The following is a 72,089-nucleotide window of genomic DNA, read 5'->3' as shown; positions in this document are numbered from 1 at the left end:
CGAAAACACGCAGAGAAAGGAGAAACCATAGGGTGCAGTGGTGACTGTAGTTTAAATGAAAAAATTACCTGCCTTAAAATGACAGGGCGGGCCGTGGACTGGATACACCACAAGAGAAATAAATTTATCAGGTAAGCATAAATTGTGTTTTCTCTTGTAAGGTGTATCCAGTCCACGGACCATCCATTACTTGTGGGATATCAATACCAAAGCTAAAGTACACGGATGAAGGGAGGGACAAGGCAGGTACTTAAACGGAAGGTACCACTGCCTGTAAAACCTTTCTCCCAAAAATAGCCTCCGAAGAAGCAAAAGTATCAAATTTGTAGAATTTTGAAAAAGTATGAAGCGAAGACCAAGTCACCGCCTTGCAAATCTGTTCAACAGAAGCCTCATTTTTAAAGGCCCAAGTGGAAGCCACAGCTCTAGTAGAATGAGCTGTAATCCTTTCGGGAGGCTGCTGTCCAGCAGTCTCATAGGCTAAGCGGATTATGCTTCTTAGCCAAAAAGAAAGAGAGGTTGCCGAAGCCTTTTGACCTCTCCTCTGACCAGAGTAGACCACAAACAAAGCAGATGTTTGACGAAAATCTTTAGTAGCTTTTAAGTAAAACTTTAAAGCACGAACCACGTCCAGATTGTGTAATAGACGTTCCTTCTTTGAAGAAGGATTAGGACACAAGGATGGAACAACAATCTCTTGATTGAATTCTTGTTAGATACCACCTTAGGTAAAAACCCAGGTTTGGTACGCAGGACTACCTTATCCGAATGGAAATCAGATAAGGAGAATCACATTGTAAGGCAGATAACTCGGAGACTCTACGAGCCGAGGAAATAGCTACCAAAAAAAAAAAAACTTTCCAAGATAAAAGTTTGATATCTATGGAATGAAGAGGTTCAAATGGAACTCCTTGAAGAACCTTAAGAACCAAATTTAAGCTCCATGGCGGAGCAACAGGTTTAAACACAGGCTTGATTCTAACTAAAGCCTGACAAAATGCCTGAACGTCTGGAACATCTGCCAGACGCTTGTGCAAAAGAATAGACAGCGCAGAAATCTGTCCCTTTAAGGAACTAGCTGACAATCCTTTTTCCAAACCTTCTTGGAGAAAGGATAATATCCTGGGAATCCTGACTTTACTCCAAGAGTAACCCTTGGATTCACACCAATAAAGATATTTACGCCATATCTTATGATAAATTTTCCTGGTGACAGGCTTTCGTGCCTGTATTAAGGTATCAATGACTGACTCGGAGAAGCCACGCTTTGATAAAATCAAGCGTTCAATCTCCATGCAGTCAGTCTCAGAGAAATTAGATTTGGATGGTGGAAAGGACCCTGAAGTAGAAGGTCCTGTCTCAGAGGCAGAGTCCATGGTGGAAAGGATGACATGTCCACTAGATCTGCATACCAGGTCCTGCGTGGCCACGCAGGCGCTATTAAAATCACTGATGCTCTCTAGACATGTGCACCGCTAAAAAATTTGGTTCGTTTTCGGTTCGGATCGATTCGGACTTTTAGAATTTCGTTTCGGATCGAATCTGATTCGGCAAAATTTGAATAAATTCGTTTCGGATTTATTCGGATCCGAATAAATTCGTTTCGGATTTATTCGGATTCGGCTGAATTCGGTTCTATTCCGTTCCGAAATTCGGTATGTTTTTAGTACACTAACACCCATTTAGTACACTAAGTCACTAACACCCATAAACTACCTATGAACCACTAAACCGAGGCCCCCCCACATCGCAAACCCTATAATAACATTATTTAACCCCTAATCTGCCGATCGGATATCGCCGCTGCCTACATTATAGCTATTAACCCCTAATCTGCTGTCCCTAACACCGCCGACCCCTACATTATAGTTATTAACCCCTAATCTGCCTCCCCCAACGTCGCCGCAATCTAACTATAAGTATTAACCCCTAATCTGCCGACCCGATATCGCCGCCGCCTACATTATAGCTATTAACCCCTAATCTGCTGTCCCTAACACCGCCGACCCCTACATTATAGTTATTAACCCCTAATCTGCCTCCCCCCAACGTCGCCGCAATCTAACTACAAGTATTAACCCCTAATCTGCCGACCGCAAATCGCCGCCACTATAATAAATGTATTAACCCCTAAACCGCCGCACTCCCGCCTCGCAAACACTATAATACATTTTATTAACCCCTAATCTGCCCTCCCTAACATCGCCGCCACCTACCTACAATTATTAACCCCTAATCTCCCGCCCCCATCGTCGCCGCTACTATAATAAGGTTATTAACCCCTAAACCTAAATCTAACCCTAACACTAACACCCCCTAACTTAAATATAATTTAAATAAAACGAAATAAGTTTACTATAGTTAAATAAATGAATCCTATTTAAAACTAAAGACTTACCTGTAAAATAAACCCTAAGATAGCTGCAATATAACTAATAGTTACATTGTAGCTATTTTAGCATTTATATTTATTGTACAGGCAACTTTGTATTCATTTTAACTAGGTACAATAGTTATTAAATAGTTATTAACTATTTAATAACTACCTAGCTAAAATAAATACAAATTTACCTGTAAAATAAATCCTAACCTAAGTTACAATTACACCTAACACTACACTATCATTAAATTAACTAAATAAATGAATCATATTTAAAACAAAATACTTACCTGTAAAATAAACCCTAATATAGCTGCAATATAACTAATAGTTACATTGTAGCTATTTTAGCATTTATATTTATTTTACAGGCAACTTTGTATTTATTTTAACTAGGTACAAAAGCTATTAAATAGTTATTGACTAATTAATAGCTACCTAGTTAAAATAATTACAAAATTACCTGTAAAATAAATCCTAACCTAAGTTACAATTAAACCTAACACTACACTGTCATTAAATAAATTAACTACAAGTACCTACAATTATCTACAATTAAATAAACTAAAGTACAAAACCCCCCCACTAAATTACAAAAAAAACCAAACACTAAATTACAAAAAATAAAAAAATATTACAAGAATTTTAAACTAATTACACCTAATCTAAGCCCCCTAATAAAATAACAAAGCCCCCCAAAATAAAAAAAATGCCCTACCCTATACTAAATTACAAAAGTTAACAGCTCTATTACCTTACCAGCCCTGAACAGGGCCCTTTGCGGGGCATGCCCCAAAGAAAACAGCTCTTTTGCCTGTAAAAAAAAAAACACAATCCCCCCCCCCACATTACAACCCACCACCCACATACCCCTACTCTAACCCAAACCCCCCTTAAATAAACCTAACACTACCCCCCTGAAGATCTCCCTACCTTGAGTCGTGTTCACCCAGCCGGGCCGAAGTCTTCATCCGATGGGGCAGAAGAGGACATCCAGACCGGCAGAAGTCTTCATCCAAGCGGGGCAAGAAGAGGTCTTCCATCCATCATACAAGTACCAAAATACAAACAAACACTAAATTACCAAAAATAATAAAATATTACAATAATTTTAAACTAATTACACCTAATCTAAGCCCCCTACTAGCTATTAATATAGCTACAATATAACTAATAGTTACATTGTAGCTATTTTAGGATTTATATTTATTTTACAGGCAACTTTGTATTTATTTTAACTAGGTACAATAGCTATTAAATAGTTAATAACTACCTAGCTAAAATAAATACAAATTTACCTGTAAAATAAACCCTAACCTAAGTTACAATTACACCTAACACTACACTGTCATTAAATTAACTAAATAAATTAATCCTATATAAAACTAAATACTTACCTGTAAAATAAACCCTAATATAGCTACAATATAACTAATAGTTACATTGTAGCTATTTTAGCATTTATATTTATTTTACAGGCAACTTTGTATTTATTTTAACTAGGTACAATAGCTATTAAATAGTTATTGACTAATTAATAGCTACCTAGTTAAAATAATTACAAAATTACCTGTAAAATAAATCCTAACCTAAGTTACTATTAAACCTAACACTACACTATCATTAAATAAATTAACTACAAGTACCTACAATTAAATACAATGAAATAAACTAAACTAAAGTACAAAAAAAACAAACACTAAATTACAAAAAATAAAAAAAATTACAAGAATTTTAAACTAATTACACCTAATCTAAGCCCCCTAATAAAATAACAAAGCCCCCCAAAATAAAAAAATGCCCTACCCTATACTAAATTACAAAAGTAATCAGCTCTATTACCTTACCAGCCCTGAACAGGGCCTTTTGCGGGGGCATGCCCCCAAGAAAACAGCTCTTTTGCCTGTAAAAAAAACACAATACCCCCCCCCCCACATTACAACCCACCACCCACATACCCCTACTCTAACACTACCCCCCTGAAGATCTCTCTACCGTGTCTTCACCCAGCGGGCCGAAGTCTTCATCCGATGGGGCAGAAGAGGACATCCAGACCGGCAGAAGTCTTCATCCAAGTGAGGCAAGAAGAGGTCTTCCATCCATCAGAAGTCTTGATCCAGGCGGCATCTTCTCTGTTCATCCATCCGGAGCGGAGCGGCAGCATCCTGAAGACATCCCACGCAGAGCATCCTCTTCTTTCTTGATCCGACGACTAGGTGACTGTACCTTTAAGTGACGTCATCCAAGATGGCGTCCCTTGAATTCCGATTGGCTGATAGGATTCTATCAGCCAATCGGAATTAAGGTAGGAAAAATCTGATTGGCTGATTCAATCAGCCAATCAGATTCAAGTTCAATCCGATTGGCTGATCCAATCAGCCAATCAGATTGAGCTCGCATTCTATTGGCTGATCGGAACAGCCAATAGAATGCGAGGTCAATCTGATTGGCTGATTCCATCAGCCAATCGGATTGAACTTGAATCTGATTGGCTGATTAAATCAGCCAATCAGATTTTTCCTACCTTAATTCCGATTGGCTGATAGAATCCTATCAGCCAATCGGAATTCAAGGGACGCCATCTTGGATGATGTCACTTAAAGGTACAGTCACCTAGTCGTCGGATCAAGAAAGAAGAGGATGCTCTGCGTGGGATGTCTTCAGGATGCTGCCGCTCCGCTCCGGATGGATGAACAGAGAAGATGCCGCCTGGATCAAGACTTCTGATGGATGGAAGACCTCTTCTTGCCCCGCTTGGATGAAGACTTCTGCCGGTCTGGATGTCCTCTTCTGCCCCATCGGATGAAGACTTCGGCCCGCTGGGTGAAGACACGGTAGAGAGATCTTCAGGGGGGTAGTGTTAGGTTTATTTAAGGGCGGTTTGGGTTAGAGTAGGGGTATGTGGGTGGTGGGTTGTAATGTGGGGGGGGTATTGTGTTTTTTTTTACAGGCAAAAGAGCTGTTTTCTTTGGGTCATGCCCCCGCAAAAGGCCCTTTTAAGGGCTGGTAAGGTAATAGAGCTGATTACTTTTGTAATTTAGTATAGGGTAGGGCATTTTTTTATTTTGGGGGGCTTTGTTATTTTATTAGGGGGCTTAGATTAGGTGTAATTAGTTTAAAATTCTTGTAATTTTTTTCATTTTTTGTAATTTAGTGTTTGTTTTTTTTGTACTTTAGTTTAGTTTATTTCATTGTATTTAATTGTAGGTACTTGTAGTTAATTTATTTAATGATAGTGTAGAGTTAGGTTTAATAGTAACTTAGGTTAGGATTTATTTTACAGGTAATTTTGTAATTATTTTAACTAGGTAGCTATTAATTAGTCAATAACTATTTAATAGCCATTGTACCTAGTTAAAATAAATACAAAGTTGCCTGTAAAATAAATATAAATGCTAAAATAGCTACAATGTAACTATTAGTTATATTGTAGCTATATTAGGGTTTATTTTACAGGTAAGTATTTAGTTTTATATAGGATTAATTTATTTAGTTAATTTAATGACAGTGTAGTGTTAGGTGTAATTGTAACTTAGGTTAGGGTTTATTTTACAGGTAAATTTGTATTTATTTTAGCTAGGTAGTTATTAACTATTTAATAGCTATTGTACCTAGTTAAAATAAATACAAAGTTGCCTGTAAAATAAATATAAATCCTAAAATAGCTACAATGTAACTATTAGTTATATTGTAGCTATATTAATAGCTAGTAGGGGGCTTAGATTAGGTGTAATTAGTTTAAAATTATTGTAATATTTTATTATTTTTGCTAATTTAGTGTTTGTTTGTTTTTTTGTACTTTTCTGATGGATGGAAGACCTCTTCTTGCCCCGCTTGGATGAAGACTTCTGCCGGTCTGGATGTCCTCTTCTGCCCCATCGGATGAAGACTTCGGCCCGGCTGGGTGAACACGACTCAAGGTAGGGAGATCTTCAGGGGGGTAGTGTTAGGTTTATTTAAGGGGGGTTTGGGTTAGAGTAGGGGTATGTGGGTGGTGGGTTGTAATGTGGGGGGGGGATTGTGTTTTTTTTTTACAGGCAAAAGAGCTGTTTTCTTTGGGGCATGCCCCGCAAAGGGCCCTGTTCAGGGCTGGTAAGGTAATAGAGCTGTTAACTTTTGTAATTTAGTATAGGGTAGGGCATTTTTTTTTATTTTGGGGGGCTTTGTTATTTTATTAGGGGGCTTAGATTAGGTGTAATTAGTTTAAAATTCTTGTAATATTTTTTTATTTTTTGTAATTTAGTGTTTGTTTTTTTTTGTAATTTAGTGGGGGGGTTTTGTACTTTAGTTTATTTAATTGTAGATAATTGTAGGTACTTGTAGTTAATTTATTTAATGACAGTGTAGTGTTAGGTTTAATTGTAACTTAGGTTAGGATTTATTTTACAGGTAATTTTGTAATTATTTTAACTAGGTAGCTATTAATTAGTCAATAACTATTTAATAGCTATTGTACCTAGTTAAAATAAATACAAAGTTGTCTGTAAAATAAATATAAATGCTAAAATAGCTACAATGCAACTATTAGTTATATTGCAGCTATATTAGGGTTTATTTTACAGGTAAGTATTTTGTTTTAAATATGATTCATTTATTTAGTTAATTTAATGATAGTGTAGTGTTAGGTGTTAGTGTAACTTAGGTTAGGATTTATTTTACAGGTAAATTTGTATTTATTTTAGCTAGGTAGTTATTAAATAGTTATTAACTATTTAATAACTATTGTACCTAGTTAAAATAAATACAAAGTTGCCTGTAAAATAAATATAAATCCTAAAATAGCTACAATGTAACTATTAGTTATATTGCAGCTATCTTAGGGTTTATTTTACAGGTAAGTCTTTAGTTTTAAATAGGATTCATTTATTTAACTATAGTAAACTTATTTCGTTTTATTTAAATTATATTTAAGTTAGGGGGTGTTAGGGTTAGACTTAGGTTTAGGGGTTAATAACCTTATTATAGTAGCGGCGACGATGGGGGCGGGAGATTAGGGGTTAATAATTGTAGGTAGGTGGCGGCGATGTTAGGGAGGGCAGATTAGGGGTTAATAAAATGTATTATAGTGTTTGCGAGGCGGGAGTGCGGCGGTTTAGGGGTTAATACATTTATTATAGTGGCGGCGATTTGCGGTCGGCAGATTAGGGGTTAATACTTGTAGTTAGATTGCGGCGACGTTGGGGGGAGGCAGATTAGGGGTTAATAACTATAATGTAGGGGTCGGCGGTGTTAGGGACAGCAGGTTAGGGGTTAATAGCTATAATGTAGGCGGCGGCGATATCGGGTCGGCAGATTAGGGGTTAATACTTATAGTTAGATTGCGGCGACGTTGGGGGGGGCAGATTAGGGGTTAATAACTATAATGTAGGGGTCGGCGGTGTTAGGGACAGCAGATTAGGGGTTAATAGCTATAATGTAGGCGGAGGCGATATTCGGTCGGCAGATTAGGGGTTAATAAAATAATGCAGGTGTCAGCGATAGCGGAGGCAGCAGATTAGGGGTTAATAAGTGTCAGATTAGGGGTGTTTAGAGACTCGGGGTACATGTTAGGGTGTTAGGTGCAGACTTAGTGTTTCCCCATAGGAAACAATGGGGCTGCGGTGTTAGTTTTTTTTCAGCCGAAACTCCCATTGTTTCCTATGGGGAAATGCCGAATCTTAACGAGCTAATTCGGATTTATTCGGAGATACAGCAGCTATTTCGGATTCATTCGGTAGATTCGGAAGTATTTTAATTCGGAAATCCGAATCGATCCGAATCTCCGAATTTACCGAATTTACCGAATTTCCGAATTAATCCGAAACGAACCGCACATGTCTAATGCTCTCTCCTGCTTGATTTTGGCAATTAGTCGAGGGAGCAGAGGAAACGGTGGAAACACATAAGCCAGGTTGAAAAACCAGGGCGCTGCTAGAGCATCTATCAGCGTCGCCTTGGGATCCCTGGACCTGGATCCGTAACAAGGAAGCTTGGCGTTCTGGCGAGACGCCATTAGATCCAGTTCTGGTTTGCCCCAACGATGAATCAATTGTGCAAAGACCTCCGGATGGAGTTCCCACTCCCCCGGATGAAAAGTCTGTCGACTTAGAAAATCCGCCTCCCAGTTCTCTACACCTGGGATATGGATAGCTGACAGGTGGCAAGAGTGAATCTCTGCCCAGCGAATTATTTTTGAGACTTCTAACATCGCTAGGGAACTTCTTGTTCCCCTTGATGGTTGATGTAAGCCACAGTCGTGATGTTGTCCGACTGAAATCTGATGTACCTCAGAGTTGCTAACTGAGGCCAAGCCTGAAGAGCATTGAATATCGCTCTCAGTTCCAGAATATTTATTGGAAGGAGTGTCTCCTCCTGAGTCCACGATCCCTGAGCCTTCAGGGAGTTCCAGACTGCACCCCAACCTAGAAGGCTGGCATCTGTTGTTACAATTGTCCAATCTGGCCTGCGAAAGGTCATACCTTTGGACAGATGGACCCGAGATATGTAAGCGTGCAAACGGCACTATGTCCATTGCCGCTACCATTAAGCCGATTACTTCCATGCACTGAGCCACCGAAGGGCGCGGAATGGAATGAAGAACACGGCAGGAATTTAGAAGCTTTGATAACCTGGACTCCGTCAGGTAAATTTTCATTTCTACAGAATCTATGAGTCCCTAGGAAGGAAACTCTTGTGAGTGGGGATAGAGAACTCTTTTCCTCGTTCACCTTCCACCCATGCGACCTCAGAAATGCCAGTACTATGTCCGTATGAGACTTGGCAATTTGGAAGTTTGACGCCTGTATCAGGATGTCGTCTAAATAAGGGGCCACTGATATGCCCCGCGGCCTTAGGACCGCCAGAAGCGACCCTAGAACCTTTGTGAAGATTCTTGGGGCTGTAGCTAATCCAAAAAGAAGAGCTATGAACTGGTAATGCCTGTCCAGAAAGGCAAACCTGAGAAACCGATGATGATCTTTGTGTATCGGAATATGAAGATAAGCATCCTTTAGATCCACTGTAGTCATATATTGACCCTCCTTGATCATAGGTAGGATGGTACGAATAGTTTCCATCTTGAATGATGGAACTCTGAGGAATTTGTTTAAGATCTTTAGATCCAAAATTGGTCTGAAGGTTCCCTCTTTTTTGGGAACCACAAACAGATTTGAGTAAAAACCCTGTCCCTGTTCCTCCTTTGGGACTGGATGGATCACTCCCATAACTAGGAGGTCTCGTACACCGTGTAAGAATGCCTCTCTCTTTATCTGGTTTGCAGATAATTGTGAAAGGTGAAATCTCCCTTTTGGGGGGGAAGCTTTGAAGTCCAGAAGATATCCCTGGGATATAATTTCCAACGCCCAGGGATCCTGAACATCTCTTGCCCACGCCTGGGCGAAGAGTGAGAGTCTGCCCCCTACTAGATCCGCTACCGGATAGGGGGCCGTTCCTTCATGCTGTCTTAGAGGCAGCAGCAGGCTTTTTGGCCTGCTTACCTTTGTTCCAGGTCTGGTTTGGCCTCCAGACCGTCTTGGACTGAGCAAAAGTTCCCTCTTGTTTTGCATTAGAGGAAGTTGATGCCGCACCTGCCTTGAAGTTTCGAAAGGCACGAAAATTAGACTGTTTGGCCCTTGATTTGGACCTGTCCTGAGGAAGGGCATGACCTTTTCCTCCAGTGATATCAGCAATAATCTCCTTCAAACCAGGCCCGAATAGGGTCTGCCCCTTGAAGGGAATGTTAAGCAGCTTAGACTTTGAAGTAACGTCAGCTGACCATGATTTAAGTCATAGCGCCCTACGTGCCTGTATAGCAAAACCAGAATTCTTAGCTGTTAGTTTAGTCAAATGAACAATGGCACCAGAAACAAAAGAATTGGCTAGCTTAAGTGCTCTAAGTTTGCCAAGTATGTCATCCAATGGAGTCGCTACCTGTAAAGCCTCTTCCAGAGACTCAAACCAGAACGCCGCAGCTGCAGTGACAGGAGCAATGCATGCAAGGGGCTGTAGGATAAAACCTTGTTGAATAAACATTTTCTTAAGGTAACCTTCTAATTTTTTATCCATTGGATCTGAAAAAGCACAACTGTCCTCGACAGGGATAGTAGTACGCTTTGCTAGAGTAGAAACTGCTCCCTCCACCTTAGGGACTGTCTGCCATAAGTCCCGTGTGGTGGCGTCTATAGGAAACATTTTTCTAAAAATAGGAGGTGGAGAGAACGGCACACCTGGCCTATCCCATTCCTTAGTAATAATTTCTGTAAACCTTTTAGGTATTGGAAAAACATCAGTACACACCGGCACTGCAAAGTATTTATCCACAGTAGCGTGAATTTCTTCGTGGTCCTGGATGTCCGACCGCTAACGGCTTCTATATAGCATATGAGGGATATATTGCACTCTCACCTGCTCTTCTTCTGACCGATATAGACACTTCGTTCTGGTCACACCGTCTCGTAAAACCTCCGGGATCACTGATATTCCACTCTCTCGTGGTTTAGAGATTTCCCTTCGGCGTCTGACGTCACGATACACGTGCTTAGTTGCGGCCAATCAGTGAATGAGTCATCCGAGCTGGCAGCGTTGCTCCTCTCCTATATGTTAAGCCGGTCTTGGCATGTATTCTGTGCTGTCTTACCCGGAGCCCCCTCGGGTGGGCTGGATTGCCCTTTTACAGTACACACCGGCCCTCTTCCAGGTCGGGTATATATGAATTCCAAAACAATGGTACTGTTTAAGATAAAAGTTCTCTTTATTAGGACAAGTTAAAACAAAGTTGCTCACGTGCAGTAATATTAAAAATCAGAAACACTACTTAAAGGCCAGTCTGACATGTTTCGGCTGTCCGCCTTATTCATAGACTCACTAACTATTGGTCGCCTGTGGAGCTTTATACGCTCCCTCGCAACCTCATTGGTTGCTAATAAGTGTGCTTGTTAACCCTTTCTATACTGGACAGTTAGAGGTAATATTGTTTGAAATGAAGGTTATGTTTTCTCTCAAATATATGTATAATAACCTCACACATGCAGTTCTGCTCGGATTAGTACTATGCTTTTGGGTCCACTTCCAATCTATGTATTAGTTTATCAACAAGTGTCATCTACTCATAGGATTAATAAAGTTTATCCATTTGCGTGCAATTGTCATTGTTTACAATGCGTTTATGACACTTATATATGAACTATTTGGAAGTGTTACATTTACCCAATAATAGTTACCATCTCACAACCAAAATGTGACAATTAGGATATTTACAATAATAACAATAATTCTTTTCGAAAATTCAACCATACTTTATCAATGGCGAGATTCGTATTTGTCCATTGATGGTTACAATTGGTGCAATACCATTATTTAATACTGTCATATAATTACAACACTCTATCTATAGCTATATCATTGTATCCAAAGTGTTACACTAAAATGTCCTCGGCTCATGATTGATTTAATTTCTAATATCAATATATTATTATTTTTATATTTATCTTGATTTTAAGTGTACAGTGGGATATGGTTATTATGTTTGTATGACCAGGTTATCTTAGTGTTTGTTTCTCTCCCAAAAATTAATGATATCGTTCTCTATATTCATTCCTATTGGTCTTCGTGTATTAAGAGTAAAGATCCAATAAGCCTCTCTATGGAACAGCTCCTTGACTCTATCACCTCCTCTTGGTTTCTTATTTATAACATCTATAATCATCCATCTGAATGATTCAACTTTACCTTGATGTTCAAATAAGAAATGTTTAGCCACACCAGTGGTGGTCTTCTCCTTATCAATATCATTCAAGTGCTCACGGATTCTGCTCCTAGCCTCCCGTGAGGTACAACCCACGTACTGGACCCTGCAAATTGAACACTCTACCATATATATGACAAATTCTGTTCTACAATTTGTACATTGTTTACAATCATAGACCTTTGTCGTATGTGCTGACTGAAACACCTTTCTGCACATAGTGAAACTGCACGCCGTGCAGCTTCTTGTGCCACATCTGTAGTGACCTTTACAATTTAGCCAACTACTTTGCTTGGCTGGTCTTCTAAGGGCACTAGGCGAGATAATATTCCCAATAGTGACATTTCTTCTAGACGTGAATCTACAGCCCTTATCTATTACTTTATTCAATACATCATCTCCTCGTAAAATAGGGAGATTCTTCTTTATTATGTTACAAATTTCTTTGTATTGACTAGTATAGGTTGTTACAAATGTGACTTCTCCCTTGGTATCAGTATTAGCTCTCTTTGGCTGTAACAATGTTTCTCTTGATATGTACCCTACTTCTTTATACGCTTTGTTTATGGGTCCTTCCGGATAACCCCTTTCTCTCAATTTCTCCAACAATGCTGCACTTTCCACCTGGTAATCTGATTCACTAGAGCAGTTACGTTTCGCCCTAATAAATTGTCCTTTTGCCACGCCGTAATGCATGTGGCGAGGGTGACAACTCTTTGCATGTATCAGCGAATTTGCTGATATTGGCTTAGTGTACAATTTAGTTGTGACCTTCTTTTTCTCACGGTCACCCATTAGTGTAACATCTAGATAATCAATTTTAATGGAGTTAAACACAGATGTAAACTCCAAGCCAACCTTGTTGTCATTAAGGTATGCAACAAATTTGTCACTTTCTGTCATATTACCTGACCATATGAATAGCAAATCGTCTATGTAACGTTTGTATCCTATAATCTGTCCTCTGTATGGGTTCGTATCTGCAAAGACGTGGGATAGCTCCCACCAGCCCATGAAAAGATTTGCATAGGCTGGTGCAAACTTGGCTCCCATGGCCGTCCCACGTCTCTGCAGATAGTATTTACCCCCAAATTCAAAATAATTGTGACTCAGTAAAAACTCTATGGATTGTACAATGTAATCTTTAAGCACTGTGGTGTAATCACTTAGCACATCCAGCATATATCTCACTGCCACCAAGCCTTCACTATGTGGAGTTTTTACTGAGTCACAATTATTTTGAATTTGGGGGTAAATACTATCTGCAGAGACGTGGGACGGCCATGGGAGCCAAGTTTGCACCAGCCTATGCAAATCTTTTCATGGGCTGGTGGGAGCTATCCCACATCTTTGCAGATACGAACCCATACAGAGGACAGATTATAGGATACAAACGTTACATAGACGATTTGCTATTCATATGGTCAGGTAATATGACAGAAAGTGACAAATTTGTTGCATACCTTAATGACAACAAGGTTGGCTTGGAGTTTACATCTGTGTTTAACTCCATTAAAATTGATTATCTAGATGTTACACTAATGGGTGACCGTGAGAAAAAGAAGGTCACAACTAAATTGTACACTAAGCCAATATCAGCAAATTCGCTGATACATGCAAAGAGTTGTCACCCTCGCCACATGCATTACGGCGTGGCAAAAGGACAATTTATTAGGGCGAAACGTAACTGCTCTAGTGAATCAGATTACCAGGTGGAAAGTGCAGCATTGTTGGAGAAATTGAGAGAAAGGGGTTATCCGGAAGGACCCATAAACAAAGCGTATAAAGAAGTAGGGTACATATCAAGAGAAACATTGTTACAGCCAAAGAGAGCTAATACTGATACCAAGGGAGAAGTCACATTTGTAACAACCTATACTAGTCAATACAAAGAAATTTGTAACATAATAAAGAAGAATCTCCCTATTTTACGAGGAGATGATGTATTGAATAAAGTAATAGATAAGGGCTGTAGATTCACGTCTAGAAGAAATGTCACTATTGGGAATATTATCTCGCCTAGTGCCCTTAGAAGACCAGCCAAGCAAAGTAGTTGGCTAAATTGTAAAGGTCACTACAGATGTGGCACAAGAAGCTGCACGGCGTGCAGTTTCACTATGTGCAGAAAGGTGTTTCAGTCAGCACATACGACAAAGGTCTATGATTGTAAACAATGTACAAATTGTAGAACAGAATTTGTCATATATATGGTAGAGTGTTCAATTTGCAGGGTCCAGTACGTGGGTTGTACCTCACGGGAGGCTAGGAGCAGAATCCGTGAGCACTTGAATGATATTGATAAGGAGAAGACCACCACTGGTGTGGCTAAACATTTCTTATTTGAACATCAAGGTAAAGTTGAATCATTCAGATGGATGATTATAGATGTTATAAATAAGAAACCAAGAGGAGGTGATAGAGTCAAGGAGCTGTTCCATAGAGAGGCTTATTGGATCTTTACTCTTAATACACGAAGACCAATAGGAATGAATATAGAGAACGATATCATTAATTTTTGGGAGAGAAACAAACACTAAGATAACCTGGTCATACAAACATAATAACCATATCCCACTGTACACTTAAAATCAAGATAAATAAAAAAATAATAATATATTGATATTAGAAATTAAATCAATCATGAGCCGAGGACATTTTAGTGTAACACTTTGGATACAATGATATAGCTATAGATAGAGTGTTGTAATTATATGACAGTATTAAATAATGGTATTGCACCAATTGTAACCATCAATGGACAAATACGAATCTCGCCATTGATAAAGTATGGTTGAATTTTCGAAAAGAATTATTGTTATTATTGTAAATATCCTAATTGTCACATTTTGGTTGTGAGATAGTAACTATTATTGGGTAAATGTAACACTTCCAAATAGTTCATATATAAGTGTCATAAACGCATTGTAAACAATGACAATTGCACGCAAATGGATAAACTTTATTAATCCTATGAGTAGATGACACTTGTTGATAAACTAATACATAGATTGGAAGTGGACCCAAAAGCATAGTACTAATCCAAGCAGAACTGCATGTGTGAGGTTATTATACATATATTTGAGAGAAAACGTAACCTTCATTTCAAACAATATTACCTCTAACCGTCCAGTATAGAAAGGGTTAACAAGCACACTTATTAGCAACCAATGAGGTTGCGAGGGAGCGTATAAAGCTCCACAGGCGACCAATAGTTAGTGAGTCTATGAATAAGGCGGACAGCCGAAACATGTCAGACTGGCCTTTAAGTAGTGTTTCTGATTTTTAATATTACTGCACGTGAGCAACTTTGTTTTAACTTGTCCTAATAAAGAGAACTTTTATCTTAAACAGTACCATTGTTTTGGAATTCAAAGTATTTATCCAGTCTACACAATTTCTCTGGCACTGCAATTGTGTCACAGTCATTCAGAGCAGCTAAAACCTCCCTAAGCAATACGCGGAGGTGTTCAAGCTTAAATTTAAATGTAGAAATATCAGAATCGGGTATCTTTCCTGAGTCAGAAATATCACCCACAGACTGAAGTTCTCCTTCCTCAGCTTCTGCATATTGTGAGGCAGTATCAGACATGGTTCTTAAAGCGTCAGTATGCTCTGCATTTCGTCTAACCCCAGAGCTATCTCGCTTACCTCTAAATTCAGGTAGTCTGGCTAATACCGCTGACAGTGTATTATCCATGACTGCCGCCATGTCTTGTAAAGTAATCGCTATGGGCGCCCTAGATGTACTTGGCGCCATTTGAGCGTGAGTCCCTTGAGCGGGAGTCAAAGGATCTAACACGCGGGGAGAGTTAGTCGGCATAACTTCCCCCTCGTCAGATGGTGATACATTTTTTAAAGACAGAATATGATCTTTATTGCTTAAAGTGAAATCAGTACATTTGGTACACATTCTAAGAGGGGGTTCCACCATGGCTTTTAAACATAATGAACAAGGAGTTTCCTCTATGTCAGACATGTTTGTACAGACTAGCAATGAGACTAGCAAGCTTGGAAAACACTTTAAATCAAGTTAACAAGCAAATATAAAAAAACGGTACTGTGCCTTTAAGAGAAACAAATTTTGTCAAAATGTGAGAAACAGTGAAAAAAGACAGTAAATCAAACGAAATTTTTACAGTGTATATAATAAGCTAACAGAGAATTGCACCCACTTGCAAATGGATGATTAACCCCTTAGTTCAAAAAACGGATCAAAAAAACGACATAGACGTTTTTTAACAGTCACAATCAACTGCCACAGCTCTGCTGTGGCCCTACCTTCCCCAATAAACGACTTTAGGCCCTTTTGATATGTCCTGTAGCATTCAGGGGACTTCTGAGGAAAACTGGATGTCTCAGTCTGTAATTTTAACTGCGCAAAAAAGCGCTAAAATAGGCCCCTCCCACTCATACTACAACAGTGGAAAGCCTCAGGAAACTGTTTCTAGGCAAAATTTAAGCCAGCCATGTGGAAAAAACTAGGCCCCAATAAAGTTTTATCACCAAAGCATATATAAAAACGATTAAACATGCCAGCAAACGTTTTATATTGCATTTATATAAGGGTATTACCCCTGAGAGTAAGCATGATACCAGTCGTTATTAAATCACTGTATTCAGGCTTAACTTACATTAATCCGGTATCAGCAGCATTTTCTAGCATTTCCAATTCTAGAAAAAATTGTAACTGCACATACCTCATAGCAGAGTAAACTGCACGCCATTCTCCCGCTGAAGTTACCTCACTCCTCAGACATATGTGAGAACAGCAATGGATCTTAGTTACAACCTGCTAGGATTATAGAAAACTCAGGCAGATTCTTTTTCTATTTCTGCCTGAGATAAAATAGTACAACTCCGGTACCATTTAAAAATAACAAACTTTTGATTGAAGAAAATAAACTAACTATTTTTCACCACTCTCTCTTACTACCTCCATGCATGCTGAGAGTTGCAAGAGAATGACTGGATATGGCAGTTAGGGGAGGAGCTATATAACAGCTCTGCTGTGGGTGTCCTCTTGCAACTTCCTGTTGGGAATGAGAATATCCCACAAGTAATGGATGATCCGTGGACTGGATACACCTTACAAGAGAAATTGTTTTCTCTATCTGAATCATGAAATAATTTGTTTGGGTTTAATGTCCCTTTAAAGAACAGGGAAAATTATAAAGTGCCCTGTAAGGGAGAAAATAAACGTAACCCTGAATCCTCAAACCATATCCCAGGATAGAAGTAGAAGAAGCCCAACCTGTAGAGAGGGTTAATAAAAAAAATGAAAACGAAGAGTGCCGAAAATAAAATTCTACCCCGCTGAGAACGGGAAGAAAAAAAGTCACTAATGAAGGCTGCTTTCTAAACAGCCTCACCAACTAACTAACCCCTCTGTCACCAGGGCAACAACACACGTCACACCGGAGGTCCACACACAGCACCTCCCATGGTGCCGAGACACAAAGGGCGCCTAAAAACTGCCCACGAAAATTAAAGCCCATATAACTGGCAAATCACCTAAAAACCTGGGCATATTTAAATAAAAATATGACGGATCCACGCACTAGGTAAAATAGAAAAAAAATAAAACACCATAGATAGCAGGAAAGTACCAAGCTTTTATATTAAGCAAATATCGATATATGGGATAATAAAAAGACATACTAAGGTCTTCACCAGCACAGGAACTGAGAGAAAACATAGGGACATATTTATCAAGCTCCGTATGGAGCTTGATGCCCCGTGTTTCCGGCAAGCCTTCAGGCTCGCAGGAAACAGAAGTTATGAAGCAGCAGTCATCTGTCCGCCTGCTCTGAGGCGGCAAACAGAAATAGTCAGAAATCAACTTGATCGAATACGATCGGGTTGATTGACACCACCTGCTGGCCGCAAATCTGCAGGGGGCAGGTATTGCACCAGCAAATAATGTCCGCTCGCACAATCATAAATAGGCCCCATAGTAATCTCTCCCCTTGTATACAATACTGCATAACATTATCAGATAAAGGCCAGGATGATACTGTGAGGCTAATACTACCATCCAAATGCTTAGCAGGATCCCTGATTCAGAAACAATGTTCCCCCAGCTTGATATCAGCCATCAAGCCTTAAGAAATAAAGAACTCCTGTGCCTGATTTAAAGGGACAGTCTACCATAGAATTGTTATTGTTTTAAAAGGTAGATAATCCCTTTATTACCCATTCCCCAGTTTTGCATAACCAACACAGTTATATTAATGTACTTTTTACCTCTGTGATTACCTTGTATCTAGGAACCTTCTCCCAGCCCCCTGATCACATGACTGTGACTGTTTATTATCTATTGTCTTAAATTTAGCATTGTTTTGTGCTAGATCTTAAATAACCCCCTGTGCCTGAACACAGTGTTATCTATATATATCTATATGTACTTTCTGTCTCTTTGTGTTGAAAAGAGATTTAAAAAGCATGTGATAAGAGGCAGCCCTCAAAGGCTTAGAAATTAGCATATGAGCCTACCTATGTTTAGTTTAAACTAAGAATACCAAGAGAAAAAAGCAAATTTTATGATAAAAGTAAATTGGAAAGTTGATTAAAATTAAAAATCCTATCTGAATAATGAACGTTTAATTTATACTTTAAACTTAATCTACGCATGCCTCTAGAAGCCAATGAATCGATCTCTGATCTGAGAGAGAGAGAAATCGTATAGCACCCCGCTTTAACCGGCAACTGCGTCCAAAACCAATAAAGGCGGGAACAAAAAATATTAACCTGGTAACTGCCAGGTATAGATGCGCAAGAGCATCAACCAACACCTTCCTATATATAACCTAAAGGAGAAAGGATCAGACCCTTTAGCCCAAACACATGAAAGGGCGCCAAATTAGACCGCTATATAGCAGACTTGTGGCTATATACTACCAGCGTCAAGCTGCCATCAGAGAATATACTCTGTTAGAGGACAGGTTGTCAGTCAACTAAAATATAAACATAATAGTGACCAAATATTATTAAAAAATAAATAGATATATGTCTTAAACGACCAGTAAACACAATAGATTTGCATAATCAACAAATGCAAGATAACAAGACAATACAATAGCATTTACTCTGAATTTCAAATGAGTAGTAGATTATGTTCTAACACATTTCAAAGTTATGTATATTTCCACTCCCCCTGTACCATGTGATAGCAATCAGCCAATCACAAATGCATATACGTATAGTCTGAGTTCTTCCACATGCTCAGTAGGAGCTGGTGACTCAAAAAAGTGTAAATATAAAAGACTGTGCACATTTTTTTTAATGGAAGTAAATTGGAAAGTTGTTTAAAATTACATGCTCTATCTGAATCATGAAAATGTAATTTGACCTGAGTGTCTCTTTAAGGTATCCTGAAGTTACAAACATTAGGAGACAACCTCTAGCAAGACAATAATAATATAGTCCATATGCTAAACATAGAGTCGCACTCAGATGAACATAAGGGCTAAAAATCTCATTGTTATAAAATGGATTATAATATAGTTCCCCTATAATATAAATATATACTTCTACATATAAGCCGAGGATGCTGCAGAAAATATTTTTGAATTTACAAAATACAATAGACATTGGCCGCAATAATTTTAAATAAATTCCTTATCATGAAGGTGATAGAAGTTGGCATCCTTTAAAACAAGCATAAATGAAAACATATTTAATAATATCAAACTGCCACAAGATGGCAGCAAACACCAGGGAACCACGGAAAAGGACAGGAGAAATGTCCTGACAACTGAATATAAGCTTTAAAGTACAAAGCAACTAATTCAATCTCCATTACTATTTACACAGTAAATAAAACGAACTATGGTGCATTGCAACAAAGGGCGCCACAAACACAGATCGTGGCGGGAAGCACAGGCTAAAGTGTGTACCACCGCCACGGATGTATAAAATAAAATGGCGTCAGTTAAAAACAAAGAGGCCCATTTGTCAAGCTCCGTATGGAGCTTGTGTGCCCATGTTTCTGGCGAGTCTTCAGACTCGCCAGAAACAGCAGTTATGAAGCAGCGGTCTAAAGACCGCTGCTCCATAACCCTGTCCGCCTGCTCTGAGCTCTGCTCTGATTGGCCGCGAGTCTGCAGGGGGCGGAGTTACACCAGCAGCTCTGAGCTGCTGGTGCAATGCTGAATATGGAGAGCTGTAGCAAATCATGTCTGCCGACATCGTTGAATGCCGACAGCATACGCTGTCCGCATTTAATATTGCACAAGCAGTTCTGGTGAACTACTTGTGCAAAGCTGCAGGGGGTGTCAATCAACTCGATCGTAACTGATTGGGTTGATTGCTGTCCACCGCCTCAGAGGTGGCGGACTAGTTAAGGAGCAGCGGTCTTAAGACCGCTGCTTCTTAACTGCTGTTTCCAGCGAGCCTGAAGGCTCGTGCGGAAACAGGGGCATCAGGGGCCATTCAGCCCTTGTTAAATCGAACCCTAAGTGTAAACAGGTGGAGCGCTATTGTTTGCGCCATAGCAATAAGGGGTATATTACAAGAGTTTCCTCTCATCAGGCTTACCGCTCGTATTACAGGTTGAAAGTAAATGTGATTGCATGAGCGCAATCTTGATTTACGCTAGAATCGTTACCGCAATTTCAGAGCTGTGGTTAACTGGCGAAAATAAAAAGTTGCACAAAACATTTCAAAAATACATTACAAAGTACACTTATAATAACACTGTGTAATAATATATATATTTTTTAAATTACACAAAAAAGTTATATAAGGGCTTAAAGGGACACTGTACCCAATTTTTTTCTTTCATGGTTCAGATAGAGCATGACATTTTAAGCAACTTTCTAATTTACTCCTATTATCAAATTTTCTTCATTCTCTTGGTATCTTTATTTGAAATGCAAGAAAGTAAGTTTAGATGCCAGCCCATTTTTGGTGATCAAACTGGGTTGTTCTTGCTGATTGGTGGATAAACTCATCCACCAATAAAAAAGTGCTGTCCATAGTTCTGAATTTGAAAAAAAAGCTTAGATGTCTTATTTTTAAAATAAAGATAGCAAGAGAACGAAGAAAAATTGATAATAGGAATAAATTAGAAAGTGGCTTAAAATTGCATGCTCTATCTGAATTATGAAAGAAAAAAATTTGGGTTCAGTGTCCCTTTAAAGATATATATAAAGATATAAAATGGCTTTAACATAGAGATACATACATACACATGTCTATATATATATATATATATATATATATATATATATATATATATATATGTCTACATATGTATTTATGTATTTAAATGTGTATATATGTATTTACAGACATATATACACATATAAACACATAAATACTGTATATATGTACACACACACACACACATATATATATATATATGTATATATATATATATATATAAAGAGTGCATTAGAGCCTGAAAACATGTAAACATATTATTGCAATATTCATTTATTACTATATATATATATATATATATATATATATATATATATATATATATATATATATGGTTTATTATTTTATATTACCATCTCAAAGTGTTTAATGACCATTTAAGAAGCTGATCTATGTGCAGTACAGGAGAGAGAGCGATGCACACAGCTTACAAGAGCAATACAGCATCATGAACAATATATACTAACTATAGTTAAGGGGACATGAAATCCAATTTTTTTCTTTCATGATTAAGAAAGAGCATGTCATTTTAAACAACTTTCTAATTGACTCCTATTCTCTAATTTGCTTCATTCTCTCAACATCCTTTGCTGAAAAACTTATCTAGATAGGCCCAGAAGTTGCTGATTGGTTGCTGCACATAGATGCCTCGTGTGATTGGCTCACCCATGTGCATTGCTATGTCTTCATCAAAGGATATCTAAAGAATTAAGCAAATTAGATAATTTAATTAATTTAATTCAATAATTTAATTAACTAATTTAATTTAATTAATTGGAATGTTGCTTAAAAATGTATTTTCTACCTGAATCATGAAAGAAAAAAAATGGGTTTAGTGTCCCTTTAACTATAACTTGAACTTTGCACAAATCTAAATCTATGAATATGCCATTTGCTAGTATGTGACTTATACTGAGGTTACTCCATTCTACTGCAGCATGTGACCACACACAACATTAGACACTATCATTACTGCCTACAGGACACTAGAGGTCATCAAGAGATTTGATATGGACCATGGTGTTAAACAAACATGCAATAATACATCAATGCAGCCCCCACCCCTTGCTAAACCACTGGTGTCTCCCTCCAGTCATCACCATCAAAGACTAAAGCCAAGTGAAGACCCTCAAGCTCATTATCCCAGCACAGACCTTCCTAATACATTATTCAGAAGGAAAATTCATTTCTCACCCTTATCAGATTTTCTTTTGTACAGCATGATTAGGCCAGCAGGAGCTCAGCAATTTGGCAGCTACAGGCAACATGTCATTTAACAGAATTAGACTAAAAAAACAAAAATCAAATCTCTTAGTCTATCCACATCCAGTATGTCATTCATTCTGTGCATGTGCAAAACTCTTTATCCAAACTGGTTGGGACCGGAAAGTACTGTAATCAACGGTAAGAGTTGTTGCCTTAAATAAATATACACTATCATTTGCATTTTAAAACAAAAAACAAAACAAAGACACAGGCAGAGAAGATTGTGACTTGCCGACGGGAAAATGGTAATAATTTATAAAAAAAAAAGTATGGATTTCGGAATAATTGAAGATTTTGGGATTCTGGATTTGGGCATTTATACCTTATTTGGTGAAATTGCACTTCCGCGAGGACGATATTTGTGCTCCACTCTGTAATAAAAGTAAAGTGCAATGCATGGAAACTTTACGCTTACTAGAGCGTGCTTGTATAGGCTTCAAAGGGAGCTTTGTTCTGATGCTGATAGACACGGCACAGATCCTAGCGCAGTGAAGGGGGTAAGTCGCGCGGCATTGGGTAGCATATTTAAAATATATATGTACATGAATATATACATATATATTATGTGTTTATATGTGTATATACACATATTACCGCATAAATATATATGTCTTCGCTCCGGATGAAGATAGAAGATGATGGAGCCGTCTGTAAGAAGACCTCCGCCGGACTTCAGGAACGGTGAGTACCTATTTGGGGGTTAGATTTAGGATTTATTTTTTTATTTTTTTAAAGATTAGGGATTTAATGGGCTTGTAAAAGAGCTAAATGCCCTTTTAAGGGCAGTAAAAGAGCTGAATGCCCTTTTAAGGGCAATGCTCATACAAATGCCCCTTATGGGGCAATGGGTAGTTTAGTTTTTTTTAATGTTAGTTTTTTTTTATTTTGGGGGGTTTGGGGGTTTGGCTCCCGGTGGCTCCATCTTCATCCCGACGGGTCCATCTTCATCCAGGCGGCTCTATCTTCATCCAGACGGCATCTTCTATCTTCATCCTGGCGGCGTCTTCTATCTTCATCCCGGTGGCGCGGAGCTGGTCCATCTTGAAGACATCTGGCGCGGAGCATCCTCTTCATACGGTCGCCGCCGTATACTGCAAATCAGCCAATAGGATGAAAGCTACTGAAATTATATTGGCTGATTTGAACAGCCAATAGAATTTCAGAAGCTCTCATCCAATTGGATGTTTTGAACAGCATATAGGATTTCAGTAGCTCTCATCCCATTGGCTGATTTGAATTTCCAAAATCGAAATCACCCGATAGGAATGCAAGGGGCACCATTTTGAATTGCGTCCCTTGCATTGCAGATTCAGTATACGGCGGCGACCTTATCAAAAAGGATGTTCCGCACCAGATGTCTTCAGGATGGACCCTCTCCGCGCCGCCGGGATGAAGACAGAAGACGCCGCCAGGATGAAGATAGAAGATGCCGCCTTAATGAAGATCGAGCCGCCTGGATGAAGATCGAGCCACCGGAATGAAGATAGAGCCAGATGAAGATCGTTCAAGCCGGACTTCAGCAACTGTGAGTACCTAAAGAGGGGTTAGTGTTAGTTTTTTTTAAGTTTTTTTGGGTGTGTTTTTTTTTTTAGATTAGGGGTTGGGGATTTCTTAAAAGGGCTAAATGCAAAAGAGCTAAATGCCCATACAAATGCCCTTTTCTGGGCAATGGATAGATTAAGTTTTTTTTTTTTTGTGGGTGGGGGGGGGTGGCGGTTTTTTATTTTTTTTTCAGGTAAAAGAGCTGTTTAACCTACAAAAGGCCCTTTTAAGGGCTATTGGTAGTTTATTCTAGATTAGGTTTTTTTATTTTAGGGTGTTTTTTTTTTTTTTTTAAATGGGTATTAGAATAGGAATAATTGTTATTATTTTTGGATAATTTGCTTGTTATTTTGTGTAATGTTTTTTTTTTTTCGTTTTGGAGTGGGTTTTTATTTTTAGATTAGGGGTTGGGCATTTCTTAAAAGAGCTGAATGCCTTTTTAAGAGCAGGAAAAAGAGCTGAATGCCCTTTTAAGGGCAATACCTATACAAATGCCCTTTTTCAGGGCAATGGGTAGATTAGGTTTTACTTTATTTTTTATTTTGTGGGTTTGGGGGGTGGGGTTTGAATACTGTTGTATACTGTTAGAGGGTGTTTGTTTTTCTTTTGTAGCAAAAGGGCTGTTATCTTTAGGGCAATGTCCTATAAAATGCCCTTTTAAGGGCCCTTGGTAGTGTATTATAGATTAGGGTTTTTTATTTTGGGGTGTTTTTTATTTTTTTATTTTTTTAAAGGGTATTACAATAGAAATCATTTTTATTGTTTTGGATAATTTTGTTTGTTATTTTTTATAATGGTAGGTTTTTTATTTTTTGTAATTTTAGTGTTTTTTTTATTTTTTGTTATGTTAGGTTTTAGTGTAAGGCAACTTAGGTTTTATTTCACAGGTAAGTTTATATTTATTTTAACTAGGTAGTTAGTAAATAGTTAATAACTATTTACTAACTAGTCTACCTAGTTAAAATAAATACAAATTAACCTGTGAAAAAAAAATAAAACCTAAGCTAGCTTGTAACTTTAATTAATTATGTTAAAGTAAGGGGTGTTAGGGTTAGGGGTAAAGTTAGGGTTAGGTTTAGGTGTTAATATAGTTTAATTTAGGTTGTTGCTATGTGGGGGGCTGGCGATTTAGGGGTTAATAGGTTTATTTAGTGGTAGTGATGTGGGAGGCCAGAGGTTTAGGGGTTAATAACTTTATTTAGTGGCGGCAATGTCGGGGAGTGGCGGAATAGGGGTTAATATATTTATTAAAGTGTGGGCGATGTTAGGGTGCAGGGGAATAAGGGTTAATAACTTTAGTATAGTGGCGGCGATATCGGGAGTGGAAGATTAGGGGTTAATAGCTTTATTTAGGTGGCGGCGATATCGGGAGCGGCAAATTAGGTGTTAATAACATTATGTAGGTGTTGGCGATGTTGGGGGCGGCAGATTAGGGATGTTTAGACGTGAGGTTTATGTTAGGATGTTAGGTTTAAACGTAACTTTTCCCCCCCCCATAGACATCAATGGGGCTGCATTATGGTTTTTCTAACCCGCTCTCCCCATTGATGTCTATGGGGAAAGCGTGCACGAGCACGTCAAAACAGCGCTTGTATTTTGTGCGGTATGGAGCTCAACGCAACCATATTGCACGCACAAGCTGGCTGTTTCAAAACTTGTAATGGCTGCGCTATAGAGGGTTAAATAACTCAACTTTTTCTGCATTTGTTAAATTCCCTATAGCGTGCATAACTCGTAATCTAGGTGTTAGATAGCATCGTTCCATCTGCTATGACTTTATTGCCATCTAGTGGAAAGAGAGTGAAATTAACATATTATTAATTAATTTAAAGGGACACTGAACCCAAATTTTATCTTTTGTGATTCAGATAGAGCATGAAATTTTAAGCAACTTTCTAATTTACTCCTATTATCAAATTTTCTTAATTCTCTTGGTATCTTTATTTGAAAAGCAAGAATGTAAGTTTAGATGTCGGCCCGTTTTTGGTGAACAACCTGGGTTGTTCTTGCTGATTGGTGGATAAATTCATCCACCAATAAAAAAGACAAATACATTCATAAACCACAAAACTTTCAGAGAGCTGGATTAATTTATCAGTGAAATGTAAGTTTTGAGATTGACTGCAGATTTTAAAAATTAACCGTTTCCCTGTCAAGGGTGCTTTTGAAGGTAAACTCATTTTCAATCCTGGGCATCAGATAATCGAGGTGCATTCTTTCAGATAGTTTAATAAAGATAGATTCCAGCTGCAGGAAATAGCCATTCCAGCTTTTGTAATATGTCCACACTTTTCATGGTTGCATCCATGCCAAAGCCCAATGCTATAGTATTTCAGGTGTTGACAAACTTCTAGAATATGCACTGCAGATGGTCAGGGGTCAAGTCCTATAAAAAAGTGTGGCAACTCACCAAGACTTCCACCCCCAAACAATTGTTTTATAAACACACACACACTGTATTAATATGTATATAATCTATACACTTTGTTTAATGAAAGCAAATTAAATCCTATGAAGGGTTAAATGGTTGCCTTTTGGCCTGAGAATCCTCCTTTGTCACAGTCTCACCCTCTTAAAGGGACACTGAACTCAAATTTTTTCTTTCACGATTCAATTTTAAGCAACTTTCTAATGTACTCCTATTATCAATTTTTCTTCTTTTTTTTTTTTTTTAAACATTTATTTATTTCCAACACAGAGTACAATCCAATAAAGATCCCACCTTTACATACCCTACAGGGTCAGGTGTGACAGCAATAGAAAAGCATAAAACAAACAGAAAAAAAATACATTTTTCATAGATACATTGATTAGCTGGAAAGAATGTACTCTCAAATAGCAGAATTTGTACAAAATGTTGGCTTTTTTTTCCTTTTTCAAAACAAATTAGAACAATATTGATCATACCCACATACTACCTATTCATACACACATACAACCAAGAGAAAAAAAAAAAAAAAAAAAAAAAAAAAAAGGGGGGGAGGGAGAGGGGGAAAGGGAGCTCTCAAAATCCTCTCTCAATAATTTCAGTCTGTGACTAAATCTATGTCCCCCAGACACACTTAGCCTTATATTTCTCTATAATTAGTTATCCATGTATGTGGGAAAAGATCTAAAGCTACAAAGTCCATAAAAGAGCTTGAAGACAAAAATGGCATCAGGATAACTTTTTGTATCGCTAAGGGGTATGTTTTGATAATCGGGAGCCAGCCTGCTATGAAAATTTTTATTCTCTTTTCTGATATAGTTTCTAAGTGGACTGACTCATGTATGATTTGAGTTTGAATCTCTTGTAAGATCTGAGAAAATCCAGGAGCTGAAGTGTCCTTCCAATGTTTAAGAATTTGATGTCTAACAGCTAGTATGATGTTATTTAAAGTATGAGCATAAAAGCCCCTATTACCGGGAGCATCTAACCAGATTATCTCATCAAGTGACAGGATAATAGTTGATTTATATTGTAAATTAAACCAATATTCTACCTTACGCCATAGTTGTATAATTTTTGGGCAATACCAAAACATATGTAAAATATCAGCCTTCGATTTGTTGCATCGGGGACAATTCCCGTTGCAAGTAGAATAAAACTTAGCTAATCTTAACGGGGAAATATAATAATTATTAATACGTTTTAGATGAGATTCTCTCCAACTCCTAGGAATTTCACATTTTTTTACATTTATCAAACTACGTTGAATTTTACCAAAATCAATTGAAGGGAAAAAGGGAGTCCAAGATAGTATCAATTTATTTGACAGAATTAATGCTTGTTTAGAAAGCATAATATCATATAAAAGAGAGATGGACGGGTTTTCTAATGCAAATTTTTGAAGACATAGATTGATATCCGACCATGCATTCAATTTACTCATATCCCACTTACATGAATTAATAAAATGACGGACCTGTAAATAAGCAAAAAAGTTGGAACTAGGTAGCTGAAAATGTTGAGAAAGAATCCCAAAGGAAATTAGTTGCCCATCTTGAGGCAAGATCTGACAAATATATTTAAGCTCTTTTTCAGCCCACTCTCTAAAAACTACTTGTTTAAGCCCGGGAGAAAATTGAGGATTTCCTCTGATCGGTAAAAATACCGAAAATGAATAATCTACTTCCAAGCTTATACAACACTTCTGCCAAGCCGCGACAATGTTTCTAATGGAAATTAGCGAGAGTATCTGTATTGGTAAAAGATGAATAGGACAATGTAATATCGCTTTCAGGGCACAAGGGGAAACCATATAAGTCTCCATCTCTATAGACGACACTAATTCTTTCTCCACAATCCAATCCATCGCCGTTTTGGCTAGGCAAGCCCAATTATATAATTTAAAGTTGGGAAAAGCAAGGCCTGCTGCTTCAAAGCATTGCATAAGTCTATCTAGAGAGATACGTGATTTCCTGTTGTTCCAAATAAATTTGGAACAGCAGGAATATAATCTACGCAGATCCTTGTTAAGAATGAAAAGTGGGAGATTCTGAAGGGGGTAAAGTAAACGAGGGAAAATGAATGTCTTTATTAGATTTACACGGGCCGTGATAGATAGTGGAAATGTCATCCATAACTCCAAATCTGATATGACCTTAAGAAATAATGGCGAAAAATTCAACCGATACCAATTTTTCGGATTTTTATGTAGTACTATACCTAAATAAGTTATTGCCTCAACCTCTTTAAATGGATGATCTTGTAGGCTATTCCTAGATTTATTAATCCACATGAGTTCACTTTTATTAAAGTTTATTTTATAACCCGCAAATGAACTGAACTCATCTAGACATTGTAGTGTGGTTGGAATTGAATGAGCGGAGTTCTTTAAGAATACCAATAGATCGTCTGCATACAGCAGGATCTTAAGAATATAGGAGCCCATACTGATTCCCTCTAACACATTTCTTAAGCGAATAGCTAAGGGTTCTAGTGCCAAGTTAAATAAGAGAGGGGACAACGGGCAACCCTGCCTTGTTCCCCGTCCTAAAGTGATTTTTTGAGATAACTGACCATTCACAATAAGAAACGAAATTGGATTTCTATAGACTTTTTGAATAAATTGTAAGAATTGATTCTTAAAGCCAAATTCCTGTAGTACTCTAACTAAATGGGCCCAAGAAATAGCATCGAATGCTTTTTCAGCATCTAAGGAAAGAATCGCACAATCATTTATCCAATTCTTTTTTCCTTTCTCATTTAAATAATGAGAATAATCCAGAAAAGTCACTATTTTCCTTACATTCTTAATAGACGTCCTAGATCTAATAAAACCGGTTTGATCTGTATGGATAATGTTATCCAGCAATGAGGAGAGCCTGTCAGATATAATAGCCATCAAAATTTTATAATCTGTATTCAACACAGATATGGGCCTGTAAGAGGCTGGTTCTTCCGGATTTTTACCCTTTTTAAGAATTAACGTAATGTTGGCGGCTAAGAAGTAAGAAGAGATGGAGCTATCTGACTGGAAGTAGCTATTGAACAACCTTTCCAATATAGGAATGATTTCTGGGGCTAGTATCCTATAAAATTCTATCGGGAGGGAATCTGGGCCGGGGGCCTTGTTTAGTCGCATCTTATCTATCATTTTTTTTATTTCATCTGCCTCAATTGGAGCATTAAGCGATATCAAATCCTCTTCCTGAACTTGTGGTAGCTTTATATTTGACCAAAATCTCTCTTGTATATATACATTACTATCCTGCTTCGAATATAGTTTCTGATAATAAGAGAACAGAACTCTGCTAATTTCCATTGATTCTGTATGGCATACACCATCTTCTTTCATAGTTAGAATAAAATTCTTTTTCTTTCTATTTTTTATTAATTTTGCTAGGTATTTAGTTGAATCTCCATAAAGACCTCTAAATTGGCTATTAAGTTTTGATTCTTCAATATGAGATTTCTGGTCTAAGAAAACATCTCTTTCTCTTCTCGCCTCCTGATATTTATTCCACTTACTTATAGAACGCTCCTCAAAAAATTTTCTGTAAGCATTTCTAACACTATTAGAAAGCTGAAGTTCTCGAGCCCTAGCCTTTTTCTTACTATTTATTAGATAACTCATAATTTCACCTCGTAAGACAGCCTTGGCCGTCTCCCAGAAAATCTCAATTCTATCAAAGAAAGCAATATTATGTGTGCAGTAGTCCCTCCATTTCTGCTTAAGCCAATTGGAAAATCTGGGACTATTCAAAAGATATCGTGGAAAATATAAAAATTGCGTTCTTTTCGAGAAACTAGATGAAGAGGGAAGAGTGAGATGAACTATTGCATGATCGGATATCAATATGTCACCAATTCCTGGACTAGTTTGAACAATTGAAAGAGCCTCAGATATTAAAAACAAATCGATCCTAGAAAAAGTTCTATGGGCTCTTGATTCACAAGTAAATGTCAAGGAATCAGGGTGTTTAACTCTCCAGATATCGACCAGTTTCAACTTTGTGCAAAATGTTCTAAAATATTTGGCAGTTTTTTTATACTCTTTAGCATCTGTATTGCAGAACCTGTCTAATTCTGGAAAAAGTGTCATATTGAAATCCCCTGCTAAGATAAGTTTTTCCCCCACGAAGGGAAAGATCTTAATTTTTATTTTTTCCCAAAAACTTTTACTATTTTTATTGGGCCCATACACATTACATAGGACATATACTGCTTGATTGATTTGAATTTGGAGTATGATATATCTTGCCTCTTGATCTTTCTCTATATGTAAAATTTTATAGTCAAGGTCTTTATGCAATAAAAACGCTACTCCACATTTCCTGTCTATACTTGCCGCGGCAACAACTTCACCCACCCATTTAATTTTGAGTTTTGCAGCTTCTATGTCGGTAAGATGGGTTTCTTGAATATAGACAATATCTGGTCTCTTCTTAGCAAGAGTTTTAATTATAAGCTTTCTCTTCTTAGGGGAGGATATACCTCCTACATTCCAAGAACATAAATTTAATCCAGTCATTTCATCCTAAAAAAATCTTTTAACTCAATCATTTCTACTTTCCCAGGGATAAGAAATAGACGAGAGAGAGAAGAGAGAGAGAGAAGGGTAAAAAAAAAAAAAAAAAAAAGGGGGGGAGGGGGAAGGGAAAAATTAAAAATAATTAAAATGACATAACATCTACAGACACACACCCCATTCATCCACATATATACCACATATAGCCTGGCGAACATTAATCTATTCATAATAAAGCATAACTCGGCTGTATCAATTTTCATTTTATGATTTTTGAACTAATAAACCTTTTGATACCTTCAATATCCTGGAAAGCAAGTGTAGAATCCCTATCTTCAACTATTACCTTGGCCGGGTAGACCATACGGGCTTTAAATCCATTATTTATTAGTTGTGAGCAGAATGGAGCCATTAGCTTTCTCTTCGTGGACGTCTCGTTAGAGAAGTCCTGGAAGAGTAGGATCTTGTTATTGCCCAGCTGTAGGGGGCCATTCTTTCTAGAAAGTTTCAATAATTCCAGTTTGTCTTGGAACTTTAATACTTTGAATATACACATTCTGCTCCTAACTGTACCGTCAGACTGTGTTCTCTTAGGACCTATCCTGTGTGCTCTCTCTATTATTATAGGTAAAGAATCTGCTGGCATTCCTAACGCTAAAGGTAATTCAAAGGAAGTGAATTTCATTAAATCCTCATATTCCATAGTTTCTGGAAGCCCCACAATGCGTATGTTATTACGTCTGGAGCGATCTTCCATATCCTCCAGGCGCAATTGCATACTTTGAATTGTGGTATCCTGCTTTTGAATAATTACTTCCTGAGCATTTATACGGTCTTCAAGGTCAGAAATTCTGTCCTCTGCTTCACCGATCCTAGCAGAAAACTGCCTGACTTCGGTGGAGAGGGACGACAGTTCAGTAGTCATACCCGCAATTTCTTTTTTTATCATTTCAAATTGAGGTGAGAACACCGCTGATAGCTGTGTTATCAACATCTGAATATCAAGGGAAGGGGGAGTTAATTCACCTAATGTAACATCAAGACTGGTATCATTTGTTTTAGATTTTTTATCTTTTACTCTAGCAGGCATCACCGGTGAATTTCTTTTCGTCAGTGTGACGAATTTTTCCATAGATTAAATGTGCAAGTGAAAGTTTAATACTAAGATGTGAACCAACCTATTAAGAGCCTCGCCACTGCAAGGACACGAAAAACAACACTTGTGAAAGCAAAAAGCTGTACTAGCTGAAGTGATGGACCTCTAGGTCCTCTTTCTTTTTTTTTTTTTTTTTTAATAAGTGTGAGTATCTTAAATTATAGGGTGATCCCCCAGCTAGGGGGTAAGAGAGAAAAAAAAAAAAAAAAAAAGCAACAACAGAGAAAAAAATAAATAAAACCACACAGAAAAAAAGAGCAAAAAAATAAAATAAAAAAAATAAGCCTGTCAAAGTGTTTATATAAATTCCCTACCTTCCCCTTCCTCTTGTCTCCTTCCCTTTTCACCTATAATCTAGCCACAAGAAAGGATAGACTATACACAATGTTTAAAAAATAACGGTCTTTCTTAAAACTGCTACAATATATAAATCCTAATGAGCAAATAACCCAAAATATGAGATTTTTTATTTTTCCCTTCGCCCTTCCTTCTCTTTCCTTTCTCTTTCCTTCCCTTTCTCTCTCCTTTCTTTCTTTTTCCTTTTGACTCCACCTTATTAATATAGAAAAGGAATTTCGTGGATAGCAAAAAACAACAATTGTCTAGAAAATGACAAGTCAGCCTAACAAGCAAAGATATTAGCAAATGTTATTCAATTGTCAGATTCAACATAGAAAATTCGGTAAGGTAAATTGGTGTTCACACCACTTTCCAACATATAGATAGATAAAGATAAACCCTATGTTTAGCATATATGTATTGCAGGAGATGTAAAAGTAACACATAGGGATATTATGCCAACCCCCATACTATATTCACATGGAGGTTTTAAATTTGACATATACCAAACAAATGTCCTTAAGATCTTCAAAAGTACAATTCTTATGTCTCTTAATTAGCACCCTGCAAATATGAATAGTAAATTATCAGGTTTCCCCTTTTTACTTCGACTTTTATCCTTTTCGTTTTCCTCCAGACTTTAGCTTTCCCTTTAGGAAGACAGAGAAAGTGAAGTAGGCCGTTTGTAGGATTTTACCTCCACAGTCAGCTAAAGTTAGCAAGGCCACCATATAGGAAAACACCTATATACAAAATATAAGGAGTAGGGTGACCTGAGTAAATATATGAACAGCGTATCCGGCATAGAGCATAATAATCAGTAATCTCTTTAAAGGCTAACTGACTCTCTTCAGACCAGCCGGTCTGGCAAAGTTAATGGCAAACAAAGGCAGATACAATAGTGATACTTGCGGCAGCAACAATTTCTAGAGGCTCCCCATCGATTTAGTGCAGGCACCCGGATTATCCAAAGCGGCTGTGTTCGCTCCCAGCAAACCCAAGGAACCCGGTCCACCGCCTTGACTCAGCAGCCCAGCTCCCGATGAGGTTGGTCGGCCCAGCACGGATCCCTCCGCGAAGCGACGGACCTCCTCACCGGCACTAGCTTTTCCTCCGGCTTCCTGTCAAGCACTGCAGGAAGCTGTCCGCGGCGTGTCGGGTCCTTATCCTCCGTACAGCAACCAACTACCACGCACTGGTTCCGGAACTCTAGCAGCCAGGTAGGGGGTATTTAGGGTGTTAATTACCCCAGAATGTTGCCGCTTAGCTTTGTGCCTTCTGCCAGGTACTCATTCAGCACTCATTCAGTCCAATAAAAGATAGGGACTTTCCAGCTTCTCTACAGCCAGGGTCTCCTGGCTGCGAGTATTACCACACTGATATCCCCACTAGGTTGCTGGGGTAAGTGGTTAGATAGCTTGGGTAGGATTTTTTCAGCGGTGCTTGGTCACCGCACAGCTCTGGAGCATGCTGTTCTCAAGCTCCACCCCAAACGGAAGTCCCCAATTTTTCTTCATTCTCTTGCTATCTTTATTTGAAAAAGAAGGCATCTAAGCTATTTTTTGGTTCAGACCTCTGGACAACACTTGTTTATTGGTGGGTGAATTTATCCACCAATCAGCAAGAACAACCCAGGTTGTTCACCAAAAACGGGCCGGCATCTAAACTTACATTCTTGCTTTTCAAATAAAGATACCAAGAGAATTAAGAAAATTTGATAATAGGAGTAAATTAGAAAGTTGCTTAAAATTGCATGCTCTGTCTGAATCACGAAAGAAAAATGTTGGGTTCAGAGTCCCTTTAAGATGCAATAGTCCTATTTCTGCAGAGGAGAGCTAAATAACCCCAGAGCGAGCCACACAGAAATGTAAGCACCTTGTGTTACACACAGTGCGGGGGTGATCACACAGCAGGACCACTGACAGGCTTGCATTTACTGTATTATAGGAAGTGTTTTTGCCCATTACTAGAGGATCTCACTATTCCTCTAACCAGAGTGTGCTCCAGCTCCTCCCACAAGCAGCAGTAGTGTTTACTGAAGCATTTCTGTTCCCCTTCCAGAGGGAACTTAGATCCTCCTGCAAAAATAGTGCAGAAACTCCGTTCCCATGCGTTCCCATTTGACTTGACCCCTGCAGATGGTGCACCTTGTAAAGAAGAGTCCAAGAATACCAGGAAACTCCCCGTGTCGGGGGGGGGGCGCTTCCTTAGGATGAGCAGCCACTCAAGGAGGGGCGCTTCCTTAGGATAAGCAGCCACTCAAGGAGGCAGATTTACCAAATGTCTGTCGGAAATGATCCGACAGTGCGATACGCTCTCCGTATTCAGCATTGCACCAGCAGCTCACAAGAGCTGCTGGTGCAACGCAGCCCCCTGCAGACTCGCGGCCAATCAGCTGCCAGCAGGGGGTATCAATCAACCCTATCATACTCGATCGGGTTGAATTGTGGTGATCTCTGTCCGCCTCATCAGAGCAGGGTTATGGAGCAGCGGTCTTCAGACTCGCCAGAAACACGGGCCCTCAAGCTCCATCCGGAGCTTGATAAATGGGCCTCAAGGCCTTGATTGTCCAATCATTGGCACAGGGAACATGAATACAACAAATTATGGCTTGTAGCGTTCCTCACGAGAAGGAGCAAAAATAATATTGATATTTATGTTGTAGATGTTGTGGAAGATTTCTACAAAGCTCTTGGAGATGCATCTTTTCAGACATGTGGCACGTAAGCCTTTTTTTAATCAAACTTGGGAAATAGATTTCTGTGCATGATCAGAGGTCAGTTATTGGGCCTGTTTTATTTATTTGTAAACATATTCATTAGGCTTCAACATAGAACTGTGTTTTTGTGGATCATACCAAATTATTGTTCCAGGAGGGGGCGATCAAATAAGTTGTGATATTAAAAAACTGGAGGATTAGACAAATTAAAAGGATCTAAAATTTAAAACCATAGAGAGTAAAATTATTAATTAGGATGCAAAAACCCAAAGGTTAAAGAGACCAACCGTCCCTTATATATTGTGGGATTTTCACAGTGTGGGTGCTCTGCTTCGATGTCCCTTTTACAACTGAAAACAGGGACTAACACACCTATGCTTATACAAATTCCAAAAGAATCCACAGCACCAAGGATATATTCACAACTTTATTGGAACATCTGGGTCAGACAAATATTATAAGCAACGTTTTGGGTTAAAAACCCTTAATCAAGCATGATTAAGGGTTGTTAACCCAAAATGTTGCTTATAATATCTGTCTGACCCAGATGTTCCAATAAAGTTGTGAATATATCCTTGGTGCTGTGAAATCTTTTGGAATTTGGATGATTATCTTCGGGTGCCTGCAGTAACCCTTCCAGCATGCACTAGGACTAAGGTGTTGAGGTGCTGTCTATTGGGATCACACCTATGCTTATAGCCCACCCTGCTACATGTATGCTTCTAGTTTTAGTATAAGTGATAACAATGCATGTGTTGATAACAGTGACAAGCCTTGTCTACTTGAGTAACAAGTCCTGCCTGGATCCTTTAAATAAAACAAGTGGCGCAGGAATTTTGGCCAAGAAAAAACAATTGCATCCAACACTGAAATTCATTTTCACACTTGGCTAGCATGTTAATTTGTTGCAAGACAAAAGAAAAATCTTGTAATTACAAGGTGTTGTTCCTTAAATTATAGCCTTAGTGGCACTTTACTAACAATAGTAAATAAGCAACTTGGAAATTATTATTTCAGACAATGCAATCAAATGCATCAAGATAGCAGGTGGACACATTCTCAATTAGAAAACATTGGCCACTTGAGATGTAGCATTGCATGGGAAAAATGTGCTATGGTACAAGAGCTCTCTTATGCAATGCTGCCCCTGCTATAGCAAAACCAACGGCATGAGAGCATATCAATCACCCTGAACAAGCAAGTGCCGGGTGATTTATCTCGCCACATCTGAGGTTGCAAAGAGGCTCAATAAATTATGGTTTCAGGCTCACTCATGCCAACCTACACTGCAAAGCCTGAAAAGATGTAAATGCAGCTTGATACATTTTCTCCAATATTGCAGCAGAGAAGACAAGTTGGATTCTTGATTGCACAGGGACAGGGGTTAGCAATATTGGCACCCGAGATGTTTTGGAACTACATTTCCCATGATGTTCAGACACTCTTTAGGCTGGCTGAGTACCATGGGAAATGTAGTTCTAAAACATCTGGATTGTGAAGGTTGCTGACCCCTGGCATTGGAAGACATATTAGTACAGGTAGAAAAGCCTTTATCCAAACTGCAAGGGACCGGAAAAGGTTTGGATTTTTTAATAATTTGTATTTTGGGATATTTCCATCTGTAAAATGGTACAGTTTGGAGAAGTGTAAACACCTTATGTCATACATGCAACCTAAAGGTAGTTTTATCACACAAAGGAGAAAAAGATCGGTAGCACCTACTGTAATACCACAATATGCATATATGTACAATTGTTCAAAGAACAGAGTCTCGCTCTAATTGTACAGAATGATTGAGCAGAGTGAAACAATGTGCACAAACAAATAAGCTCATGAAGCTTGGATGGCAGACACCCCCCATCCGTAAGCGGTACTACCGTGTAAAATCCACTGTTACGGTATAAAACCAAGGCAATCACAGCCCTCACTTACAGTTTGAGGAGAACTCACTATGCTGGTCCCAAGGAGAACTGGACCAATACCTCTGTGGCCTTAACCGGGCTCTCACAGACCCACATAGATGCAGACTGCAGCAAATCTTCTTCCACAAACAACACACACGGTTGCCCACTACCAGGGGGCGTGTCCGGCGTACACCTGCTCCAAGCGTAACTCCAGGCTCTGTGAGGATAAACATATCCTGTTTCCTCTACAAGACTCGTGCTCACTGAGAGATTCGTAGATAGTGACTGACAAAAGTAGGACAAGAGCACCGCTGATCATCAAGTATTTTTTTTATTGATGCAAGATTAAAACTCCAATATAAGAACACAATCACATAAAAAACAAAGGGAGAACATGTGTGGGTGGGCAACAAGTTGCCCGCTGACGCGTTTCGGCATTTTGCCGTATTCATAGCATAGGTTACACATACAGATCATACCTTATAGACCTAAAAAAGTCATCTGATTGGCTAAAATTTAACATGTGATTAATTACCTCACCAACACACCTGTAAGTAACTATACTTACTATTACTGCTAGTGTAATTTAAATTTAAACTTCTATTCACTTTCCAAACCTAAATAACTCCTGTGCCTAGACATATAAGCTTCATATTTCTCATATATGCATTGTATGATATGAAACATTGCCAAATTATTGTCAAAAAATGTGTACAATATGAAACAATCGCTGTAAGCCGCTCCAGCGCTTCCCCCACCCGTCGCAAGTCTCTTCTTACGTCACAATGAAAAATCCGTCTTCCTCCAATCACGGTGTGGCCTCAGGTGGGGGAAGCCGTGATTGGAGGAAGCCGGATTCGTCATTGGTGACGTAAGAAGAGACTTGCGACGGGCAGGGGAAACGCTGGAGCGGCTTCCAGAATAAAAGGTAAGTATTTTTACAAAAACAGTGAAATGTAAACTTTGGTGAATGAAAGTGACCCTGTTTTTAATAGTATTTTTAAAAACAGGGCACTGATTCATCAAAGTTTACCTCCACTTTAATGGCAAAGCGCTCTAATGCACTTACAGTATATATGTCTATATGTGTGTACATATATATTAATGTTTTTATGTGTATATATGACTGTAAATACGTATGTACACATAAATACATTAATATATATATATATATATATATATACACAGTATATATATATATACACACATATACATGTACATGTATATGTATGTCTCAATGTTAAAGCCCTTTGCCTGCCTTTTTTTTTTTTATATCACACGAGATCTAAACTCTTTAAACCTTTAAATTTTTTAAGACAGTGTTAAAGGGACATTAAACCCAAAACAATAATTTCATGATTTAGAAAGAGCATGCAATTTTAAACAACTTTCTAATTTACGTCTATTATCTAATTTGCTTCATCCTCTTGATATTCTTTGCTGAAAAGCATATATAGATTGGCTCAGTAGCTGCTGATTGGTCGCTGCACATAGATGCCTTGTGTGATTGTCTCACCAATGTGCATTGCTATTTATTCAACAAAGGATATCTAAAGAATGAAGCAAATTAGATAATAAAAGTACATTTGAATGTTTTTTAAAATTGTATTCTCTATCTGTATCGTGAAATAAATTTTTGGGGTTTAATGTCCCTTTAATATGAGTGTAACTGTACTTTTTAATGTATTTTTGAAGTGTTTTGTACAACTTTTTTGTTTCGGAAAAAAGTTAGCCACAGCTATGAGATCGCAGTAATGATTGAATCATAAATGGCGATTGCGCTAGCGAAATCACAATTTCGCTCCACTTGTTATATCAGCAGAATGAAAAAGACTTGCAAAAACACAATATTGCTTGCGCAAAATTGCGCCTTACTTGTAATCTAGCCCAATATACACAAATCTCATAAATCCCCTTTTTGTGTGTCAGAGAGTAACAAACTACTACAGGTAGAAAACCCTTTATTAACACAGTCTAAATGTGTGAAAAAATAGAATATCTAACCCACTGCTCAGTGACAAAAATATAATTTAGAAAAAATAGAAAAGAAAATAGAAGCACCTTTAAAGCACTCACTTTAAAATGGTTTTCACATATATTTTTATTCTTTGGATGGGTTATTAAAAGTTAAAGTGATGGTAAATCCAAGCATTTAAAGGGCCATAATACCCAAATGTTTAAACACTTGGGGGTCGATCCGATAAAAATCGTCGCCCGCAAAAGCCGGTGACGCCAAGAATTGCGCGGATTTGGTATCCTATATACGGCGTAAGCTAGAAGTTACGCGCGTAGATTTCTGGCGTCGCCCGTAGTTTTTTGGCCCATAGACTGACATATAAAACACGCGCAATTTGCTATCCTATATACGGCGTAAGGACTTACGCGCGCAGATTTTTCTAAATCTACGCCATTCTCAGCTCGCCACAAATTGAAGGCGCAGGTACCCTTGCACTGACTTAGAAACCAACGTAACTCTCAGAAGGCCTAACAAATGCATGCCTAACAATATACATAGCAGCAGCTTGTTCACAAATAGTTAACCTCTTAAAAGCATTTATTATTCCTGCCCCTGCAAGTGTGTCAAACCAATCACAAACAGCACAACCCCTCACCTGCAACCTTAAAACACCTGCAAATGCACACCCTCATTAGCCACCATGTTTCCCTTGCAGTATATAGCATTTAGAGTGAGACAGCGTCGTGGGGCACAAGGGGTGCTGGAACCCCTACAAGCCCCAGTTTTGGATGGTATCCCTGCTGCTGAGGTCCCTGGTCATGGTGCTGTAGCTGTCCCTGCTCCAGCTGCTGCTGCTGCCCTCCCTGATCCTCCTGCTGTTGTCCCTGTTCCTGGTGCTCCCCATGCTGCTGTTGCTGCAGCTGCCCATAGGCCAGCAGGGCCTATAAGACGAAGGCATCAGCAGAGGGGAAGAGCACCAAGGGTACACAGGGTTAGGGTCACCCTGTTTGGGATGACAGAAGTGGAGGTCAGGGAAAAATATCGCTTGACATCTGCAAGCCTCATTAACCTATATGAGGTGTTGAAGGATGAAATTGACCCTCAAGCGTATAGGAACCGAGCTCTGACTGGTATGCAGAAGCTGTTGTGTGTTGTACACTTCCTGGCAACTGGCTCATACCAGTCAACAGAGGGGCTTGTGTCTGGCCTAGCGCAGTCTACCTTCTCCAGGATTCTAGGGGAGGTTCTGACTGCTCTAGATAACCAGACACAACGATACATTCATTTCCCCCATACCCCCCAGGAATGGAACCGTCTTAAACAAGGCTTCTATCGACTGGGGGGTATTCCTAATGTCATGGGGGCAATTGATTGCACACATGTGCGTATTGTGGCCCCACATGAGGAGACAATCCTCTATATTAACAGGAAAGGGTTTCACTCATTGAATTGCCAGATGGTCTGCGATACCAATCTGAAATTCTTACATGTGTATGCAGGCTTCCCAGGGAGTGCACATGATTCCTACATCCTGCGCCAGACCTCCTTATTCAATATGTTTGAAAATGGAACACTTTCGGGAGGATGGCTGCTTGGTGAGTACCTTCATTCTGTCTGTATATTTCTAATAAAGGGACACTAAACACATATTGTCATCTCATGTGTCAGATAGAGAATACAATGTTAAACAGCATTATAATTCACTTCTCTTATATCATTTTATTCATTCTTTAAATATATTTATTTTATAAATTATAATTCACATATATGAGCCAATCATATGAGGCTTCTATGTGCAGCCACCAATCAGCAGCAATTGAGCATATCTAATATGCTTGTCATCAAGAGTTATCTATAGAATGGAGAAAATGATCTAATCAAAGTTAATTATCAAGCTGCTAACAATTGCAGGTTCTTATTAAATGGACAGTCTAGTATAAATCTCTCTTCCATTATTCAGATAGGCCTTTTAATTTTAATTAACTATCCTGATTACTTCCATTAATATTTTGATGAAATCTATCTTTTATATGTGATTCATGTTGTGTCCCTTTTTAAAGCACATGATGTACCTGTAGTAATCCAAACACATATGTTACATGACAGGTGACGCAGAGTACGGATGCAGACCATGGCTATTAACCCCCTTGGTGCACCCATTACAGAGCCACAACTCAGGTACCAGGAGGCACACATAAGAACAAGGAATGTCATTGAAAGGAGCTTTGGCCTATTAAAAACCAGGTTCAGGTGTCTGGATGTTACAGGCGGAGCACTACAGTATAACCCCAACAAAGTGTGTTCCATTGTCAATGCTTGCTGTATTCTACACAACATTGCTGTGGACACACGTTTGTTGGGGGACATTGACCCAGAGCAGCAGCAGCAGCTGGTTCCTGTACCTGAGGATGTGGACAGGGGGACACTGAGGGGGAATGAAGTGAGGGATTATGTCATCCAGGAATACTTCACCTGTAAGTAACTTATTCATAATTACAGTAAACCGTAACATTCACATGTATTATGATGTTTGACAGTACCTCACCAACCATTGCATGTGTATATATCATGTCTTGCAGAATGTAAAGGTTTGGATTTCCACTGCATGTAAGTGAAAGTACTACATCCCAACCCCCTTCCCTTAAAGGGACACTATACCCAAACATATTGTTTCATGATTAAGGATAGAGAAGATAAATTATAACAAACCTTATAATTGACATCAATTACCTATTTTCATTATTAATTTAGATATACTTTAATGAAGACATAGAAATGCACACAGTGAAGAAATTGCAGGAGGCATCTATATACAGCTACTAATCATCAGCTACCAAACACATATTGATATTTTTTACAGCAAAGAATATCAATAGAATGAAGCTACAGAAATAATAGAATGAAATTATAGTTTAATTTAGAAATTATCTTCACCTTCAAAATCATGAAGTCAAATAATTTGCTTTAATGTCCCTTTAACAACCCTAATTACTGTATATTTATAATTTGTTTAATTCATGTTTAGTTCACTATCATTAAGAATGAGGATAATGGATATTTATACCTTATGTTCACACATTCTTTAAATATATTATTAGTTATATATACCAACGTGTCAATTTATATTGGATGTGAGAAACCTTGATGTACATCTTAGAAGTTAATATTACTATATGTACCGTTGAGACACAACCATGTCATGTTGTTTATTGAGCATGAATATGTCATAAACATTATAATAATACCTTTTTGGTCCATTTCAACACAGGTATTATTATATGTTTTAACAATATTACTGTACTAAAACACAACTCACATGGATGTGTATGACAATTAGATAGTAAATAACAGAGGACAAGAATTTCAAAGAAATTGAATATAATTTTTTTTTTTTTAGGCCTCTTAGATGAGGGGCCTGGTGTGGGTCTTCTGCCTCTCCTGGGTTGTGTGGATACACTAGGAGTGCTGGTCACAGAGGAGATACTTGATGCCATGTCCTGCTGTTGGGTGAAATGCTCCACCAAAGCCCCCAACAGTTGATTCTGTTCCCTCCATCTTTGGTCACTTTGGATTTGCATGTCCGATATTACACGTAGCATTTGGTTCTGATTTTGGACCATAGCTGATAGCGATGCTGCCATGTCCCTTTGCAGCTCATTCGACCTCTGTTGCAAACGGTGTTGTGTTCTATGGAACCTGTGTTGTTCCCTCTGCATATTCTGACACGTTTCTGTTAGAGTCTCACAGGTCAAAGTTTGCCTCCTCTGTAGTGAGATATATTCATCACCCATGGCAGAAGTCAAATTATCCATGGGCTCTTCATCAGCAGGGACAATATGCTCTCTTTCAATGACGTGTTCCTCAGCTGGAGGTGCCAGAACATTAACCTCAGCTGGAGGTGCAGCAACAATAACCTCTGTTGGAGGTGCAGCAACAATAACCTCTGATGGAGGTGCAGCAACAATAACCTCTGTTGGAGGTGCAGCAACAATAACCTCTGTTGGAGGTGCAGCAACAATAACCTCTGATGGAGGTGCAGCAACAATAACCTCTGCTGGAGGTGCAGCAACAATAACCTCTGCTGGAGGTGCAGCAACAATAACCTCTGTTGGAGGTGCCGGAACATAAACAGCAGCTGGACGTGCAGGAAGAGATATCTCAGCAGGAGGTGCAGCAACAGGGATATGAGCTGGAGGTGCAGGGCGATGTATTACAGTTGGTGGAGCCCTTCCAACTGAAGATGATGGTCCAGATGTCGGGATGGACCGATAGTCCCAATGTCCGCTGGTGTGCATCCACTCAGCCTGCTGGTATACTCCTGTGGTGCCCTGATATTCTTGGGGGGGGGAAAATACATCTACCCTTTGGGGCTGGTGGGGCTCCCCCTCCAAGCCATAGGAATATTCCTCCTGCCACGGGTCCTGCCAGGTATCCTCCTCTAATGCAGGTGGCATGATATGTGGATGTTCAATGGACGCAGTCCAAGACATCTCATGCCTGGCATACTCCTGCTGTCGTATCTGTACCGGTGGTTGTGGTGGACATATATTTAGAACCGGTGTTGGGGGATTCATGGGCATAGGCACCCTGGTGACTGGAGGTTCTGTGAAGGAGTCAAATGATGAGAGTGATTAGTACAGTCACATATCTATCCATGTGGGCATACAATTTACATGCTAGGGCCTATCCACATTCTCATGTCTAACTCTATAACATGCTTGTGCACATTGAGATTTGTGATATGAGGGTTTGTAATATGCTAATTATACATGTATGTGTTTCATACAATAGTTCTGTGTACATGTCAGTGATGGAGAAAATGTGTTCTTTAAGTGACACTATGGTTGTGATGACTATGGTGTCCATTTACTGAAAGGTCTACATGTGGCTTGTGGCCTGTGTTACTCTGAGACATGTTAGTATTTCACTATTCTACCTCAGATCATGAATTTCAATGTGTTAAGTCGCATTAAATGGACATGCAAAACATATTGATTATTTAATGATTCAGCTAGACAAGCATGGAATTCTAAAAATATTGTAATTTACTTCCAGTAGCTAATATGCTTCATTATCTTGATATTCTTAGCTGATATGCATTTATTGATAGGCTCAGAAGCTGCTGATTGGTGGCTGTACATCAATGCCTCGTGTGATTGCCTCACCCAGGTGCATTGATATTTAATAAACTAAGATGTTCAAAATAATAATTAAATATAGATAATGGAAGTAAATATGGATGTTGTTTAAAAGTATATTCTCTATCTGAATAATGAAAAAAGATCTTTGTGTTTCATGTCCCTTTAATGTTAAATATCATTGTATATTTAGTTGTTAGTAATCAAAACACCATGATCCTCATTGTGTACATGAATGTGTGACAATATAGGATGTTATAACACAAATACATATAATACTAGTGTGTGGGATGTTACTCACCAGCATGCTGTGCTGATGTTGCAGTCCCTGAGTCACGAGCCCCTGGAAGGCCACGGACTGCTGTGAGGCTCAGGGACCTACGAATGAGCTCCTGCCACTCATTGTATTCTGCCTCATAGTGAGGCCCACCTCCAGTTGCCCTCTGGGAGATTGCTTCCTGGCCCATCCTCTCCTTGACCCTCCTCTTGCAATCATTCCATCTCTTCTTAAGCCCGTCAACATTCCTCCTCTGTTGGGACACTCCATTGACGGCCTCCACCACCTTCTGCCAAGCATCCTTACGCCTCCGGGCAACTCCTTTGCCCTTCTCTTGTCCAAAGAGGGCATTATGGTTCTCCAGGACAGCCTGGACGAGAGCGAGGTTTTCGGCAAAACTGAAATTGGGACACCTCATACGCTCCTCGTCCTGGGCTGCCTGGCTCCCTCCCTGGGATGTCCCTGGTGTGGGTTCCTCCCTATCCTCTCCCTCCTCCCCCCTTCTATCCCCATGTGCACCCTCTATCCCTCTTCTCAGTGTGCCTGGCCTTTGGGCAACCCCACTCCCATCCTCCCTTCTGGCTCTCCCTCTCCCCACTCCGCTCACTCCCTGACGGGGACCCTGCTGCTCCTCCTGTACATAATCCTCTCCCTGCGACTCCCCTTCCCTCCTCCCCCCAGCCCTATCTCTCCCTGACATCCTCACACTACACACACTCACACACTCACACTCACTCCCACTTCAATCACACACAATCACAACCAGACACTCAGCCTTTCAAACTGTAAAAGATAAATAAAGAGTGTTGGGTGTTATCAAAAAAAAGTGTTGTGTATTTTGTATATGTGTGTATGCAAAATGTGTGCAATATGAAAAAAAGTGTAAGTAAATGTACTGGCTTAACAATCCAACCAACAATCCGACCTAACTAACTTTTGATGATGCTCCTTTCTCACTACTCTTACCACTAATCTCTCTACTCGCTGTAGTGTGCTGTAGCTCCAAGAACCAACCAAACACACTAAAGAAATGGCGGCTGCGCAGGGGTTTAAGTATGATTTTTGAATCTCGTCATTACGTGGCGCATCTCTTAGAACTGGCGTTATTTTTTACGAGTCGTAGGCTAATTTGCATAAAACTACACTTTATTGAGACTTTACGTGAACAAAAAACAGGCGCAAGTACTTGCGACGACTAAAAGGTGTATTTGCGCACATTTTGGCTGCTCGTCGGTTTTCATGACTTACGCCAGTTTAGCATCTGACGGCGGTGAATATTGGATAGCTCGAGTTGCGAGCTGAAACTGCGGGCGACGCGGGTTACCTCGCTTGCGCCGAAAACTACGACCTATATCGGACCGCGCCCTTGAAAGTGATGCAGCATAGCTGTAAAAAGCTGACTAGAAAATATCTCCTGAACATCTCTATGTAAAAAAGAAATATATTTTACCTCAAAAGTTCCTCAGTAGCCACCTCCCATTGTAAAGGATTTCTAAGCAGCATTTTAGTGTGTCTGTCCTGGGACAGCTGAAAGGATGAGCCTCGTGAACTCTCATATTATTTCACCAATCAGGTAAAGGAAGCTTACTATGAAATCTCATGAGAGTTAAAGGGACACTGTACCCAAAATTTTTCTTTCGTGATTCAGATTGAGCATGACATTTTAAGCAGCTTTCTAATTTACTCCTATTATCAAATTTTCTTCATTCTCTTGGTATCTTTATTTGAGATGCAAGAATGTAAGTTTAGATGCCGGCCCATTTTTGGTGAACAACCTGGGTTGTCCTTGCTGATTGGTGGATAAATTCATCCACCAATAAAAAAGTGCTGTCCAGAGTACTGAAACCAAAAAAAAGCTTAGATGCCTTCTTTTTCAAATAATGATAGCAAGAGAACGAAGAAAAATTGATAATAGGAGTAAATTAGAAAGTTGCTTAAAATTGCATGCTCTTTCTGAATTACAAAATAAAAAATTTGGGTTCAGTGTCCCTTTAAGTCAAATCTCATGAGATCACAGTAAGAGTTCATGACCTCAGCACTACTGATGCTGATTGACTGCTGTTCATTTCTTCATTTTTTTTTCATTTTTACCTGCAGCTGGGAGCAGCTGAGTATAACTTTTTACACAGAACTTACCCTTTAACAAATGCTAGGATTTACCATCACTAAAAATCAAGGGGAGTTTCATTGGTCAAACATGTACAAAAGGGTGCTAAACACACCCTTTCTGTGCGTTAAATTCTGCGGCTCCGGCTACCCATCTTCTACCAACGAGGTGCTGTTTGCACCTCTGAACCAATAGCGCTGCATGCATACAGAAACCTGTCAGTTAACACGCTCGGCTATTGATTCAGAAGTGCAAACGTCACCTCTTTGAAGAAGATTGTGTGCCGTGGGCGGCCGGAGCTGCTGAACTTAGTGCTGTGCAACGGCACAGAAAGGGTGAGTTTTAGCACCCTTTTGTACACGTTTGATCAATGATTTACCATCACTTTAAGTTTTTATTATTTCCTCATGGGTGTGATATCTAGTTGTGAGTGAGTGCTCTAAATGTGCTTCTTTTTTTCTTTTCTGTTTTTTCTAGAAAACCCTTTATCCAAACAGCTTGGGAACAGAAAAGGTTTGGATTTTGGAATATTTTCATCTTGAAAATGGGATAGTTTGGAGATGGGATGGAACAAAATGTAAACAACATCTTATGTCTGTACATGTCATAATGCAATCAGCAGCTCCTGTAAGTATGTATCATTTTCAACAAAGGTTACAAAGAGAAGAAAACAAATTAGATAATAGAAATAAATTGTTAAGTTGTTTTAAATCACATGCTCTATTCGAATCATGAAACATAGAAACATAGAAACATAGATATTGACGGCAGATAAGAGCCATAGGCCCAGCAAGTCTGCCCCACCTTACCTAACAGTATAAACTTATCTAGTTCGTAGGATAGCCCTATGCTTGTCCCATGCATTTTTAAAGTCCCCCACAGTGTTTGTTGCTACTACCTCTTGAGGAAGTTTATTCCATAAATCAATCACTCTTTCTGTAAAGAAAGAAAAAAATGGTTTCATATTCCTTTTAGATTGCTGGGCATATATCTATGGCTAATTTTATAAAGCTGAAAAAAGACAGCAAGAGGGAAAATAAATACCCTGTGGGGTGCAAAAACAGACCATCAATTAACTTGAAGAAATATTATAAGCAATAATATGTAGATTGAAATATAAAAAAAGTATGGTCTACTGTCTCTTTAAAAAAGGTGTACTATAATAGTGTTTTAGTTTCTATTTTTATGTTATAGTTATTGGTATGTTGATAAATATATATATGGAACAACACACTTTCATTCAACAATAGCAGGAGTTCTTAGAATAATTAGTCATCAATGAAAACTTGGCTCTTTTTCTTCAGCAAACAAATCTTTTTATTACAAGCACAGAGTTCCCAGCGTTTTGGCCCTAACCTGGGTCTTCCTCAGAGGTTTGATTGGTGACTATATTTTTATATATATATATATATATATATATATATATATATATATATATATATATATATATATATATATATATATATATATATATTACTATTTTAACATTTTTAAAAGCAATTTTATATATATATATATATATATATATATATATATATATATATATATATATATATATATATATATACCAAATTGTAGTGATTTGACTGACTAAAAATGACAATGAATATCTAAAAATACTGTTATCAAAGTGATAATTATATATATATATATATATATATATATATATATATATATATATATATATATATATATATATATATAAACCGCATTGTAGTGATTTGACTTTACAAATAACAAAAGAAAGAAATCTGACCTCTTTAGAAATATGATGTTCACAAAATGTATAGGTCAATTCCCTTATTAAAGATGGCGATAGCAACTAATGCCACGAACAAGATGGTTCCCTTATACTGTCAAATGCACCGGAAACAGATTGCACTGTTTCCGCTGAGGTAATCAACTTGGTGTGTTTGTTTTCTAGCGCGCATTGGTTTGGACTCTGGAGAAAGTTTATTATGGCTCAAGGAGCGGTTAAACGTAAAGCGAAACCCAAGAAACCATTGGCGAAAAAACCAACTCAATTAAGGAAAGGAAGTGAGTGTAATGATTATGGTTTGTGTGTATTGGGTAAGGTGTTTAGTAATAGAACAACGTGCTTGGAGGTTGATGTTGGCGTTTTGGTGCTAGCAGCTGAGACTTTCGCTTGGAAACGTTTTCTTGTTTTCAGCTAAGCGTTTGCTTTTTAAAAGCTGAAGTACTAGGTTTACTGTAAAGTATACTGATAAAAATGCCTGCATGCACCCGCCTCTATATACACTGTATCCGAACAGAAACTCACGTACTTGTACAGACACACACTGTTGATATCCTCACGATTTCCTAAAGAGTCGCATAACACTGGAGACGTCATGGCCTCTCTATGTGTAGAGTTTACTGTAAATCCTTGACCCTGATCTCTTTATACACGTGATGTAGATCAGACAAACTTGAATTCTCAATTTCTGCTTTTCTTTACACACGTATTGAAGAACAGACTCACATCTGGCATCTTTGTTTACATGTATTACAGAACAGATGAATGACTTTCCTCCCATATACGCCAAATACTAAAGAACAGTCATGTTTTTACTTTCACTGTAGGCAGGAATGCTTCTTGCTTTAATAAAGATACACTATTGGTTATATATTACCACCCTCATTGTCTCTGTACTCAGAACTGATACTTCTTGACCTCCCTGCACAAAAACATGCTGCAGAAGAACGTGTATGCCCCTGAATTTGCTATAAATGTGCTTTATATATATATATATATATATATATATATATACACACTGCAGAACAGTATCAATGCAGTTTTTGTAGTTTGTTGATATACATAGTAACATTTTTGCTATTCACTATTAAGAACTGCATTATTTGATAGCTTTTTAAAATTAAAGTGAATGTAAACTTTAATGAATCACTGCCCGGTTTTAAAAATACTGTTAAAAACAGGGGCACTTTCATTCATGAAACTTTACATTGCAGCGTGTTTTTTTAAAAAATACTTACCCTTTTCTGCAGCAAAGCCGGATCGGCGACCCCCCCCCTGCTTCTCATACTGTACTAAGCACAGCAATGACGAAACCGGCTTCCTCCAATCACTGTGTGGCCTCACGAGATTGACGCTCTGGGGTGCACGCCATGATTGGAGGAAGCCGGTTTCGACATTGCTGACGTAAGTACAGTGGAGCTGCGCGCAGGAGATCGCCGATCTGGCTTTGCTGCAGAAAAGGTTAAGTATTTTTAAAAAAACATGCTGCAATGTAAAGTTTCATGAATGAAAGTGCCCCTGTTTTTAATAGTATTTTTACTGGGTGTCCCAGCTTAACTCAATGGTGCTTAACTGGAGCTTCTAAGTAAGTTTAAAAGGTTTTATACTGGATTTTTAGATCAGTGCCTGTGCATATTCTTCTTTAACCCCTTAATGACCGAGGACGTACCCTGCACGTCGTCGGTCTGGGAATGCGGTGGAAGCGATCCTAATCGCTTCCAGCCGCTTTATGGTTTTGCAGTGATGCCTCAATATCGAGGCATCCTGCAATAACCCTGCATGGCCATCCGATGCGGAGAGAGTCACTCTGTGACCCTCTCTGCACCGGACATCGATGGCCGGCATCGTTGGTAGGCGGGTGGAGGGGGGCGGGATTGTGGGCAGGGGTTGCCGGGTGCTCGCAGTTATGCACGGGGTGGGAACGGCTACACTACAGAAAAATAGTAAAGGAAAATTGGGACAGAGGGGAGTAAAAAATAAAAATGATCAAAGCGATCTGGGAGGGGGTGAGGGGTTGGTGTTTTGGGGGGAGGGTAAGCTACACTACAGAAAAAAAAATATATATATTTTTTTATTGTAAACTGGGTACTGGCAGACAGCTGCCAGTACCCAAGATGGCTACCAATAAGGTAGAGGGGGAGAGTTAGAGAGCTGGTTGGGGGCTAAGGAGGGAACCTACACAGTATCATATGTAAATATGCTAAAAATATATATATCCGTAGCATTTATCCTGTGTAGAGAATAAAACGCTGCACTCACCGGTCTTCATGAAAAATGTTTTTAATTTAATCTCATCAATTCAGCATAGTTGATATACAAGAACCCCAAACGTTTCGGTACCGGACTGGTACCGAAATGTTTGGGGTTCTTGTATATCAACTATGCTGAATTGATGAGATTAAATTAAAAACATTTTTCATGAAGACCAGTGAGTGCAGCGATTTATTCTCTACACAGGATAAATTCTACGGATGTACACACTTTACGCAGCACCCCGGCAGTTGTTGATTTGTAACAGTGAGTGCACTTATATATGACTGCTGGGCATAATTCACGAGTGGTGCGCAGTGGCATTTAGCGATCTAATTACCAAAAGCAACGCCAAAGCCATATATGTCTGCTATTTCTGAAATAAGGGGATCCCAGAGAAGCATTTACAACCATTTATGCCATAATTGCACAAGTTGTTTGTAAATAATTTTTAGTGAGAAACCTAAAGTTTTTGAAAAAGTGAACAATTTTTTTTAATTTGATCTCATTTGGCAGTGAAATGGTGACATGAAATATACCAAAATGGGCCTAGATTAATACTTTGGGATGTCTTCTAAAAAAAAATATATACATGTCAAGAGATATTCAGGGATTCCTGAAAGATATTAGTGTTCCAATGTAACTACTACTAGCGCTAATTTTTTTTTTTTTTTTTTTTTTTTTTAAATGTGGGTTTGAAATAGCAAAGTGCTACTTGTATTTATTGCCCCTATAACTTGCAAAGAACATGTAAACATTGGGTATTTCTAAACTCAGGACAACATTTAGAAACTATTTAGCATGGGTGTTTTTTGGTGGTTGTAGATGTGTAACAGAATTTTGAGGGTCAAAGTAAGAAAACGTGTTTGTTTTTTTCCCCCTCTTATTTTTTATAATTTTTTTTATAGTAAATTCTAAGATATGATGAAAATAATGGTATCTTTAGAAAGTCCATTTATGGCGCGAAAAAAACGGTATATAATATGTGTGGGTACAGTAAATGAGTAAGAGGAAAATTACTGCTAAAACACCAAACGCCACAAAAATGTAGAAGAATAGCCTTGGTCCCAAGCTAACAGAAAATGGAAAAGTGCTGTGGTCATTAAGGGGTTAAAGTTGTGTATTACATGCAGTTATATGGAAATTGGTTGTACACTTTAAACTGTCCCTTTAAATGGCCTTATAGTGTTACAATTCCGTTCTCTAATCAATGCATGTAAATCTAACACAAGCGACACTAATGTTTTGTGTTTAACCCCCAACAAAGGGTTAAAGGGACAATAAACCCCAAAAACGTCATTGATGAAACAACTTTCAAATTTGTTTTTCTTATCACATATGCTTCATTCTATTGTTATAATTTGCTGAAGGAACAGCATTGCACTACTGACAGCTAGCTGAACACATATAATTAGCCAATCACAAGAAACAAATGTATGCAGGCACTAATCACCAGCTAACTCCCCACTACTGTAGGATATGCACATTCATTGTCAACAAAGGATTACTAAGAGAACAAGGCACATTTGAAAAATAGAAGTGATTTTAAAATTGTCTTAAAATTACTTGCTCTACCTGATTCCTGCAAGTTTCATTTTGACCTTTCTATCCCTTTAAAGGTCCCTCTTCGATCAGTGCGAAAAAATGATGCTGATTGGATCAGTGAACGATTCTGTTTGTGGACCATGCAGTGTTCTTGGAGAGCATGACATTGTGAATTAATTTACCAAAACATTTACACATTGCAGCCATGAATATACAGTCTCATGCTATATATTTAGAAAACAGTCCTTATTTCATGATGAATAAACTTTGGCCTATAATGTATATACTGTATTATCTTTAGATAGAATTCTTTTTTTTTTTTTTTTTTTTTTCCCTTCCCACCCCCCCCCTCAAAAAAGCATTTATTTGAAACATTTTTTATTTATTTAAAGAAACAAAAACCTGTTTTAAAGGGATAGTAAACACAAAAATGTTATTGTTTAAAAAGATAGATAATCCCTTTACCATTCCCCAGTTTTGCATAATCAACACTGTTATAGAAATATACTTGTTACCTCTGTGTAATTACCTTTGAACTAAGCTTCTGCTGACTGCCTGCCTTGTATAGATCTTTTGACAGACTTGCATTTCAGGCAATTAATGCCTGACATCTTAAATAACTTCACGTTAGGGTTGGGTGATATGGGGGGTGGGGATTGCTTTTTTTTTTTTTTTTTTTTTTTTTACAAAAACCGATCACGATTTTCTTTAAAATTACTAGAAGACCTTAATTTTGCACACGTGACAGGTCCCCTCAGCAGCGTTCCTGGGGGGGGATGGCCCCCGGGGAGGGAGGCGGCGGGCATAGACTGGGAGGGGGTTTAAAGCATGAGAGTGGCCCAACAGAATTTAGCACCGACACAACACCGGCTTTTTCATTACAGACGGTGCTGTGGATCATGATACTTCCTGTTCTGATCACTACAGTTTCCTGTGAGCCACCACTCTTCACATCTGAGGGAAAATATTAACTTGTTCTAATGTTTAAAATGCACTGCAGGTCCCTGGGAATAAAGCGGGCACTTGCTAACTACTTCAATAAACGCATGAGTTGCATTTTTATTTTCCATACGTATACTTTATTAGCGTTTAGCCTCTCGGCTGCCTCCCAGGGACTTTTTTTTTTTTTTAAGATGGAAATGTCAGGCCTGGCCATGGATGTAGATGTGGGACGTAAATGAGATAATGATAGATCTGAGTCGAGCATAACTCCAAGACATCCTGCAGTGAGGGGTTGGGGGTTTGCTGTATGGCACTGGTCAGTTTAGCCCTTAAAGGGACATTGTACACTAGATTTTTCTTTGCATACATGTTTTGTAGATGATCTATTTAAATGGCCTATCTGGTAGTATTTTTTTATTTAAAAAAATATATGTTTTGCTTTTTTTTTTATTTAAGAACATTGTGCTGATTTTCAGACCTCCTAATCAAGCCCCACAGTGCCAGATGTAGTACAATGCGTTTTAGGACTCCTGTTTATCTGTCTTTTCATATGCAGGGAGGGGGGAAGTGTCTGCTCTTTTTGTTTACCAAGCCCCTTTTAGTGGGTGTCCCAGACGACCTCATCAACTGTGCTAACTGGGAGCTTCTAAGTTAGTGTTTTTTTGTTTTTTTTAAACGGTTTTATCCTGTATTTTTTAGATTAGCATCGGTGCATATTCTTCTTTATAGTAGTGTCTATTACAGCAGTTACACGTATAAGAAACAAAATAATTGCAATCCAAACATCGTATATATTAGAGTATGGATCAAACTTTAATTAGTAAAAAGGAAAAGGCATATATTATTTGAATTTTTAATTATATCTTTTCTGACTGCCCCCCCTCTTCAAAGCAACTTCTTCCAGCCCTATACCTCAACCTTTCTGTCCTAAATCAGTCGTGCCATAAGCTTACTGGAGAAGCCCCGCCACATATTTTAACTGCGCAATGCGCTACTTCCTAGCTCTAGGCAGTAAATTCCGTTTTGGCAGAGCATCAATACAGTTGTCTTTTATAGGCGAAAGCGTTTATACCTCCTCAATCGGCCATTTTTAAGAGCCATGCTGTGCATGGTCTACATTTATATTATATAAAACATGCACCCCATGGCTCTTAAAAATGGCCCGATTGATGCAGTATAAACATTTGCCTATAATACAACAACTGTACCCGATGCTCTGCTCTGCCAAAACTAAATTTACGTCCAGAGCTAAGTTGTAGCGCATACGCAGCTAGTCTGTCTAGGATCAGATAGCATGAATGCACTGAAGGAAAAGGGGCGTGACACACCTTTCTCGTAGGATGAGCGGGTTAGTAAGCTGAATGCTGAAGCTAGGGGGGCTGGCTACAGAAATTGATTGACAAGTTTCATTAGCTATGAATATATTAAAAATAAAGTGTTTTGTTTAGTTTTTTTAATTAATCATTTGTATTCAATATGCATTTAAACAGTTGAATCAACGCTTTATACTTCAACTTTTTCATAAATGTTTACTGGCAATTTAAGGACGAGGGTGCTGTGCAATGTATTTCCTGGGCTGTTTAATGCTCCACTGTACCCTGTGTCAGCAAGTCTGCACTATTTCTGCAGACCACCATAGTGAGGCTAGTGCAGAAAAATCTTAATTGAGGACACCCCAGACTAGCAATTCCATGTCTGTCGAGTGGGGTGCCTATGTTCATGAGATACACACAGGGATGAGCTTGTATCTCATGCTGCTGCTGAAAGCTTGCATGTGAGGCTAGCCAGCAGCAATACAGTAACTGTCAAGTGTATAAATCACTGTGACAGCCTTTGATGAAGCGCATTTGCGAAATGCGTCAGGTTGCTTTGAAATGTACATTTCAGCTGTGGCAATGTTAGTGACCATTACAATTTGACTACATTGCAAGTATGCCAGTCTGTTGCTGCTTTTCGTTTTGATGACTGGTCTTAAAATGGAGCCTAGATACTAGCATGCCCCAGTGTATGCTGATATCAGGCCTAGTGGCCAGTCACTGGAAGCCTCAGGAGGTGAGGCAGTCCATTGAGGCACAAAAAGAGGACCCATGGTCATGTGATCAGTCACATTGCGTTATGTATCAAAAATGACAAGCCAATTGTTAAGTCTTGGGCCCCTCCCTTTCTGTCCCAGTGAACATGTACAGTAAAAAGTGTAAAATTGTAATACAGGCGGCCCTCGGGTTTACTCGACGGTTCAATTTGCGCTGTTTCAGAATAACGCCCTTTTTTCAGTAATGTGACTGCTATTGAAAAACACTGAGCAGTTCATTGATTAAAATAAGGGCAGGCCAGTAGGTGGAGCTGTCTGCTTGTGTTGCAGTAAAGATATGCAAGCCAAGCAGGCTGAAATTAATCAGTGTAACCAGACCTGAGCTATCAATCAGCTTTCAAAGGAATAAGATCTAGCAGCCAACTTCCCTTTATCTTCCTGCCCCAGCTCTGCTTGAAGGTCAGGGTGCCTATGAATCAGTCCAGACTGGAATGCATAGAATAGCTGCAGACCCGATATTAACAGGCTAACAAAGCAGAGAACTGTTTGCAGAAAAATGCAAGTAAAAATGTTTTTGTTCACTAAACTTTAGTTTGATTATATATCTGTGTTGTGTGATTATTTCATTAGGGTTATAATGCTGTTTAGCATTTAAAGTCTTAATTTCAAAGCTTTTAAAAACAATGTATTAGGTGTTACTTATGACAATTTTGAGAGGGGCCTGGAACCTAACTCCCTCACGTCCCATTGACTTACAGTTATAAAACTGGGTTTCAATTTACAATGGTTTCCTATTTACAACCATTACTTCTGGAACTTAACCTGGCGTAACCTGAGGACTGCCTGTAGTTTGTTTAAGCTTCCATGTTCAAGCATAGAATATTTTAGCATTAAACTAATAATTCCATCTTTGTATTATTTGGCCTATATTTGCTATAAATTACTTGGAAACATATGGGGTATTCCGAAAATCAGTATTCCTATTTATTGTTGTTTTAACTACCCATATAGGGTATCCCTTGAAAGCCCTATTGGTCTGTTATAAAACCCCCCAGTATATAATATTTATTGGTGCACTTAACAAGAGTAGCAGATAATTTAAAGTAATGAGCAAACATGCCAGAATTGTTTGTCCTTAAAGCATGGAAACTGGGGCAAACCCCTGGTCCTTAAAGGGACAGTCTAGTCCAAAATAAACATTTCATGATTCAGATAGGGCATGTAATTTTTAGACAATTTTTCCAATTTACTTTTATCACCACTTTTGCTTTGTTCTCTTGATATTCTTAGTTGAAAGCTTAACCTAGGAGGTTCATATGCTAATTGAGAGGCCACCTCTTTTCAGAATGCATTTTAACAGTTTTCACCACTAGAGGGTGTTTAATTCATGTGTGTCATATAGATAACACTGTGCTCATGTTCGTGAAGTTATCTGGAGCAGGCACTGATTGGCTAAACTGCAAGTCTGTCAAAAGAGCTGAAATAAAGGGGCAGTTTGGCAGAGGCCTTAGATACAAAATAATCACAGAGGTTAAAAGTATATTAATATGACTGTGTTGGTTATGCAAAACTGGGGAATGGGTAATAAAGGGATTGTCTATCTTTTTAGAAACAATAAAAATTCTGGTGGTAGACTGTCCCTCTAATGAGTTAGCTTACATTTCACCATTTGTCTTTTTTTGCATAAAGAAAAATAAACTGCTGATGTTTGGAAATTTACAAAGGCAATCGGCTTTTGTCTGAAATGTAACTTTAGCTTATATATTTGAAATTCAATATCTGTGTTTTATGCTATAAACATTGTGTATGATTTAATATCCTAATTGGTTTTTAACCCTCGTCAGGCAGGGGTGATTGCGCCCAAAAAGGCTCGGGTGATTCATCAGCAGAAGCTGAAAAAGGTGAGTAGATTGATGTCCGTTATACTTACAATTAGTTCATGGATCCCACTTAGTCTAATAAAGGTGACATTGCAGAAAGGTCACGATACATGCTAATTATTACATAACCTCCTGTACATTTCATATTCTTGTAATCATCTTCACTCCGTATAATATGACCATATTTTGTTTTTCTCTTACCTTATTATTTTCCGCCTTTTGTTCATTCACTTATTTCATTCCCCTTTCCCCCACATCATATCACTCTGTAAACTAATTGTACTATTGAGTTATCACTTTAAATTGTTGTCAATAAAATTATGTTAAACTCTGATATTTACAAAATAGTTACTTTTATGTGAGCAATGGTGCTTATCTGTATTAGCACATTCTTTTAAATGCTGTATTTTCAAATATATATACAGGTGGCCCTCGTTTCAACGGTTCAATTTACAACCGTTTCCAGAATAACAACCTTTTTTTCCAGTCATGTGACTGCTTATTGAAAAGCATTGAGAAGCAGTGCATATATTAAAAATAGCCGAGTAGGGTGGAGCTATCCGTTGTGTTGCAGCAAAGCCAAGCAAGCTGAAATTAATCAGTTTAAAACCAGACCTGAGCTATCGAGTAGATTTCAAAGGAACAAGATCTTCCTGTCTATAATCAGTCCAGATTGGAATGCATAGAAAGAACTGTTTGCCGAAAATGCAAGTGAAGTCTGTTGTGTGATTATTTTATTAGGTTTATAATGCTGTTTAGCAAATGTTTTTGTTCATTTAACTTAGTTTTAATTATAAATTTCTGTGTTGTGATTATTTTATAGGTTTATAATGCTGTTTAGGCATTTAAAGTCTTCATTTCAAAGCTTTAAAAATAATGTATTAGCAATACTTAGGTTCCAGTTCCCTCTCAAAATTGTCCTATCTCCCTCACTTCCCATTGACTTACATATAAACTGGGTTTCCAATTTACAACGGATTCGATTTACAACCATTCCTTCTGGAACCTAACTCCGGCGTAAACTGAGGGCTACCTGTGTGTATGTGTATATATATATATTATATATATATATATATATAGATATAATATATATATATATATATATATATATATATATATAAATATATATATATATATATAGCTATATATATATATATATATATATATATATAATAATATAGTTGTGTGTTTGTATTTTGTCTGTAAAAATTTATCCCAGTATTTCAGCCCCTCTGGCTTCCTATGATTTTTTTTTTTCTTTCATGTAATTAGCAATGAGTCCATGAGCTAGTGACGTATGGGATATACATTCCTACCAGGAGGGGCAAAGTTTCCCAAACCTCAAAATGCCTATAAAATACACCCCTCAAATCAGTTTTACAAACTTATGCCTCCTATGGAGGTGGTGAAGTAAGTTTGTGCTAAATTCTACGTTGATAGCGCTCCGCAGCAGGTTGGAGCCCGGTTTTCCTCTCAGCGTGCAGTGAATGTCAGAGGGAATGTGAGGAGAGTATTGCCTATTTTGAATTCAAGGATCTCCTTCTACGGGGTCTATTTTCCTAGGTTTCTCTGTTATCGGTCGTAGAGATTCGTCTCTTACCTCCCTTTTCAGATCGACGATATACTCTTGTATATACCATTACCTCTACTGATTCTCGTTTCAGTACTGGTTTGGCTTTCTACTACATGTAGATGAGTGTCCCTGGGTAAGTAAGTCTTATTTCTGTGACACTCTAAGCTATGGTTGGGCACTTTATATAAAGTTCTAAATATATGGTATTCAAACATTTATTTGCCTTGATTCAGGATGTTCAACGATCCTTATTTCAGACAGTCAGTTTCATATTTTGGGATAATGCATATGAATATATACATTTTTTTCTTATCTTAAATTTTGACTTTTTTCCCTGTAGGCTGTTAGGCTCGCGGGGGCTGAAAATGCTTCATTTTATTGCGTCATTCTTGAGCGGCGACTTTTTTTACGCAAAAACTTTTTTTCTGTTTCCGGCGTCATACGTGTCGCCGGAAGTTGCGTCATTTTTTGACGGGTTTTTTTTGCGCCAAAAGTGTCCGCCGTTCCGGATGTGGCATCATTTTTGGCGCTAAAAGCATTTAGGCGCCAAATAATGTGGGCGTCTTTTTTGGCGCTAAAAAATATGGGCGTCACTATTGTGTCCACGTTATTTAAGTCTCATTATTTATTGCTTCTGGTTGCTAGAAGCTTGTTAACTGGCATTTTTTCCCATTCCTGAAACTGTCATTTAAGGAATTTGATAAATTTTGCTTTATATGTTGTTTTTTCTATTACATATTGCAAGATGTCCCAGATTGACACTGAGTCAGAAGATACTACTGGAAAATCGCTGCCTGGTGCTGGATCTACCAAAGTTAAGTGTATCTGCTGTAAACTTGTGGTATCTGTTCCTCCAGCTGTTGTTTGTAATGAATGTCATGACAAACTTGTTAATGCAGATAATATTTCCTTTAGTAATGTTACATTACCTGTTGCTGTTCCGTCAACATCTAATACTCAGTGTTCCTTGTTAACATAAGAGATTTTGTTTCTAAATCCATTAAGAAGGCTATGTCTGTTATTCCTCGCTTCTAGTAAACGTAAAAGGTCTTTAAAACTTCTCATTTTTCAGAGATGAATTTTTAAATGAACATCATCATTCTGATAATGGTTCCTCTGGTTCAGAGGATTCTGTCCTCAGAGGTTGATGCTGAGTAAATCTTCATATTTATTCAAAATGGAATTTATTCGTTCTTTACTTAAAGAAGTCTTAATTGCATTAGAAATAGAGGATTCTGGTCCTCTTGATACTAAATCTAAACGTTTAAATAAGGTTTTTAAATCTCCTGTAGTTATTCCAGAAGTTTCTCCTGTCCCTGATGCTATTTCAGAAGTAATCTCCAGGGAATGGAATAATTTGGGGTAATTTCATTTACTCCTTCTAAACGTTTTTAAGCAATTATATCCTGTGCCATCTGACAGATTAGAGTTTTGGGACAAAATCCCTAAGGTTGATGGGGCTGTCTCTACCTTGCTAAGCGTACTACTATTCCTACAGCAGATAGTACTTCCTTTAAGGATCCTTTAGATAGGAAAATTGAATCCTTTCTAAGAAAAGCTTACTTATGTTCAGGTAATCTTCTTAGACCTGCTATATCTTTAGCGGATGTTGCTGCAGCTTCAACCTTTTGGTTAGAAGCTTTAGCGCAACAAGTATTCAGATCATAATTCTCATAGCATTGTTAATCTTCTTCAACATGCTAATAACTTTATTTGTGATGCCATCTTTGATATCATTAGAGTTGATGTCAGGTATATGTCTCTAGCTATTTTAGCTAGAAAGAGCTTTATGGGCTTAAAACTTGGAATGCTGATATGTCTTCCAAGTCAACTTTGCTTTCCCTTTCTTTCCAGGGTAATAAATTATTTGGTTCTCAGTTGGATTCTATTATCTCAACTGTTACTGGAGGAAAGGAACTTTTTTACCACAGGATAAAAAAATCTAAAGGTAAATTTAGGTCTAATATATCGTTTTCGTTCCTTTCGTCACAATAAGGAACAAAAGGCCTGATCCTTCATCCACAGGAGCGGTATCAGTTTGGAAACCATCTCCAGTCTGGAATAAATCCAAGCCTTTTAGAAAACCAAAGCCAGCTCCCAAGTCCACATGAAGGTGCGCCCTCATTCTAGCCCAGCTGGTAGGGGGCAGATTACGTTTTTTTCAAGAAATTTGGATCAATTCAATTCACAATCTTTGGATTCAGAACATTGTTTCAGAAGGGTACAGAATTGGCTTCAAGATAAGGCCTCCTGCAAAGAGATTTTTTCTTTCCCGTGTCCCAGTAAATCCAGTGAAGGGCTCGAGGCATTTCTGAAATGTGTTTCAGATTCTAGAGTTGGCTGGAGTAATTATGCCAGTTCCGAGTCCTGGAACAGGGGCTGGGGTTTATTTCAAATCTCTTCATTGTACCAAAGAAGGAGAATTCCTTCAGACCAGTTCTGGATCTAAAAATATTGAATCGTTATGCAAGGATACCAACATTCAAAATGAGTAACTGTAAGTGACTATCCTGCCTTTGGTTCAGCAAGGCATTATATGTCCACAATAGATTTACAGGATGGCATATCTGCATATTCCGATTCATCCAGATCACTATCAGTTTCTGAGATTCTCTTCCTAGACAAGCATTACCAGTTTGTGGCTCCTGCCGTTTTGGCCTAGGCAAAAGCTCCAAGCATTTTTAACAAGGTTCTCGGTGCCCTTCTGTCTGGTAATCAGAGAACAGGGTATTGTGGTACAGGTAGCCCTCAGTTTACGCTGGGGTTAGGGTTCCAGAAGGAATGGGTTGTAAATCGAAACCGTTGTAAATTGAAACCCAGTTTATAATGTATGTCAGTGGGAAGTGAGGAGTTAGGTTCCATGCCCCTCTCAAAATTGTCATAAGTAACACCTAATACATTATTTTTAAAGCTTTGAAATGAAGACTTTAAATGCTAAACAGCATTATAAAACCCCTAATAAAATAATCACACAACACAGAATATATAATTAGAAGTGAAGGTAAAGTTTCCGGAGAATGAAGCGAGTAGTGAGTTAATTCTTCAAAATAAAGCATGATCGCTAAGTTTTTATGTCATATTTCTATATATATCAATATAAAATCAAGTGTAAAAATATATGATAAGAGGGGAATCAGTTGATGTGATATACTTAGATTTTGCAAAGGCATTTGATACAGTGCCACATGAAGATTAATGCACAAAATTAAGGGACTTGGAATAGCTGAAAATGTTAGCTCATGGATAAATAACTGGATAAAAGATAGGGGAGCAACGAGTAGCAGTAAATGGATCATACTCAGATTGGACAAAGGTAATCAGTGGGCGTCCCCCCAGGGATCAGTACTTAGCCCTGTTCTTTTTAATATTTTTAATAAATGACTTGGAGCAAGGATTAAATAGCGACATCTCTATTTTTGCAGATGATACTAAGTTAAGTAAGGTCATTAGTCAGAGCAGGATGAACTCTCTTTGCAAAGGGATTTGCTAAAATTAGAACTATGGGCAAGTGAATGGAAAATGAGATTTAATACGGAAAAATGTAAGGTTCTACATTTTGGGAAGTAAAAATAAGCAGGCTAAGTATTTTATAAATGGGACAAGACTTAGCCAAACACAGGAGGGAAAGGGATTTGGGAGTAGTAATAGATAACAAGCTAAAGATGAGTGCACAATGCAGGGCAGCGGCTTCAAAGGCTAATAAGATACTAGCATGTATTAAAAGAGGCATTGATTCAAGGGAGGAAAGCATAATTCTGTCATTATATAAAGCCCTGGTAAGACCTCACCTTGAGTTTGGAGTGCAGTTCTGGGGACCGATTGCTAAAAAAGATATTTGCAGAACTAGAAAAAGTTCAGAGAAGGGCCACAAAGCTAATAAGGGGATTGGAGAAATTAACCTATGAGGAGAGGCTAGCCAAACTGGGTCTAGTTCTCTTTAGAAAAAAGGCGCTTGAGAGGTGACATGATTACTTTTATATAGATAAATTCAAGGCCCATATACAGAGATGGCAGAAGCTCTTTTTATTCCAAGAAAAGTGGTTCTGACAAGAGGTCATAATTTAAGGTTGGAGGAAAGGAGATTTAATCTCCTGCAACGGAAACGTTTTTTCACTGTAAGAGCAATAAAATTGTGGAACTCATTACCAAAGGAGGTAGTGAATGCCAATACCATAGATACATTTAAAAATAGTCTGGATAAATTTCTGTATATAAATAAAATTCATGGATATGATTGCTAGTATTAAATGGGTCACATTTTAATGGGTTATTTAAGCATAACTGGAGCTTTTTGTAAGTAGTTTAGATTTGTATAGGTTGAACTCGATGGACTTCAGTCTTTTTCTACCTTATCTACTATGTTACTATGTTACTATGTTACTATGTTTATCTGTACGTGTCTCCTGCCGATTAAAGCTCCGCCTTCAAGTTATTTCCTCTGCTTTCTTGTGTATTACGTATAGAGCGTTGACACGCCGCTCTATACGTATGGTAAATGCGCGTTCTCGATTTAATTCAATCTTGCGCATGCGCACACTACGGCTCAACTCAATTTGCGCCTGCGCGACTAAAAACTATTACATTCTGAAGCCGCATGCGTTAATCCCGTTGCAACATAGTATTGAATGAATATCTATTCATTCATTACTATCTTGCAAGCGAACTGTAAAGGCTGTTCGGCAGTGTTGCTTGAGTGAAGGAGATTTGCGCATGCGCAAATCTTGAACGAGCACGGCTTATATGATACAGGAAGTGTATCTAACGCATGCGCAGATCCAATAGTTATGCGGGTGACGTCAAATGACGGCCGCCTAACGGCCAGACAGATAATTGGCTACTAGAACAACGTGACCCTGGCTGCAGAAAAATAATAATATACGGGCAGATTACAGAACCAGGAGAATAGAGTTATAAATATCGGATAAAACAGTAAATATCAAATTTTAACGAAATTGATGAATTAAACTAACATTATTTTTTAGGCGACTGACATTTGAAAAGTAATAAAGATGCTAACTTTACCTTCACTTTAAACTAAGTTAAATGACAAAAACATTTGCTAACAGCATTATAAACCTAATAAAATAATCACACAAACACAGACTTCACTTGCATTTTTCTGCAAACAGTTTCTTTCTATGCATTCCAATCTGGACTGATTTATAGACAGGAAGATCTTGTTCCTTTGAAATCTGCTCGATAGCTCAGGTCTGGTCTTAAATTGATTAATTTCAGCTTGCTTGGCTTTGATGCAACACAAGCGGACAGCTCCACCTACTGGCTATTTTAATAAATGCACTGCTTTTCAATAGCAGTCACATGACTGGGAAAAAAAGGTAGTTATTCTGAAACGGTGTAAATTGAACCGTTGTAAAATGAGGGCCACCTGTATTTCCTTATTGGACGATATCTTGGTTCTTGCTCAGTCTTCACATTTAGCAGAATCTCATACAAATCGACTTGTGTTGTTTCTTCAAGATCATGTTTTGGAGGATCAATTTACCAAAAAGTTCATTGATTTCTCAGACAAGGGTAACCTTTTTAGGTTTCCAGATAGATTCAGTGTCCATGACTCTGTCTCTGACAGACAAGAGACGTCTAAAATTGATCTCAGCTTGCCGAAACCTTCAGTCACAATCATTCCCTTCGGTAGCCTTATGCATGGAAATTCTAGGTCTTATGACTGCTGTATCGGACGCGATCCCCTTTGCTCGTTTTCACATGCGACCTCTTCAGCTCTGTATGCTGAACCAGTGGTGCAGGGATTGCACAAAGATATCTCAATTAATATCTTTAAAACCGATTGTACGACACTCTCTGACGTGGTGGACAGATCACCAGCGTTTAGTTCAGGGGGCTTCTTTTGTTCTTCCGACCTGGACTGTAATTTCAACAGATGCAAGTCTGACAGGTTGGGGAGCTGTTTGGGGGTCTCTGACAGCACAAGGGGTTTGGGAATCTCAGGAGGTGAGATTACCAATCAATATTTTGGAACTCCGTGCAATTTTCAGAGCTTTTCATTCATGGCCTTTTCTAAAGAGAATCGTTCATTTGTTTTCAGACAGACAATGTCACAACTGTGGCATACATCAATCATCAAGGAGGGACTCGCAGTCCTCTGGCTATGAAAGAAATATCTCGAATACTGGTATGGGCGAATCCAGCTCCTGTCTAATTTCTGCGGTTCATATCCCAGGTATAGACAATTGGGAAGCGGATTATCTCAGTCGCCAAACGTTGCATCCGGGCGAATGGTCTCTTTACCCAGCGGTATTTCTTCAGATTGTTCAAATGTGGGGACTTCCAGAAATAGATCTGATGGCTTCTCATCTAAACAAGAAACTTCCCAGGTATCTGTCCAGATCCAGGGATCCTCAGGCGGAAGCAGTGGATGCATTGTCACTTCCTTGAAGTATCATCCTGCCTATATCTTTCCGCCTCTAGTTCTTCTTCCAAGAGTAATCTCCAAGATTCTGAAGGAATGCTCGTTTGTTCTGCTGGTGGCTCCAGCATGGCCTCACAGGTTTTGGTATGCGGATCTTGTCCGGGATGGCCTCTTTGCCAACCGTGGACTCTTCCGTTAAGACCAGACCTTCTGTCACAAGGTCCTTTTTTCCATCAGGATCTCAAAATCCTTAAATTTAAAGGTATGGAGATTGAACGCTTGATTCTTAGTCAAAGAGGTTTCTCTGACTCTGTGATTAATACTATGTTACAGGCTCGTAAATCTGTATCTAGGAAGATATATTATCGAGTTTTGGAAGACTTACATTTCTTGGTGTCTTCTCATCATTTTTCCTGGCATTCTTTTAGAATTCCTAGAATTTTACAGTTTCTTCAGGATGGTTTGGATAAAGGTTTGTCTGCAAGTTCCTTGAAAGGACAAATCTCTGCTGTTTCTGTTCTTTTTCACAGAAAGATTGCTAATCTTCCTGATGTTCATTGTTTTGTACAAGCTTTGGTTCGTATAAAACCTGTTATTAAGTCAATCTCTCCTCCTTGGAGTTTGAATTTGGTTCTGGGGGCTCTTCAAGCTCCTCTGTTTGAACCTATGCATTCATTGGACATTAAATTACTTTCTTGGAAAGTTTTTTGTTTCTTTTGGCCATCTCTTCTGCTAGACGAGTTTCTGAATTATCTGCTCTTTCTTGTGAGTCTCCTTTTCTGATTTTTCATCAGGATAAGGCGGTGTTGCGAACTTCTTTTAAATTTTTACCTAAGGTTGTGAATTCTAACAACATTAGTAGAGAAATTGTGGTTCCTTCATTGTGTCCTAAGAATTCTAAGGAGAGATCATTGCATTCTTTGGATGTAGTTAGAGCTTTGAAATATTATGTTGAAGCTACTAAGAATTTCCGTAAGACTTCTAGTCAATTTGTTATCTTTTCCGGTTCTAGGAAAGGTCAGAAGGCCTTTGCCATTTCTTTGGCATCTTGGTTGAAATCTTTAATTCATCATGCTTATGTCGAGTCGGGTAAAACTCCGCCTCAAAGGATTACAGCTCATTCTACTAGGTCAGTGTCTACTTCCTGGGCATTTAGGAATGAAGCTTCGGTTGATCAGATTTGCAAAGCAGCAGCACTTGGTCTTCTTTGCATACTTTTACTAAATTCTACAATTTGATGTGTTTTTCTTCTTCTGAAGCAGTTTTTGGTAGAAAAAGTACTTCAGGCAGCTGTTTGTTTGATTCTTCTGCTTTATAATTTCAGTTTTTTTCATTATAAGATTTATACTTTATTTTGGGTGTGGATTTTTTTTCAGCGGAATTGGCTGTCATTTATTTTATCCCTCCCTCTCTAGTGACTCTTGCGTGGAAGATCCACATCTTGGGTAGTCATTATCCCATACGTCACTAGCTCATGGACTCTGCCTAATTACATGAAATTAAGACTTAATTTATGTAAGAACTTACCTGATAAATTCATTCTTTCATATTAGCAAGAGTCCATGAGGCCCACCCTTTTTTTTGTGGTGGTTATTTTTTTGTATAAAGCACAATTATTCCAATTCCTTATTTTTTATGCTTTCGCACTTTTGTCTTATCACCCCACTTCTTGGCTATTCGTTAAACTGATTTGTGGGTGTGGTGAGGGGTGTATTTATAGCATTTTGAGGTTTGGGAAACTTTGCCCCTCCTGGTAGGAATGTATATCCCATACGTCACTAGCTCATGGACTCTTGCTAATATGAAAGAAATGAATTTATCAGGTAAGTTCTTACAGAAATTATGTTTCCCCCCCCCCCCCCCCCCCCCAGAAGCTTGACGGGCAGGTTTTACAACCAGTCACTAATGTACCACCTACACTATATCTTTCTACTGCAGATATAGAAAGACATGGTGCAGGTGGTAAATTTGCAATTGGCTGCCTGCCAAACTTCTAAAAAAAAGGAAACCACACGGATTAAAATTTTGTGAATACAATACTTTTTATTATAATACAGCATTTTTAATTATTGAGCTGCATTGCCGACATTTATAATTCTGAGTTTAACATCACTCGAAGCAAAATATTTTAACCCTTTGGCTATTAGCTGACTAATATATTGCTTTATTTCCCACTGGAGTTAGACTTCCACATTTCCAACTGAAGCATTTCAGTGGTGTACCTTGTAACACAATCCCCTATCTGTTCCCTACAGAATCTGGAAGTGCAGATCCGTAACAAAATTGAACACGATGTTGCCATGAGAGCCAGTGCCAACATGCCTAAAAAGCTAGTTATAGTAAAGGCGCCACAGCAGGGCAAGAAAGAAAAGGGAGCTGCTTCTGGGAGTACTGCAACCTAAAAACAAGAACAACTGTTAAAATGAAGTCTTATCTTGATGTGCTCTTTAAAAAAAAAAAAACACTGGATATTTAGAGCTTCTGTAAGGCAGTTCCACTGTGCAGGTGTGTATACCGCCATATTATGTACATGCACAATATTCTTCATATTCATTAATAAACCTATTTACTCTTTTTGAAGCTGTTTTTGTCTACTGCAAGATCTGTTTATTACATGTGATACACACTCCCTAGTAACACATTTTCTCGTACTTTTTTTTTTAAAGTTTTGCACATATCTTAGATGGTGTATATTGATAACTGGTTTAGAAATTCATCAGATATGTGCACAAAGCTACTTATGTTGGTTGACAGAAAATGTTTTGCAATAGTCATGCAATCATGTCCCCTTAACGGTACATGAAACTCCAAATATTTATTTCATGATTTAGATAGAGAATACAATTTTAAACAACATTCAAATTTACTTCTATTATTTAATTTGCTTCATTCTTTAGGTATCCTTTGTTAAATAGCAATGCACATGGGTGATCCAGTCATGAGTCCTCTATGTGCAGCTACTAATCAGCAGCTACGGAGCCTATTTAAATATGCTTTTCGGCAAAGCATATCAAGTGAATAAAGGAAATTAGATCATAGAAGTAAATTGGAAAGTTGGTTAAAATTGCATGCTCTTTCTATATCGTGAAAGAAATAATTTTGGTTTCATGTCCCTTTAATGCCGGTATCAAGTGTTTAACATTGGAACGAGGTTCCAATGTAAACACTTGCTGGAAAAATTAAATTGCACGATCATCAATATGATCACATGATTTCAAGGCTGGGATCAGATCATACACACAGTTATTGTTACAGTGCTAATACCCTTAAGACTATCAAATCACCTAAACTACTTCTATCAATGAATAAAGTTAAATAATTGAATTAAATAATCTTGAAAAAAAATGAACTGAAATATAAAAACCTATAAAAACATATACAAATTAAACTAGTTTAGAAAACAAACCAGGCAAATAAGCAAACTTTACAATAAAAAACAAATCACAATTGACACACTGAGTTCAAACCTAAAGTCACAAATATATTTCAATTTTCACAGGAGTAAAGGAACTTCCAAGGAATTGGGTCTGTAGGCTAATTCAAGTTGATGCCGCTTCTTTTTGGTGATCTTTCTTGAAATCACCAGGGTTGAGAGAAGAACTAGGGCAAAGGAGTACAAGAAGCGCAAGAAGCCTTGAATTATTTATTTGTCACAACAAGTAAAAATATTCAACATAACAACTTACATTCAAGTAAGTAAATTCGTGCACCAAGTATGCAACACAGCCGCAGTACAGGACCGGATCCTCAGGCAGATATGTCCAAAACAGATTTTGAAAAGGACCGCCGAACAGATTCGGCGTCTGACGTCACTATAGGTTCCGGCACCGGAGCGTCCCCCTGCAGGCCTAAGCCTCCTAGACCGCTATTGCTGATGTTGTAACCGGAGCACAGGAGCACTGTATCCCTACGCGTTTCGTCCGGATCCCGGCCGGACTTTTTCAAGGGTTGTTGGATAGTGAAATTAATGCAATGTTCAAACACTGCTATGGGCCATCTATTTATACCACAGGAGAGGAGCGCCCTAGCCTCATATTTAATCTTTCCAGTGCAGAGTAAGATACAGATCCCAGTTTGTATAGTACAAACTGGGATCTGTATCTTACTCTGCACTGGAAAGATTAAATATGAGGCTAGGGCGCTCCTCTCCTGTGGTATAAATAGATGGCCCATAGCAGTGTTTGAACATTGCATTAATTTCACTATCCAACAACCCTTGAAAAAGTCCGGCCGGGATCCGGACGAAACGCGTAGGGATACAGTGCTCCTGTGCTCCGGTTACAACATCAGCAATAGCGGTCTAGGAGGCTTAGGCCTGCAGGGGGACGCTCCGGTGCCGGAACCTATAGTGACGTCAGACGCCGAATCTGTTCGGCGGTCCTTTTCAAAATCTGTTTTGGACATATCTGCCTGAGGATCCGGTCCTGTACTGCGGCTGTGTTGCATACTTGGTGCACGAATTTACTTACTTGAATGTAAGTTATGTTGAATATTTTTACTTGTTGTGACAAATAAATAATTCAAGGCTTCTTGCGCTTCTTGTACTCCTTTGCCCTGGGATCAGGTCATGGCGAACTACCTACGATGCTAGCTACACCCCCCCCCCCCCTGTCCCGTATATTCATTTTGTTTCTAAGTATTGAGCTTTGATATACAGATTTATGAAGAAGCGTGTGTGTATGTTTGTATACACACACACACTTCTTCATACTTCTGTATATCAAAGCTCAATACTTAGAAGCAAATGAAAATTGTCATTGTATTACTTTCTCCTAACTCCCACTGGTAGTGTAATTTCTTCTGCTAGCTATGTTTACATAGAATTTCTATAGACCATACTTTAAGGGAAATGAAACCCAAATTTTTGATTTAATGATTCAGAGCATACAATTTTTAAAACGACTTTTAAATTTACTATTATCTAATTTGCTTAGTTCCCTCAGTTTCTTTTCTGAAAAGGGGGTACCTAGGTAGGCTCAAGAGTTGGGAAACTAACTGCTGATTTGGTGGCTACACATGTCTATTGTCATTGGCTTACCTGTGTGCTCAGCTAGCTCCCAGTAGTGCATTGCTGCTCCTTCAATAAAGGATACCAAGAGAGTGAAGCAAAATTGATAAAAGTAAATTGGAAGCGTGTTTATAAATGTGTGTTCTTTCTGAATCATAAGAGAAAATTTGGGTTTCACGTCCCTTTTAAGTATAGAAACTTTCATTATAGGTAGGGATACAATATGCAAAATCAGCTATTTCAAATGTTTTTTTTTAAAAAATGTAAAGGAGCTATTTTTCAACCAGATGATATGCTCCAGCAGGTAAATGGATAATTGGAAACAAATTAAAGAGGAAAAAATGGTGTCTTTGTCTGTTTTTAAAGGGGAGGGGGTGGAGTTAAGTGCACTGTTGCTTTTAAATACGATACTTAGCCATCATATTTTTATTTTTTATTTTTTTTATGCCAAAATAATTTACCCTGACCTCTCTTCTATGGGGAAGTAAGTGTCTTGAAAGCAATGAGTAGACTGCTGCAGGTTTATGATGTAACTGGTTGGGATAAAGGAAGCCCCTTGTAAATGTGTGTTTTTTTTTATATTTAGAACAGTAAAGTTTACAAGCATATAGTTTAGGTACAGACTTTATATTACAGCAGTATTGTGGTTCTGAAATGTACGACTGAAATTAATGTCCTTTATATTTTCTCCCCTGGATCTAACATTGTGGGCCACTCTTGGACCTGATAAGTAAGAACAACATGTAATTAGGGGTAAACTTAAGTATATAATGGAAAACAAAAAAATTGCATCTTTATAATAATTAATATTGTAATAAGATAATGAGTAAAGATGCTGAAACTACCACCGGACACGCCTGTAGTGTGCTAAATGTTACTGTATACTCAAGAAGTGAACACATCTACTATAGTATTTATTTATTCATTGGGATTAGGTGAACAAAATGGCAAGCGTTACCTCCCTAATGTGTGGAGTTATGGGATACTAAGCTAGCTAAAGTACATAAAGTGAAACAAGCGACTAAGTTAACATACATTTGTTCCTTTACTCTAAGGGATGGGATGTTTCATATTTCACACACTACTATATTTATTACCACTATGGAGTTTAATCTGTTTGTTAATGCTAGGCCCAACAAGTATATGTATGTAGTATCATCTTTTCATAGGGCAGTGTCTCATTTTTAAGCATATCTTCCCTACTGCAACTCCTGCCGCAAGCTGCAAAGTCAGGGAGAGGCATCAACACTGTGTGTGGGTTAAGGGATGTACCAATTGAGGTATGTTAGTATATATTTAAAAGGGTAGTGTGCGAGAAACAGGGCATAACAGGACTCAATTGAGTATTACCACATAGGTATGACTCCAAACATTGTTATAAAGATGTGTCTAATACTACCTGACCTGCAGGTGGGTATAGGTAAGCCTGTGTGAGCTGTATGATCCCAGGTGTGTAACTTTTAAGGCCACCGTCTAATACAATTTAAGACTGGGACAATAACAAATTCTCCAACAAGACAATTAATGTAAGATAAAAGCAAAGACAACTGTGTCTATGTATAATACTCTTTTATATAAAACAATTATTATTTTTAGCCGCCCTGCATAAAAGACAGTGAAGATGCCAGTCTTATTAGCCCCTCAACTTTCTTTGCAGGAGAGGAAAAGTCATAAAGGAGACCCGATGGTCTTGTAGCGTATCTCTGATGGGAGAGTTCCAAAGTAAAGGGAGTCTCGGTGTGCATACATAATTCAATCTTTTTTTTATAAACTAACAATTGAGGGTACCTGTATAAAAAAACTAGATGTCTCTGGTGAATGGCTATAAGGAGCGTGGCTATCAAGTTGGGCTGTAAGCTCGTCTGGTACGTATTGTCCTACTTTGGCAGTCCAGGGGTCCCCCCCGAAACCCTGCCGGTCCGCGGCTGGCAGAGAATACTTTTCCATTCGCTGAGGCTCACTCAGTATGTCATGTATAGCAGGTGTAACTGGTATTGTAGGGTCAATCTCCCCGGAGCCTGTTGCTTGGGAGCTATCTGACATCTTCCCATTCGCCATATTATGCAGCACTTTGTCACTCTTGGACCTGTATTTAAA

Source organism: Bombina bombina, chromosome 6, assembly GCF_027579735.1.
Source record: "Bombina bombina isolate aBomBom1 chromosome 6, aBomBom1.pri, whole genome shotgun sequence".
NCBI classification, from domain to species: Eukaryota; Metazoa; Chordata; class Amphibia; order Anura; family Bombinatoridae; genus Bombina; species Bombina bombina.
The sequence above is the reverse complement of the archived record's forward strand: the minus strand, read 5'-3'. Positions refer to the sequence as shown.